At 34.4% G+C, this 72,089-nt stretch overlaps 1 long non-coding RNA gene across 1 annotated transcript; it reads left to right on the top strand.

Annotated features, from left to right (window-relative positions):
• The first annotated feature begins 27,879 nt into the window (after window positions 1–27,879).
• LOC112670906 (uncharacterized) lies at window positions 27,880–42,850 on the top strand. Its single transcript, XR_003143291.2, has 3 exons — window positions 27,880–28,033; window positions 41,340–41,429; window positions 42,686–42,850. It is a non-coding gene; the product is annotated as an uncharacterized LOC112670906 (long non-coding RNA).
• Window positions 42,851–72,089: the final 29,239 nt, after the last annotated feature.

Genomic DNA, 72,089 nt, shown 5'->3' on the forward strand with positions numbered 1-72,089 from the left:
TCAGTAGACACTGCTCCCTCTTACTCGGTAAATACTCCCAGTATGGTAGCAGCCCACTGCCAATGCTCAAAATTATCTTTATAGATAAATAACATAAATGTGAGTTGATTAAATCATATAATGTTCTCTTCATTCACATTAGGGTAACTGTGATGAATATAGTTTGCTTTATTCTTCTAAGTCATTTAAAATAATCTTCTTCATGACCCAAATGAATCAAGTTTAAGAGGGAGGCCAGTTGTTGAGCTTATTCAAAACAATGTTTAGGGTACTTGTATATCAGATCACTATATATCAAGGGTCTAGCTCTTAGCTTTGTTCTTTTAAAAGCATGTTTCCCCTTTTCTGCTTCAAAGTACATTGGCCTTGAGAAATGGTTGAATCTTTACCCTAGAATGTCACTTTACATATTTACTATGAAACTAGATCTGGTAAGAGAATATATACATCATTTACACCTAACACTCACTTTCATGGCTCGGTCTACTCATGTACCATGTTATAGATCAGCAGACTTCTTGGTGAACATACAATAAGATAAAGGAAGCAGACATCTTTCTAATTATTATTTCTAATTATTATTTTTTCCAATAATATGACTAGATAAGTATATGGATAGACAAAGCCTCCTGCAAAATTAACTAAAATGCTAGATAAAATATTTATTGTATACTGACATTGATGAGATAACAAAAATAATTAATATGACACTACAACCACGACATTGTTGACAAATTGATTAATGAGTGCACAGCTAAACTTGAAAGGTTATGAATCATGTAGCCCATAAGTGAAAGAAAATTGACAAAGCTCATTACAATTTTGATAACAGTCCTAAAAATTTATACAACGTTACCAATGACAAACCCCAAAAGCCTGGATTTCCCCCTAATAAAGCAGTAAGAGAAAGTTAGGGTTGCTTAGCTATTCATTTTAATGTGTACAGGACTTAAAACATTACTTTATAAAACTATATTCTTAATATTACCATCATTGATATATTATTCCAATATACCAAAGAGACCATGCTTACACTAAATAAGATAATATCCATGATGAAACTTTAATTACTCAAGATCCTCACAAGACACACAACATGAATTTAAAATGACTCTCCCTCTTTTTTTGTCTCAATGTACTGAATGCTCCAAGTAACAATACTTTAGCATTCCAAAAAGATGTATTGGACAACCAAAAAAATTGCAAAGGAGGTTGCCAAAACATAACGAAGTCTTTATTTGAACACCCAAATTCAGTCTAACAATGACATTGGATATTAGAGAGATCTCTGTAAGGAGAGTTATACCTCCCCCACACAGTAGCGTGTGGGGGAGGTATAAGTGTGTGGGGAGAGGTGGTGATATCTCTCATCTGCTTCAGTTCTAGTTAAAGGGACTTGGGCAATAGTTGAGGAGTGTTCAACACTCAACTGGCACATTTAAAGGATAAAAATCTACCTGGAGAGATCTGAGTCAGCTGAATAATGGGCTGGTTCAGTCAGTGAAAGTTATCCTAAGGAACACGTTTCACATAGATCAGAGGGGAGAAGATCATTTTCAGTCATGGTTCAGATAGAGAGGTAATAGAAGACTGTATGCAAGTGTCCAGGAAAGATGAATTTGACAATGTCAAGAGATTTGGAGATGGAAAATTCTCTGCGGCAGGAGAGTATCCAAAATACTCACCTTCAGTTGGATTCTAGGTGTAAGGCCTGATGGCTAAGTGATTCGGTCTTAGAACTGGGCTTCCTAATAGCAATGGAAATAAAGGAACCCTGATGTTATCAGAGGACAAATGACAGCATTTAGTAGTTAGAAGCAAGGAGGATGCAATGATCCTGATGAATGATAAGGCTGGAATGGCAGTCACGGTTGTCGTCCTGCTGAGACCTAGGGAAGTGATCAAAAGATCAATGTCCTGAAGGACAAGATGGATATATAGCTAATAACTATCTTGAATAATTTATACAAACAAACCAAGAAAATGATCCACAAATGAAAAACAATGTAGTAACAAAAAGTCATGCTCTCTTACTACTTTCCAGATCTGAAACCAGTTCTTGTAATTGGAACTCAGGGACTGAAGGAGACTAAATCCCAAGGAGAAATGATGCTACAACCATGGGAACTATCCACAAAAGTGAATCAGTAGTCCTTCCCCAAAGGGATCTATGGCTATTTGCTCAGCCAACTATACACTGGGAAAGTAGGAAATCCAGATTTTTGTGCACTGATGGGCACAGGGTCAAAATTTTCATTGATATCATCATGGCTTATAAGTGGAGTCTCTCAATAGGAAGTGCCCTAGGTTGAAGGGAGCTGCTTTATCCAAAGTCATGTCCCCTCTGCAGGAATGGACCACATGGAATCATTGGTCTACCTGGAGGATGTAGGAGACAAAAGTCTAACCTGCTTGCTAGATCTGCTAACTCCAACAGATCTCAACTTCTCTGTCTAATCTTATTTCCTTTATTTCCTCGGGGAGCATTTCTGGAGTCCTCTGTCACAGATTTCCTGTGTGAATTTCCATCTGGGAGTCTTCCCCGAGGCTTCTACCTGCCACACCACCAGAGCACTCTAGGAGGGAGTGCATTAGCCTGGTAAGGGCCAAGCCCAGAACCTGGTAAGGGCCAAGCCCAGAAAAGGTATGCCTACATTCTCCCATCAGACGTCTGTTCTCCCTCTCACCATTTATCCCCTCTATCTTCCACTTCTATGAACCTAAAATTAGCAAACTGGAGTAGTAAAGTAGATGAGACAGGTGGGAAAAAAAACCAAAAAAAACAAACCTTGATGATTCCCTTCTTTCCCACTTTGGCAACCAGTTTAAAGCAAATCAAAGTTGGGAAAAGGAGAATTTTTAACTTTAAACTGGACTTGTTATACTGAAACAAATCTATAAAATACTAAACTGATCCACTTGTGGGACAAACTGATCAGAAGAGTTCAGTATCTGAGAGTGACTCCATGAGCCCAATATTCTCCCTTAGGTTCCTAACAGGGGAGAAAAGAGGTGCCCAGGGAGGAAAAACGACAACGTTCTCTGTTGCATTGGCATCTAGTTTGTTCTGCGCAGGGATGTACATGAGCTTCACTGAAAACAGCCCGAGGCAAAGCAATGTTGGCATGTGTGTGTAATGGACTTTAGTCTCCTTCCTAAGCCGTTGATTCTTGCGTGCTTTATTTTCTCCAAGTCCTATTATTGAAAATGGTAAGTTCACAGGTTTCTCAATGTTCTTAATGAAAGAAAAGCTGCCACTTTTATAGTTGGAGAGAGAGAGAGAGAGGGATTGAGAGAGAGAAAAAGCAGAAATGAATTTTAAATCAAATTGTGGAGATGAGGAACAGGTGTTGGAGGCACTGCTGCTGAAAATGAAACCAGCTCACAGATTTTAGTGACTTTTATTGTGAAAATCCTTCCCAGAAAGCTCAGCTTCTTCCATATAATGTCACATTGCTCAGTTTGGACAACTTTCTCTTGGCAATTTGCATGGTTTATTTTTAAGACATACATAAAATGTATAAAATATTTATTGAAAACCCATAAGGCAAGGCACTACTGAAGTGCTGTTGTTCAGCACCTCAGAAGGTGTAGGTTCCACAGGACTTACAGGGCAAGTTAAAGAAAGTAAATACTGCAGATGTTAAAAGAAAAGCACTTCCCTTTGGGATTCACAATTGGGCCCCATCCCCAGTGTGTTACAAGTGAGTTTAGTTGAGGGGCTGGCTCAGTTGGTATATGTGACTCTGGATCTTGGGGTCATGAGTTTGAGCCCCATGTTGGCTTAGAGATTACTTAAAAAAAAAAAAAAAAAAAAGGAATGACCCTGAACAAGTGAACTGAGTTGAAATACATGTATTCGATCCCTAGATCTTTATTGGAGAAGTAGGAGGGGAGGATAAAGGCAATGTGTTTCCTCTGGAGAATCTTCATTGTACTCTACATTACTGCCTTAGATCTATCAGATCTCATTTTCTTGACCTTTAAGGCATGAGACTAGGCCTGTCTGTTTAGTTAGACATTTCTGTGATTGTGAGCAAAATCTGTTTAAGGATGAGTTTATTTGCCAAGTTCTTACCATTTAGTCATTGGTTATCATAGGAAGTGCACAATGTTCCTGTGTGTATTTAAAGATAAATGCATTCAGAGTTTAATTGATGGGCAACTGAAAATATGTTTAAGAAAAGTTAATAGGGGCAGCCCAGTTGGCTCAGCAGTTTAGCGCCGCCTTCAGTCTAGGGCCTGATCCTGGAGACCTGGGATCGAGTCCCAAATTGGGCTACCTGCATGGAGCCTGCTTTTCCTTCTGCCTGTGTCTCTGCCTCTCTCTCTGTGTATCTCTCATAAACATATAAAATCTTTTTTTTTAAAAAAAGAAAAGTTAATAGAGTTTACATTAATAAAATTGATATATGAGCTCAGAAGCCTTCACCAAATAGTGTATGTGTCTATGCACACACACACACACACATATATATATATATATATATATATATATATATATATATATATAGGGTGGGGGGGAGCAGAGGGAGAGGGAGAGAATCTTCAATAAACTGAACACAGAGCCTGACTTGGGGCTCCATCTCATGACCCTGCGATCGTGACCTGAGATGAAGCCAAGAGTCAGATGCTTAACTGACTTAGCCACCCAGGCACCCCTAGTACATATATTTCTTAATGCGAAGGAAAGAAGTTAGAAATGAGAAAATCACTCGTTGAGTATCTCACTAGCTTTACCAAAATAAAGTATTTTTCATCTTCATAAATCATAAGCTTCATAGGTTTTAAAAAATTTATAATACATTTTCACAGAATTGTCTTACAATACAGTCATTTTACTTTTTGAAAAATTAAAGCTAATATACCAAATAATCCTACAGCTAACAACACCTTCCACTTCAGTGACAGCTGACTTCCACTTCACAAAGAAATTCAAAATTATTGCCTTGAAGTACATTAATAGAGAGGGAAAGTTTAAGCACAAAATTTGAAAATGCAAAATTTGAGACTCTCATAATAATATTAGCTCAATGACATTGCTTTCAAAGAAAGCCCACTGTCAGATGGCAAAGAGTCATTGTCAGTGTTAGTGTTACGTAGCAGTAGCAATACTACCAGCATAAACGGGTTCATTCAAAACACTTACATTTTGATTGCTTTGTATACCTTTACTGATATATCCCTGAAATATTTTTTAAACGACATCAAGAATTTGTACTGTTGTATTAGTGTTTTCTACAGCTTTGCAAATATATCTAAGTTAAAAAGGCCGGAAATAGAGTCCATCAGTTAGGTTTTGAAGCTGCTCTTGCAATATTATATTTTCATTTTTCCATAATCACATAACCTATTCTATACTGATTATTCCACTTCTAACCGTAAAATTTTATTTGTTTTTTTAAAAACATTTCCACAAATGTAACATGTCAAGATAAGAAAATTATTTCTGGAGGTATTGAAAATGTAGCTGTACCTATTGGTTCAAAGTGAATTAAAAATATGTAAAATACCTCAATAGTTTTTCAAATAAATTAAATTTTCAATTATAAGTACTTGTTTTATTAATTACATAAATGTATTTACACATTTATATCTATTTAAATATGGCATCACTTCATAGTGGAGTTCTCAACTAGCTATTTCTCAATACTTAAGTGTCAGAGAAATCATTGCATCTTTTAAAGCATGTTTCTCATCTGAAGAGTGGGTGGATTATGCTAAATGCTTTTAAGATCCTTTAGGGAATAAAATGTTTGACTTAAAAAAACCCTCCATTTTTTGTTAGTCGATTAAAAGCAAGATTAAAAGTTAGAGGATCTGAATGATTTCAAACAACCTGATTTATCCTATCCTTCACTTTTCAAATAAATATGAGGAGGTATTACAGGTGTACATTTCTAATGTTTCCGTCTTCCACTGACTGCTTGGATATTAGGGAGACATACTTTCCATCCTTCCCAGTTGTTTTTCTTATTCTTTTCTCATCTCAGGTAGGTGGACAGAATTAAAATAAAGAAGATTGTAAAAGCAGTTTTATGCCTGGGATCCCTATAATTAGGAGTAAAACTAACCAACACATTTGTCCATTGGAAAGAAAACTTCTCAAGACAAGAAATGTAGAACTTTCACAGAGATTTAGATTATCTTGTCAGAGTGTCAAAGACGTCATCATTGGTAGTAGACAAAAAAAAAAAAAAAAAAAAAAAAACCTTTTCATAGCATATTCGAATTAAAAAATTGTGATTGCTGTAAACAAAAGTGATATAATTCTGCCTGGCAAGCAGAATGATAGGTTATAATCTAAAATATGTCACCTTTATATTTGAGTCTAATTTAATTTTCTACTTACCAGCAGGATATCATAAAACTGATGATTTTTAAGAGTATGTCACATAAATCTAATCTTACATTTCTTTCCTTCTTTTTCCTTCTTTTTCCTTATTGATTCTCTCAACCCAGCAGGAGATCTTAAAACTTCTTCCTGATTCTATATCCCCATAACATGTTTCATAAAATACTCTATAAAATTGCTTGTTCAGTCAGTACAAACTTTGTGTACATGCAACTTCCTAGCTATTTCCTATATTAGTGTTAACAAATGAAGACCATCATAGAATTAAAGGTAGGGCTCTAGACTAAGGTTAAAATCATTCTAACAAACATTATTCTTCAACCCAAATTTATGCTTAAGTAAATATGAAATTATTAATTTTCAATAGTTTTTATCCTGTTTTTTCATTATTTCCCATTTCTCATTACATTCATGAGAATGAGAATATTTCAATATCAACATATTTTTTTTAAATGAAGAAATACATATCGTGTCACACTGGGGACAGATTGATTTGTTGACATTACTCTTTGGTTTTGATAAGTAGGGTCAGTAATACACCATTACACAATTAACCACAAATCTTCCCTAGTCAAAGTTTCTTATCAAAGAAATTGTGAGATGAAAGAGCATTACTTATCTAGCCATCAGTGAAGGATGTTTCTATGTTGAATTTGACTCTTTACTATAAAGAATATTCATTTTCACTCTCAATATAAATCATAATGACACTTGAGAAGCCTGCTTTGTGGAAATCCATAGAGAGTGCAATTAAATAAGGAATCATACAAAGAATCCTTCAAAGGTAAGTTCGAAAACAGATGCATGGTGAACATTAAGGTGCATAAACTATAGTCCTTAATTATATTCAGCTACGATCCTTTCTTTAAAAACAACAAAGAAAAGTTGACATGGGTATAGTTTACTAAAGTGATATTAGCAGTTTTCATCTTATTTCATTCTATTTCACTGTTTTCAGCTTATTGCATTGATTTACTAGGACTACTACAACAAAAAAAACACAATCTGGGTGACTTAAACAAAAGAAATATATTTTCTTACAGTTTTGGAGGCTGGAAGTTCAAGATCAAGGTGTTGGCAGGTTTGGTCTCACCTGAGGCACCTTTCCTTGTCTTGTAGTTAGCCACTTTCTTGCTGTGACCTCACAGGGCCTTTTTCTCTGTGTACCTGTGCATCACTGGTGTTTCTTCCTTTTTCTGAAAAGACACCAGTCATACTGGATTAGGGCCTCATGCTTGTGATTTCATTTAACCTCAGTTACCTCTTGGAAGACTCTAACTCCAAAAATAGTCATATTGGGGGTTAGGGCTTTAACATATGAATTTGGAGGTCAGACACTTTAGATTACAACACTTACTCAGTGCTTCTTTAAAATATCATTCATTGAATTAAAAACTTTTATAGGAGGGCCCAATATGATGTGCTAAGGCAAATATTGTCAACACAAAGTAACCCCAGATGGGTATATTTAATTTTGTTATGCTTCGTGTGGAGGAAAAGATCACACTCAATTTTACAGCCTTAAAATTTCTATCAGGCCTTCTTTTAACTCCATGGTATTTTATTAATCTCAGCAGTAACATAACATAGACATGCCCTGCTGTGAAGAGGTTAAGGAGTTCCTGTGTATGGCCACTGCAGAACTTACTTGTCATGTATATTTCACTATATTGCATTTTATGCATAAATGTGTCAGGTAATGCATATTTTAGATAAAACATCTTTTAAGAGATTCATAATTATCATTTCACTGATATTCTCTTGCCACATTTGAATAAACAACTGAGTGTTAGATGGCAGGTGTGCCATGATTATGTGACATCTTTCTAATATTTATAAACAGTCATAAAACACATATTTTTTTTTCAGATTCTTAAGTTGCAGAAACAATGCTTCCAGATGATGGAAATAATTTCTAGTGTAGTAGGTGAAAATGAATTCATTTCCATTTTTAAAAGATTAACTTTAGAGGTGTAATAAATAAATATGATAGAAGCTCTCTTAATTAGTCACTGCTTAAATGCCTACCAGATTAAACCATAATCTTCATTCCCTCTGAAAATATACTTATTGATATTCACAATGCAGAGAACTTCTCGGTAATGGCTACATGCTCCCATCAGTGGGTCCCTAAAATTCATTTGTGCTTGTCACTAAAACTTTCCATTCTAGTTGTACCTCTTGTGATTATATATTTAATTAAATATTACAGAGCAGAAAATTATGAATTTGAAGCAATTATTCTAGGAATACTGACCTGAATATTTTGGAAAACACCAAAAAAGTGAATATCTAAAACTTGCTATTAAATGATATTAAAAAAATAAATCGATATTAATATAATTTTATAAACTTGGACAAACCACAAAAATCTACATTTATCTACTCATTACTTATACTTCATACTGCTTTTTTCTAAAGAAGCTGAAAATAAGACATACAAATGGATCTACAACAAGTAAAATGATTGAGTTAGTAACTAAAATTCATACCACCAAGAAAAGTCAAGTCCAACCCAATATATAAAGAAGAAATAATACTAGCTTTTTATAAGTTCTTTCAGAAAATAGAGAAAGAAGAAATATACTTGCAAACTCACTTTATGAGGCCAGTATTATGTTGATATTAACAGCTACATTAAAATATGGTGAATGCAAGTACTCATCAGTAATAATTACAATCAAATGGAAGCATAAATAGTTAAAATTAATGGATTACAAATAAAATCTAAATTAGAATGACAAAATGTTTGTTTTAAATACCATGTTTTCAACTAATAAATATACATAATTTTCAAGTGGAGATTGCTATAATCAGCCAACACTTTTCCCTATCCATGTATCTCAATTAAATGATTATCCCTATGATAATCTTGTCAAATTAATCTTATTGCAAGACATTTGAATCTTTTAACTATATAATTACTAAATATTAATGATATTTATATTTTAAGAAGAGATATTTACAAAATATCTCTCAAAATTATGAATTAAGAGGTTACAGACCATATGAACATTAATTTCCATGATTCTAGTATATAGGTCTATTTCTGAACATAAATTGAGTTCATAGAGTTCTACTGTAGATAATTAGTGATCATGACTAAACTCATTCTAATATTTGGTGAATGTTTTTATTTAATATATTTCTTTAGAGACAGTGCATCTAAACATTAGATTAAGGGACAATTATTAATTATATTGTTAATGAAGATGCATAACCAACACTAATCAACAATAACAATTGCCTGATTTGGGCAACCTGGGTGGCTCAGCAGTTTAGTGCCGCCTTCAGCCCAGGGCCTGATCCTGGAGACCCGGGGTCGAGTCCCACGTCAGGCTTTCTGCATGGAGCCTGCTTCTCCCTCTGCCTGTGCCTCTGGCTCTCTCTCTCTCTCTCTCTCTCTTTCTCTTTCTCTCACCCCCCCCCCATCTCTCATGAATAATAAATAAAATCTTAAAAAAGAGAATTGCCTGATTTCCTTTACGTATTCTATATTTTAGTATTTTACATTAATATTTGTTTTACTAATTTATGTCTTCCAGTATAGAATTAAGCATATTTCACAGATACTTCAGACAATGCTATAAGCTGTGATTTATTTTTCTATTTTTATTTTTTAAGCTGTTATAAGTGTTGCTGAACTCTGTATTTAATTCTTGTCTAGATAAGTCTGCATTCTATAGGATTCAAACATCAGCAATTGTTGTTATTAATATTAAGCCAAAAATGCCAAGATAGCCCTATACAAGAGACATGATAAAAATGTATTAGTTTTTTGTATAAGCTGCAGTGGCAAAGTCACTTCAATTTTAGTAGATGACCGTGGCTTGTGAAATGCACTGGTCAGAGTAGATCTTCTAGAGAAGTTATAAAAAGAATGAAAAGTTACATATCTTTAGTCAAATATTTATGTAATACTTAAGTAAAAATGACAATATCTCTTGGCTCTAAGTCACATATATGACCCTACTTACATGTGTTATAAAAAGAGATTTTTATTTTATGTCTCTTTACTTTTTCTTCTGGTGAATCACAGTAAACATTCTCTATAGTAAGTTTTGTCATGAAAACAGGTAACTATTTCATTGTTTAAAAAAACCCATGAATTTAATAAAAAATTAATTTGCTTCTATGCATTGGATGATAAGGTAATGGTCAAATGTATTTTTAAGTTTTTTGTATTTGTAAATTTTTAAATGTATTTTTTTCAGATTTTTAAGTTAAATTCTAGTTTGCTAACATATAATATAGTATTGGTTTCAGGAGTACAATTTAGTGACTCATCACTTATATATTAAATGTATTTAAATGTATTCCATCTTTATATTTAGGATTCAGATATATAAATCAATCCAAATCCACTACATTTTTTTCAAAAGCATAAATTGTCTATGTTCCAGTTGTTTCATACATACAAATATGTTCAGGGATGAGCTTACAAAGGGCAATGAATGAGAATATAATTCAAACCTATGGGAATTTTTCAAGTAAAAATCTAGTTGTCATAAAACATTGATGAAGAATTCAATAAAACAGTATTTGAATTACTAAACACAAATTATGCTGTTTAGAAATAAATCTTTTGAATTACAATGAAGAGCACTCTACACAAACTAAATATATATACGTGTGTGTGTATATGTCTGTATTTCATCAGAATATAATAATTTACAAATACAATAGATACTCAAAGTGGAACGGGTCTGCCAACAATGCATTCAAAGTTAAATAAATTACTAGAATTGAATGTTTTTTTTTTTTTTAACAAATTAGTTTTTAGTGAGACCCCAGAGTCTTGTGAATCAGCAGCAATCTACAGGTTGGAGTGTGAGAGGACTGATCAATCTTAAAATCTCTTGGAGCTATTGGCTGTATGTGTAATGTTGACAAAAATTATGACTGCATCAGTGATGGGCTTCCAGTGTGATACATATTGCCCAAAGCAGGCTTTTCATGACCTCTGATAATTTAATTCTGCTACTGGTTCTTGAGAAGGCTGCTGAAGTGAGCTCTAGACCTGCAGAAATGGCCACCAATTTCTCATGTTCCAAATGAGATTTTAGCCTTGAACTGACATCTTTGAAGGAATAATATCCTGTAGATTAAAAAGAAATGTTCAACACTCTCAAGTAACCTGAAAACAGGACTCTGCACACAAAATTAGAAGTGTGAATATCATTAAACCAATGTCTTGCTTAGATAATTAAAGTAACATCTTTAGGTAAACTATTATTTTCCACCGAAAATGAGATAAATGAATTCAATGACTAGAAATTCAGCTTATCTTTTAATTATACCTTGCAATTATTTTCATGTATTGTACAACTTTATTTGTACACTAAATGCTTTTCATCCTGCAGCTCACCTGCATTCAACACACAGTAAGTCTTTATAGCAATTCTGTAGCTGTACTCTAAATCCAAATAAAGTATGTAATTACAAAAAAAAAACTTTTATAATTGCTTGGGTTTTAACAATGCATTAAATTGAAAAGACAGCTTACCCTGAGAAATACAGTCATCTCTTGGGAAAAGGGAAGTTTTTTATAAAAAGTAATCCAGTTTCAGTGAAGCAACTAATTATTGACGCTACAGCTGGACACTTGTGTTTCCAACAGCCAATTTCATAGACTTCCTGTCAAGTAAAATCCAATTTTAAAATGTATAATGTAGTTGCATTTTGCCAAAAGAAAAAAAAAGTTAGAGTTTAGATACAGTTGGAAGGGATTTAGAGAGCACCAGTGGAATCTCCAGTCTTAACCAATGAGAAAAATTAGTTTCCTCAAAGGTCAAAGGAGTTTCCAAAGTTCATACAATTAATTATTTACAAAATAAGTAAACCCCAAGCTACTGACTCCCAAAGTTTTTGCTTTAGCAGAAAGAGACAAACTGTAAGTAGTAAACATCTTATATAATTAAATTATGCAGTATGTTAGGATGGTGATAAGAGTTATGCAAAAAGAAACAAAAGTAAACAGAAAAAAATATTGGGATTGTCAAAGTTGAGGAAAAGTGAGGTAAAGGTACCTTGCACTGCCTTGCAAGGTAGAACAGTCATCATTTTCATAATTAAGGAGGTGGGATTTCAGCAGACTTGAGAGTAACGTGAGTTGGCAATGCAGACATCTGGGGAAAAGTGCTTCTTCAGTTAGAACTGATAAACCTCAAAGGTACTACCTTGGTGGGAGGAAACTGTCTGGGGTATGCAAGTACTTATTATGGAGCTGGCATGGCTAAAGTGGGATGAGTGGCAGGGAGACCAGAAGATCATATAGGATTAAGAGAAAGAGAAATGGGAACCACTGAAGAGTCCTAATAATGAAATTATCAGACTCACTCTTCAAAGTAAACCTTCTATGTGCTGTTTTTAAAAAAGCTGATAGATGAACAAGTTCAGAAACAAGGAGAGCTGTTAGGAGTAGTAGAGTGATATGTGGTCGTAGGGCAGATTAGAGTAGAGGCAGTGATGAAAATGAACAGAATTCTCATTACATTTTTAAGCTAGACCTACATAATACTGGCTGAATTGGATGTGGCATGTAAATGGAATGTGGCACGGTTGACTTAAAAAAAAAAACAGAGTCAATAATAACATCAGTATATAAGGCTTGAGCAAATGGAGAGACAGAGCTGTCTCTTGAGATGAGAAAGATTAAAAAGGTAATTTGGGGGGAACAAGATCAAGACTTCAGTTTTGGTTAATTTATTTGACATCCAAATTGAGACTTGACTAAACAGTTGGATATATGAGTTAGCATTTAGGAAATAAGTGTAGAATGGAGATGTAAATTTAGATGTTTTGAACATATGGATATTAGTTAAGCTCAAGGACTAGATACAGTTTCTAGAGAATGAAAATAGACAGGAAAGAGAAAAGATTCAAGAACTACATCTTGGAGATTTTGGTATTTCAAAAATTGAGAGAAGAAGAGTAACCAATACAGATAAATGAAAGGGAATTTGCAGTGGCTAGGAGAAAAACCAAGGAAAACCAATCTGTCCTGGAAATCAAAAGAAGAACATCTTTTAAAGACAAAGAAGTGAGCAAGTATGGCCAATGCTGTTGATAGGCCGAGTGTTGGTGACAAAAAAAAAAAAAAAAAAACAACCTTTGAAATAGTCCTCGTGGAAGTTACTGTTGACTATGGAGACAGCAGTTTACAGTAGCGTTACAAGAAGAGGAAGTTAAAATGGAGTGTTGTATAAGAACATATTTGTCAACTTATTACGATCAAAAATAGGATTCCATTTGAATAGTCTTGCCCATTGCCCAGAAGGAACACAGAATACTCTGAAGTCCTAAGGTACAATAACCATACACTTAGACACCAGTCTTAGGACACGTTAATCTTGTAAATTTGGAGCTTTCTACTAAGTACCTAGTAAGCACAGTCTACCTCTGTAACCTTTACTAGCGATCTAAGTACGCACTAATACCTCTTATTCATTAGTAATGGATTTCATTTAGGATTCAAATATATATTTGGTAACTTTGCTGGTTGTGATTCAAAGAAGATAAACATCTTATTATTATGGTCAATTTGAATTTTTAAAGGTGGTAAGAAAAATCTCAACCTCTCCTTTCATGAAAGGTATGTCATTATTGTGTTTTTCTAGCTTTGATTGAAAAGTCTATATTATTCCATACATATTAGCTTTTTTTTGTCAATTGAAGTTTTCACCATCTTTAAAATTGCAAGACTACTATTAAAATAATAAAATACTTAAACAATCTTGCCCCACTGACAAGAGCCCATTAAAAGCAGTCAAATTCTTAAGTTCACTTCTTCAGTTATCCCCTAGAACTGTGACCTAGGTCTCAAATGAGTCTCTGGTAGACAGCAAATAGATGGGTCTTGCCTTTTTATCCAGTCTGAAACCCTGCATCTTTTGATGGGATCATTCAGCCTGTTCACGTTCAGATTAACTATTGAAAGATATGAATTTAGTGTCCTCGTAATACCTATTCAGTCCCTGTTTTTGTGGATTATTTCTTTGGGCTTCCTCTTTCTTTTACAGAGTCCCCCTTAATATTTCTTGCAGAGCTGGTTGGTGGTCACATATTCTTTCAGTTTCTGCCTATCTTGGAAGCTCTTTACCTCCCCTTCTATTCTGAATGAGAGCCTTGCTGGATAAAGTATGCTTGGCTGCATGTTCTTCTCACTTAGGACCCTGAGTATATCCCATAGGCCCTTTCTGGCCTGCCTGGTCTCTGTGGTGAGGTCTGCTGTTAATCTAGTATTTCTTCCCATATAAGTCAGGGATCAATGTCTACAATAGCTAAACTGTGGAAGGAGCCTTGGTGTCCATGGAAAGATGACTGGATAAAGAAGCTGTGGTTTATGTATACAATGGAATATTCCTCAGCCATTAGAAATGACAAATACCCACCATTTGCTTCCATGTGGATGGAACTGGGGGGTATTATGCTGAGTGAAGTAAGTCAATCGGAGAAAGACAAACATTATATTCATTATATTCATTCAGGAATATAAAAAATAGTGAAAGGGATTAAAGGGGAAAGGAGAGAAAATGAGTGGGAAACATCAGAGAGGGAGACAGAACATGAGAGACTCCCAACTCTGGGAAACAAACAAGGGGTAGTGGAAGGGGACGTGGGTGGGGGGTGGAGGTGACTGGGTGACAGGCACTGAGGGGGCACTTGACGGGATGAACACTGGGTGCTCTATGTTGGCAAATTGAACTCCAATGAAAAAATATAGAAAAAAACTTTTGGTAAATTAAACTGCTTTAAAAAAAAAAAAGGAAAGAAATGTGACCTAGTAAATAGCTCACATAGTGTTTATCAAATACTATTTTGTGTCAAAATCAGCCTCTTTTAAAAAATATAGATATTCCCTCACATTACCCTCTATTGATTTGGAATCTTAAATAGTACTTTCTGGGTATTTGTATTTTTAAATTTTTAAAAATTTTTTGAGGTTTTTATTTGAATCATTGGGTTCTTGTCATGACAAATGCACTCCTTAATCCCCATCACCTATTTCACTCATCCCCATCCCCATCTTCCCTCTGGTAATCGTCAATTTGTTCTCTATAGTTGAGTCTGTTTTTTGGTTTGTCTCTCTCTTTTTTTTCCCTTTGCTCATTTGTTTTGTTTCTTAAATTTCACGTATGAGTGAGATTATATGGTATTTCTCTCTCTCTGACTGACTTATTTCACTTAGCATTATATTCTCTTGCTCCATCCATGTTGTTGCAAATGGCAAGACACATCTTCTTTATCCATACATCAATCGATGGTCCCTTGAGCTGCTTCCATATCTTGGTTATTTTCTATTCTGTCCTATTGATATATGTGTCTATTTTTGTGCCAGGACCATACTGTTTAGATTACAGTGTGATTATATTACAGCTTTGTGATATGACTTGAAATCCAGAACTGTCAGGCATCCAGCTTTTTTCAAGATTGCTTTGGCTATTCAGGGTCTTTTGTGGTTCCACACGAATTTTAGGATTGTTTATTCTAGTTCTGTGAAAACTGCTGCTAGTATTTTTATAGGGATTGTATTAAATGTGTAGATTGCTTTGGGTAGTATAGACATTTTAACAATACTATTTCTCCCCAATTCATGAGCAGGGAATGTCTTTCCATTTCTTTGTGTTTTCTTCAACTTCTTTCATCAGTGTTTTATAGTTTCAGAGTACAGGTCTTTCATCTCTTTGGTTAGTTTTATTTCTATATATCTTATTATTTTGTGCAATTGTAAATGGCATTGTCTTCATAATTTCTCTTTCTGCTGCTTCATCATTGGTGTATAGAAATGCAACAGATTTCTGTACATTGATTTTGTATCCTGCAATGTTACTAAATTCACTTATCAGTTCCACCATTTTTTTTTTTTTTTTTTTTTTGGTGGAGTCTGTAGGGTTTTCTATATAGAGTACCATGTCATCTGCAAATAGTGTTTTACTACTTCCTTATTGATTTGGATGTTTTTATTTCTTTTTGTTCTCTGATTGTTGTGACTACAATTTCCAGTACTTGTTGAATAAAAGTGGTGAGAGTAGACATCCCTGTCTTGTTCCTGACCCTAGGGGAAAGGCTCTCAATTTTTCCTCATTTGAGGATGATGTTAGCTGTGAGTTTTTCATTTATGGCTATTATGTTGGAGTATATTCCTACTTTGTTGAGGGTTTTTATTGTGAATGGATGTACTTTGTCAAATGCTTTTTTCTACCTCTATTGACATGATCAAATGGTTTTTATTCTGTCTCTTATTTTTTTAAAGATTTTATTTATTTATTCATGAGAGACACACAGAGAGAGGAGAGACACAGGCAGAGGGAGAAGCAGGCTCCACTCAGGGAGCCCGACATGGGTTTCGATCCTGAGACTCCAGGACCGCGTCCTGGTCCGAAGGCAGGCACCAAACTGCTGAGCCACCCAGGATCCCCCTTCTTTCTCTTATTGATGTGATGTGTCATGCTGATTGATTTGCGAATATTGAGCCACCCTTGCAAATCAGGAATAAGTCCCACCTGATTGTGATGAATGATCTTTTAAATGTACTACTGTATACATTTTGCTAATACTTTGTGGAGGATTTTTGCATATATGTTCATCAGATATATTAGGCTGTAATTCTCTTTTTTGTGTGATGTCTATCTGGTATCAGAGTAATCCTGGCCTCAAAGAATGAACTTTCTTTCTTTTTTTTTTTTTTTTTTTGGAATAGTTTGAGAGGAATAGGTATTAACTCTTTAAATGTTTGGTAGAATTCGCCTGTGAAGCCATCTGGCCCTGGACATCTGTTTGTTGAAAGTTTTTTTTTTTTTTTTCTTTTTTAAGATTTTATTTATTTACTCATGAAAGACAGAGAAAAAGGCAGAGACTTAGGCAGAGGGGGAAGCAGGCCCCCCACATGGAATCCGATGCAGGACTTGCCCCAGGACCCCAGGATCACACCCGGAGCCAAAGGCAGAGGCTCAACCACTGAGCCTCCAGGTGTCCCTGTTGGGAGTTTTTTGACTACTGATTCGATTTCTTGGCTGGTAATCAGTCTGTTCAATTTTCTATTTCTTCCTGTTTTAGTTTTGGTAGGTTACATGTTTCTAGGAATTTATCCATTTCTTCTAGATTGTCTGATTTGTTGGCATATAGCTTTTCAAAATACTCTCTTATAATTGCTTGTGTTTCTGTGATGTTGGTTATTTCTCCTCTCTCATTTCTGATTTTATTTATTTGGTTCCTCTGGATGAGTCTGACTGGAGGTCAATTTCATTGACTTTTCAAAAAATTAGCTCCTGGTTTCATTGATTTGTTTTACTGTTGCTTTTTTTTTTTTTTTTAAGCTTCTAAATTACTTATTTATGCTCTAATTTTAATTATTTCCTTTCTTCTGCTGGTTTTAGGTTTTGCTTGTTGTTCTTTTTCTAGGTCCTTTAGTTATAAGGTTAGGTTGTTTATTTGAAATTTTTCTTGCTTTTTGAGGTTGGTCTGTATTGCTATGAACTTCCCTATTAGAACCGCTTTGGCGCCTGCCTTTGGCGCAATCCTGGAGACCCGGGATCGAATCCCACGTCGGGCTCCCGGTGCATGGAGCCTGCTTCTCCCTCTGCCTGTGTCTCTGCCTCTCTTTCTCTCTCTGTGTGTGTGACTATCATAAAAAAAAAAAAAAAAAGAACCGCTTTTACCGTGTCCCAAAAGCTTTGAACCATTGTGTTTTTATTTTCATTTTTTTCCCTGTAGTTCTTCATTTCTTTACTTCCTGGTTGACCCATTCACTGTTTTACTAAACATGTTATTTAACCTCCATGTATTTGTGTTCATTCCATATTTTTTTCCTTGTGGCTGACATCTATTTTCATTGAGTTGTGGTCAGAGAAGATGCATGATATGACTTCAATCTTTATAAATTTGTCGAGGCTTGCTTTGTAGCCTAGTATGTGGAGAATGTTCCATGTGCACTTGAAAAGAATGTGTATTTTATCATTTTAGGATGGAATGTTCTGAGTTTATCTGTTAAATCCATCTGGTCCAATGTGTCATTCAAAGCTGGATATTTGTATTTTTAATCTAGAATTCCATTTGATTCTTAAGCACATCAACTCACATAACTAATCGGGAACAACTTTGAATATTTTAACAAATCCATCTTCTGGTAAAAATATGTAAGTGTGTATGTATATATCTCTCTATATACTATATATACAGTATAAGTATGTATAGGACATATATGCACATGTATGTATATACATATAGTAGAACAGTATGTGGCACAGAATAAGCACAATATAAGTATAAATTATAAAGGCTAAAACAATATAAGCTGGCGTGCATTTAGATGTTGGCCCAGCTCTCTTTTGTCATTAAGGTATTAAACTAGCAAAATAATTCCTCAAGACTTATTACATGACCCAACTACATTCCAAATATAAGCATTGTTAATTGAATTTTCTTTTATGTACTATGAAATTATCCTTAATATGTGCCTTCCACATTCACATTTGTGTTTATTTCCTGTTGCTACTTCCTCTCTCATCTCCACCAATATTTCTTTTTTTTCCCTTTTATATGTTTCCAATGAGTATTTATTATTAGTTAAATCATGATTCAGGATCCCAAGGTGGGGATCACCATGTACACAGGTCCCTCCTCACCATCCTGGGAGAAGAATCGAGGATGAAAGAGAGGTGGGTGGAGCCAGTTCAGATCTTCCCAGGAAATGTATCGTTTGTGCTGCATTGGCCCAGGCTGGCCCCTAGGATATGGGGCAGAGGGACTTGTACACAGGTCAGTACCATGTGCATATAGAGACATCACCCCTTTAGCTGTCATTGCCTTCTTACAGCAGTCGAAGACCAGGCAGCTCTCTGCCAGCAGCTCCTGGTCTGGTTCTGGTTGGGAAAGTAGCTGTCATAAGGCACAGTCTGGTAGTTCTTGATTTCTTCTGCCATGGTGCTGACTCCTAAAGACACCCCTGAAGCATCTTGAAGCTCAATGCGACCCTCAGCAAAGACATCAGAGTCACCACTAATATTTCTAAAATCTTTCCTGATAATATCTCTTGGGATGCCAACCCAGCCTAGGTTCCTTGCTCCTTTTCCTTCATATATATCATGAGACACCACAGAAACCAAGTAGAGATTGAATAATCTGTCAAACCATAGTTAAAAAACTCGGAGGAAACTTTTACATTACACATAATTTGAATAGCACAACAGGTAAGTTATAATTAAGGCAAGTACAATTTATTTGCAGAGTAATTTTTTTGAAATCACATAAAGGTTAGTGATAGCTTATCTAAGGGTAATAATGTTGAAGTGGCAAAAGTGAAAGACTCAGGGTCAAAGAAAGGGTCAACAAGATATGGTGAAAGGTACTAAGTTAAGGCTGACCCCAGTTTTTGGCTGGACCAATCAGGTGGTTGGAAAACACAGATTCTGGTGAGATCAGAATGTTATAGACACACGCATGCACACACTACAATTTAATTATACATAGGTATATAACTGGATGCTAAACAATTATGTCCACTGTGAATAATTTTATGTCAAACTCTATAACAAATATCCTGGGAAACTGAACAACATCTTACAAGTAGTGTGGTGTTTTGTTTTTTTTTTTTAATTGGTTTGGTTGTTTTCTTTATATTCCTCTTTTAAGCAAGTACACTATTTATTATTTGCTATAAAAAGGGCAATGCTATTAAAAAAATTTATCTTTGAAAACAAACTGACACAAAATTAAAAAAAAAACATAGGTTTCTCATTTACACGTCTTATCTCATTAGTAATTAGGAAAAGTCAGCCTACTATAAAAATGAATCTAAAAAATCCTTTGGGTTTTTAAACATTCTGAAAAAGTAACATTGCCAAAGGTAATATACAAAATATTTTTTGACCTCAAGAGCATTTTATTTCAAGATATTGTTATTTAAAATGAATAGATTTTATATTAAGCTTAATCTTAATGGCCTTTTAGAATTGTCAAGTGTATTTTTCAAGGTATATCTGAAATCAACATAACACCAAAGAACAAATGTGCATAAAAGTGATTTTATCTTCAAGAAGTTGTTGCACTTAGAAAATATATTTAATCTAACTTTAATGAGGTAATTAATAAGATAATTTATACCAAAGTGTGGTAGAAAATATAATAGCATTTGGAGTCTTTCATACATTGGCAGAAAAATCACTCTGTCACTTACTAACTGCTTGACTTAGGAAGCTACTTAAGTTCTCTAATTCTCAGTTTCCTTGTTTATAACATAGTTTTATTAATGAAAACCACATAAAGTGTTAGCGAAGATTAAGCACAAAGTACAACCATGTGTAGACTCAGTGTCAAAACTGAGTCCAGGGTACTTAGCTTTAATTTTCAGCCCCATGTCACAAATTGTGTGGACTTAGACAGGTTATTCTACCTTTTTATGTGTAATCTTTATCTTTGAGCAATGGGGAAGATAATAGTACCTAATTTATGTTGTATTGTTTATTGTTGTATATTTGTATATAATTGTATAGAAGATTATAAATTAAAATAATTTATGTCCCATGTCTAAGAAAAGAGCAGAAAGCAGTTAATATATATAAATTCATAATTTTATAAGATTAATTGTAATAAGAAAAGATATCATAAGTAAGAAGTGACATTCATTCATTTTTTCACCGGATCCACTGTGATCAGAAAGTTGAAATCCATGATACAGATGTCAGTGTTCCTGCAGGAAATTTGTCTCAGTTCATCATATATTAGACTAACATAGAAATTTCACAGTACTCTTTGCTCTTCTTTTAAAAATCTCTTTATTTCATTTTGAAAGCCTCATTTAAAAATGAAACACCAGTTGGACCCTATGTTGATGATAAAAATCGAGAATATGGTATTTAATGTGAGCAACTCCAAACTAATAAGTTTCATGTTCTACATCCTAAAAAGGCTTAATTCTTACTTAGATGTATTACACATGATGCCAAGTTATGTTTAATTAAAATAGGGCCAGCAGTAGATAGAATTTCAGAAAAGTGACAGCTGTGCGAATTAATGAAAAAACAGTTGATAACAGAATAGTTAAAGGTAAAGGACCCAGAATGTTTTCTCTTCATTTTTACTTGTCTTGTGGTAAAGATTTTGAGAAATAAGTATTTTCTTTTTGTAGAACGGGGCCATTCAGTTTATCCCAGATCTCAGAAGTTCTCAATTCTACCTTGTATATTACTATCAGTTTAGGAATTATATTATTATTTTAAAGTAGGCTCCATGCCCAGCATGAGGCCTAATGCTGGGCTTGAACTGAGAACCCTGTGACCAAGAGTCAGACACTTAAGTGAGTGAGCCACCGAGGCACCACTAGGAATTAATTTTAAAATGCCTTGCCTGGCTCATGCCCCATATCAATTTAATCAAGAACTTAGATGATCAGACACTGGTATATTTAAAAATTCCCTAGGCATTTCTAATGGGTGGTCAGAGGAAGGAACTGCTGAAATATCTCATCATATAGACACGGCAAGCTATTAATCAAAAGAAAAAAATAGTACAGAATAGAAAAATATGTAGCAAGCCATATTAGCCCACTTTTTCCAGTTTTCAAAAGTCTATATTAAAAATCAGTGTGCAGGGTCACCTGGGTGGCTCAGTAAGTTAAGTCCAACTCTTGATTTCTGTTCAGGTCATGATCTTAGGGTTGTGAGATCGAGCCCTGTCTTGGGCACTATCCTGGGCACGAGGCCTGTTTGGGATTCTCTATCTTGCTCTCTGCCCCTCCCCCACCCACCCTCAAAAAGATCAATGTGCAAACATCATAATTAAAATTGGTGAATGTACTGTATTGAATGAGATTCCAGCAGGATAGTCAGTACATGCACTAGATACTACTACCTGTATTCTGTTAAGTCACACTTGTGATGTGCAATAGAAGTATGTAATATGAAAGTAGTTGTAATAAAAGTGAAATGGATTATTTCATCATATTTATAAGTAAAAGTTCTACTTTGCTTTTGTCTTCTGAAAATTAACAGTCTTAAATTAAATTAAATTAAAATTAAATTAAATTAAATTAAATCTTCTCAGGATTTCTATGGGTATTTTATTATTTTCACATATGTCTCTCTATCTCTCTCTTACTCATATATATCTCTCTTATTTATATATATAAAATATATATCTAATATATACATATATGTCTGATATACACATCTACAACATACATAGATATATTAGTATATTTATCTATTACAAAGGCCATATGGAAATTAGAATTGTCAGTGGGAGCTGAACCATGAATAGTGAAATTCACGTTAAGTATCAATACATAAATTTTCCAAATAGGTCTCATTCTACTCTATTTTCAGAGAGCCTAATATTTATTTTGGCAACAAGGAAGGCTGCAATTGGAAATAGGGTTGGAATTTGAGTTAAAACTTTTAAAACATTTGTAACAGCCTATACGGTAAATCATAATACAGATCACCCATTTCCATTTATACACAATGATAAAATACTCCCCTCTAGGCCCCCAGGAGGATATTCTTTCCTATCAAAATAAGTACATTGACTTCATAAATTCAGTATGCCATGATGTTTTAAAAATGTTTGGGTGACATAAATTGCTCTTGTACACTGTAGAAGTGGTTTTATTTATACTACTGACTTCTACACTTACAATGGATTTGCAGAATTAATCAAATGCCAGCACACAGAAAATCTCAATCATGTATTTCAAAAATAATTATGCTCAGTGGTTGCATTCACATCATATCTTGCAATTGTATTAATTCACAGACCATTTGAAAAACACTGTGCTAATTTGGAAGATTGTATTTAGAAACAGTCTGCAAAGTGCCTATTTCCTCAAAAATACTCTTTACATGCATTCTCTTTTCCTTTTTTTTTTTTTGTTTTCTTTTCCTTCTTTATGTAACTTGGACCAAGCAAAAAGGTCAGTTAGTGAGGAAATAACATTATTTAAAAATAAGTCTCCATCAGACCCTGGAGCTGTCCCTTGGGCAAACATTAGTAGGAAATGAATTAATGTTTTGCAGTTTGTAGCTTCAAACTCTCTGTTTTAATATTGCTCATATGCTACTGGCTATGTGCAGTGGAGTTAATATTCTGTAATACTATATTTTATGTGCTCTCCTAGGGGTTCTTTGTCTTGCTTTTCATTTACTACTCTAGTACATTACTTGGCTGCATGTAAGAACTCGGACATTATTCCGTCATTCAGTTTCAGCTGCCAAAATACTTTTGATCAATACAACTTCCTGAAAAATTTGGTCATAAAAAGCAATGTGTTTAGTAGAACATTTGTGTCATTATTAAAACTTTCAGTAGAAGTCCTGAAAACTAAAGGTCTCAGCTCTCTCTTACCTTGTAATGTGTTTCTGTGTGACTATTAAATACAAACTGTGTATGAATACTTTGTTCATCCTTGAAGAAATGCATTGAGTCTGAGGTTATTTAATGCTACCATATAAATTTCTCTAGAAGTATTTTCAGTTGCAGTCTGAAGTGTATAAAATAATGGAGCAGAGCTAACAGCTTGATTTAGTGCCTTCCTCCAGAAACATCTCTGCTCCTAGCAGGAAAAATAAATTAAAAAAATAATAGAAAAGAGAAAAGGAAATTCTACAAATCTGTGAACTTCTACCAAGAAAATGATTAATTTATTCTATAAAACAAAGTTCGGATAAATGAAAAGCCAGATAATTATACAATAACATCTTAGATGTTTCTTGATATTTTATGCAAAATATTTGTTTGACAAAACTTCATCTTGCCCTTAGAGTAGATTATAAAAGCAAAGGGTACAAGAGTTACTGGTACAGCACCAGGAACAAAATAATTTCATTCTTAATTCATGAATTCATGGAGAAATTTGCAAGTGATGGTGTGCATGTTTCTTAAAGTTCATGTTGTGGATAATAATACTTTGAGTTGATCTTTTTATCTTTGAAATGAAGAATCTCACATAAGGAGTTGGCACTGGATTTTTATAAGAATTTTATAAAAATAGGTGCAATATAACAAAATCATTGGGAAGACTTTTTCCATTAATGCAGGTTAGAATCAAAGAGGTTTCAAAAGACTAAACAGAGGCAGTGTCCTCCCATTTCCTCTGGGAAAACATTAAGGATCAAAATCTGATATAAGCTAATAAAATGTATAGAATCATTTCAGCACAAGAATTGCGTTCCTACAGTGATCCCTTGAAAAGAAAGACAGCCCTTGGACCTGAAGAGTTTTGCAACAGGAGGTCATTTTTCTAGCAATGGTGACTTGGTCCTTCCCAAGGATATCCTAAACAGCAAGTATTCCCTGACTGATAATGGTGAGTTTCACCTAAGACTAAGAACATTTCTAAATTGAAGAAAACATCATTCAATGAGTTATTCAAAACTCTCTTCTATCCTTAACACAACGCATTGTCACTGTCAAAATTAGTTTCAAAAGATGAAAAGTAAGATTATTCATTCAATGAATTATCAGTTTTAAATTTTCTTTCTTTTTCTAAAAAGATTTATTTGCTTATTTGAGAGAGAGAGAGAGCATGTGTTAGTGCATGACTGGGGAACAGAGGGAAAGACTCTCAAGCAGACTCCCTGCTGATTGTAGAGCTCTACGTGGAGCTCTGTCCCACAATCCTGAGATTATGACCTGAGCCAGAATCAAGAGTTAGACACTTAACTGACTGAGCCACCTAGGCATCCTTTAAATTTTCGTTATCTTCTGGTCTGGAGTCAATGCTATCTGTGTATTGTTGAGCTAAGTGGAATTTAAATCCATTTTTTACAACATATTTTCTCATATATTATCCAAAGAGTAAAATTAACTTCTATAGATATATGCATCTGTAAAACAATGACAGACATAAAGAATCAATTTTGAAATATTTTTATATGGGTTTTTCCTAAAGATTTAAACCAAATATGTAAATGGTTTCTTGATTTTTTAATTTAATGTGAGAATTTTTGGATGACTCTTGGTTAACAAAGAATTCTCAGTTCCAAATCCTAGTTCATTCTATTTTTTTGTAAAGATTTTACTTATTTATTCATGAGAGACAGAGAGAGAGAGAGAGAGAGGCAGAGACACAGGCAGAAGGAGAAGCAGGCTCCTCTCAGGAAGCCCAATGCAGGACTCAATCCCCAGACCCCGGAATCACACCCTGAGCTGAAGGCAGATGCTCAACCACTTAGCCACCCAGACGTCCCCATACTGCTATTTCTATGTTTTTGAATTGAGGTATAAAAAATCTGAAGGATACAAAGTATATAACTCAGTGTGATGTATAATCATTTCCAAACATACTAGAAGGATCCATTGTGCACCTTCCCAGTCATAGATCCCAGAGAAAATCACTATTTCCTTTTTTTTTTTTTTTACTTTTATTTTTTTATTTATTTATGATAGTCACACACACAGAGAGAGAGAGAGAGAGAGAGAGAGAGGCAGAGACACAGGCAGAGGGAGGAGCAGGCTCCATGCACCGGGAGCCCGATGTGGGATTCGATCCGGGGTCTCCAGGATCGCGCCCTGGGCCAAAGGCAGGCGCCAAACCGCTGCGCCACCCAGGGATCCCTTTTTTTTTTTTTTTTTTTTTTTTTTACTGAAAATCACTATTTCCAACTTCTTTTCCTATAGATTAGTTTTGTGACTTTAATTTCTTATAAATTGAATCATACAGATACAATTTTTGTGTGGCTTCTTTTGTTCATCATTATGACTGTGAGTTTCAAAAATTATTTGCATGTAGTAGCAATCGCTCTTTTTTGTTGGTGCATAATGTTTAACTGTATGAATGTACCACAATTTATGTATCCATTTTGCTGTAGATGGGCAATTGAGCTGTTTTCAACCTGGACAATGAGGAATAAAGCTGTTACAAACTTTCTTGTACATGCCCTTTAGTAGGCATGTATATTCAATTATCTTGAGCATATAATTAGGAGTGAAATTTCTGAATCATAGAATAGGAACCCATTTTTAGTAGCCATTTTTAAGAAGTTATTCAGAATGGTTGTAATTTCTGGTTATTTTTAAAATTAGTTTTGCTCGATGACTGTCTCTCAGACTGGATTTATAGTTGTCCATATTAAGAACAGGTGACAAAGACTTGTTTCTAAGGGTGAGTCGACAATTAATATTAACCTCTCCTGTAGGGTTATATGGCTTCAAATCACTGTACGTTCAGAGTCCAGTGTGCCTTTGGGAAATGGATCCAATTCAGACAAAAAGGTTGGTCTCTGGTAAAACTTTGCAGATGTCAAGGACTAGATACATCCTCTTACTGAAAATAAAGAGTAGCAAAAATTTGTGGTGGCATTCAAATGCTGCTTTGATAAACTCTAACCATGTACAGAAATTCTGAGAAAGGGCAAAATAAAATATTTTCCTTTGTGCTTCCTCTTTGCTATACTACTGCCATAGATACACTGAATAAGACATTTGTAAGACATTCCAGAAGATATTTTATGTATTTTGATAATGCATCTCATGTTTGTTATAGATAAGCTTTAGTGCCTTTCTACATCAGCGTGGTGTCCTATTCTGAATAGAGGTCATGTATAATGTACTTCATTGAGAGATTATTCAGAAAAACTGGATCTAGTTACACAATACATGAAAGAGTTGATGGAGCAGTCAGTGGAATCAACTTGGAATGTGGCATTTGACTTTATTCTTGACAATGTTTAGGCGATTTTACAACAAACTTATGGAAACACATTAAAAGTCACATAAATATAACCAGGGAGCCTCCACTAGCTGTGCTAGAAGTGCTTTGAGGTGTTTGCAAGGTGCATAATAGTAATGCTTTTTTTTAATCTCAAATTTCTTTTTAAACCAGAATTTTATACCTTTCTTTTCAATAAGTGCCAAATTTGTCAGTATTGCTTGTAAATAATTATGTTAGTTCTTTTTCTGTAGTAGAGTCTATTATGAAATGTTTGTTTCTGTAGTATAGAGTCTATTTATGAAATGTCTGTTTATAAAGTTTTATGAATTTTTACAGTGAAGTGCTTACAGTTCTTTAATAAAGAACTATATGTGTAAAAAGGTCATTTTAGCAATGCAATGTTAACCTTATAATATCAAGTTGTAAACCAAGGTCCTTTATGAATTCTTGAAAAGCAGGTGTTATTAGCCAATGATAATTTGGGGGTTGCCTTTTAATTGTATATGATTCTAACAGACAAGTCCAAATACTAGTCATCACCTGTATCTTTCCTCTTTGCCTCTACTTAAGGCCACATATTGAATGGTCAAGAATACAACCACTTTACTTATAGACAGATCAATTTGGCAAATATGTATTGGATTCCTGACAAATCCTTGGGAAGGTTCTAGAGAAAATAAATACAAACTGGGTCAATTATACATATTCCTTATGTTTTAAGTATTATTTTGTTATGTATAATATAATTGTTAGCTTCCTTTAGTCTTTTTAAATTGAGAACAATGTTATTATGACAGTGACTATTTTTTAAAAAAATCTAAGTCGGTCTTCTTGTAGATTGTTCCACATTCTGGATCTATCAGATTGTTTCTTCACAGTGTCCTTTATGATGCTGACATATTTCTTTTAAACTGGAAGTTCAGTTTAAAAGTTTGGATATATTCAGCTTAACCATCTTTGCAAACATACTTCTAAGTGAACTTATTGCACACAATGGACAGATTGCCTCACAGATCCCACCATTTTGAAAGGTACTGTATCCATGTTATAGGAAATCTGTCAGCTAATATTTTGAGTCCATGTGACTTTCTGATTCCTAAGCAAGTTTTCACCCAATGGTTTGATTCCCATTTATGAATGAGGCCAGAATCATTTACGATCTAACACAAAGGATAATGAAAGTGGGATGTTAACCTGTCTCAAGCTTAATAATTTCAAGGATATAATCATTTAAGAGGTTAATACAGATAAAGCAGAAAGAGATTTAGCAATGTCCTCAGGACATTTCCTCTCATAGTGGGCATATATCTCTAGGATAAGGTTAGAGATGAAGTTTAAGTCAAAATTGTGAGTCACCTCATGTGGTGAGAATGTTTAGGTCTTAAAACATCATTTGATATCCAGATGGTTTCAGATCTTATATGACATTATGAGGTCACATACGCTTCCTGATTCCATAGTTTCTAGTTTTGTTTATCACCAGCAATCCTATAGGGACATTTTGATAAGAGCATTCCACAGGAAAAACAAAAAACAAACAAACAAACAAACAAACAAAAACAAAACTCTCCTCCTAGCAAATAGCATTAGTCTATTTATCCAAAAATCTAGTTATTATCTGGAGAGAACTGGATCACTAACCAGATGGTTTAACTCCTTCTTCCCCAAATTATAACACTAATGTGTATAAAATAGTGATTCCGATTCCTTCACTTCATTACCTCTTCTTTCTCTATTTAAATATCAGTATGGACATATTGGTATTTTTAATCAAACATATTTGAATCACTTATAATATTTTTTAAATGTTCAAATTGTCATAAATTTGACCAGTAGAAGACTCATATTTGCCTCTATGTCTTTTTGGCATGAGTCTTTTGGCTCATTTGTGTTTGAGCATTTTCTTACTTTCTGCCACAAGATGTCCCAAACTCACTTTTTTCTTTCCTAGCCTCAGATAGACTCTAACATTTCTCCAAGGAGCTTCAATCTTTGGGGGCAAAAGATTGTGTATTGGATGGTAGTGAAGTGACATTACATCTGAGCTCTGCCCAGCAGACAGAGCTAAATAATCTGTATTTCTATTTGTATCTTTATGTTGTATCAAGGGGTTATGCTGAAAATTCACATTCACATTTAATATTATTTATTTATTTTAACGATTTATTTATTTATTCATAAGACACACAGAGAGAGGCAGAGACAGGGAGAGGGAGAAGCAGGTTCCCTGTGAGGAACCTGATGTGGGACTCGATCCCAGGACCCCGGGGTCATGACCTGAGCCAAAGGCAGACGCTCAACTGCTGAGCCACCCAGGCATCCCTAGATTTAAAAAAACCCTTTAAATGTTACGTGAATATTCCTATTCTCTTATTGCAAAAATCTTTGTTCCTGATAATATTTACATATATGCTTTATCCAATCAAATATATAAAGTAGTTTCAGAGTTACAAAAAATACAAAAATACAAAAGTTAACAAGTTTACTAAGTATAATTAATTCTTTTTTTAAGATTTTATTTATTTATTCATGAGAGACACAGAGAGAGAGGCAAAGGGAGAAGCAGGCTCCATGCAGGGAGCCCGACATGGGACTCGATCCTGGGTCTCCAGGATCACGCCCTGGGCTGAAAGCAGTGCTAAACCACTGAGCCACTAGGGCTGCCCAACTATAATTAATTCTTTTGCAGGTTTAACATCCTTAGAATATATTCATAAAATATTTAGAATCAAGTTACTATGTTCAAAGGTCACTTGAGTAGTTCCTTTTTTATATAATTAGGTTGACAGCATTTAGTTTCATATATGTGATATATATTTATATATATCATTTTTATATCATATATATTTAAGTTTCATATATATTCATACTATGCATATTCATATATAAAGTTTCATATATGATATATATCATTTATATATCAATATATATTTAAGATTTATTTCTTTTTTTGGAGGGAGGGAGTGTGAAAGTGCTAGTGGGGAGAGGCAGAGAGAGAGTCTTAAGCTGACTCCATGCTGAGTGCCAAGTCCGCTGCAGGACTTGATCTCAAGACTCTGAGATCATGACCTGAGTCAAAACCAAGAGTTGGAAGCTTAACCTCCTGTTCCACCAGGTGCCCTTACTTATTTTTTGTATTCAGACTTTTAAAAAATATTTTATTTATTTTAGAGAGAGAGAGAGAGAGAGAGAGAGCATGCAAGCATGAGCAAGAGGAGGGGCAGAGAGAGAAGTAGACTCCTTGCTGAGCAGGGAGCCCCACAGCCCCATGCTGAGCTTGATCAGGACCCTGGGATCACAGCCTGATCTGAAGGCAGACACTTAACTGACTGAACCACTCAGGCACCCCTGTATTCAGTTTTAATAACCATTTCCTTTACCCCTGCTGTTGAGTCCATATCTTTTCTAAATTGAAGCCACTTTTCTTTCTATAGAAAGTGATGACCAGGTCCACCTCTCAGATATCTGCCCAAAGGGAAATTTTCTTGTGTCACTGTTATAAAAATCCATTTTGGGGTGAGGTTGTAGTATACCTACTTACTAATTTCTCTTGTCCATAACCAAGTTAATGTAGCTGTAAGCTACGCTAATGCATTTTCTACTCTTTCAATTGGTTATAAGAGATCCTGCATTAAGTTATAATCATGAGATGAGGGAGGGCTGTTTGTGCAAACATATGGATGTCCATCCAGAATACCAGCTCAACAGCTGTCTTGTACACTCTCGTCCAGCTCATCTTCTATTCCCAATGTATCACTTTTATCTCATTATGATTTGTTGTTGGATACATCCAATATTATGACTTAATGGATCTGACAGGACTCAGCTCATGACGGCCAGTTCCAGCTGCAGATACTTGGTGTCCCACAGTAAGTCATGCATCTCCACCATGATCCAGCAGCAAGCCAGGAGTTTTCTGTCAAGAGACAAATAATTCTATGATGCAAAAGAAATGGCCTTGCTCCAAGAGCTCAAAGGTCCATGTTAATGGTTCTCTCACTGGTACTTGCTACAAAATGCAAATGACATTATTCTCCCATCACTGATACCTCTAACCACATAGAGTCTACTGCCTGGACCTTATGCATAGCTGTCCCTACTCTGGGTTCTACTTAAAGCTGGCAGGTTTTGTTCCCCCAATAACCCAATAGCAGCCCTAATAATACGGTAACGTTAAACTAACAAAAAAAATCAACTAGATATGTGCTTTCTTTGTTTAGGAAGAAAGAGTGAGATGAAATAATTTGTATTTTATTTTGCTAAGAATGTCCTATAAAAGCCCTTGACCACCATAGCCCTAAAAACATAATGAGTTTGGAAAGCCCTGAAACACACAGGGTTTACCTCTCTAACTTGGAGCTTTTGAGTTCTCCAAATGCCGTCAGCATGCTAGCCAACTCTTCATCACCCAGGCCAATAAATATAATGTTATTGGTGAAATATATCAACATGATATTCTGCAGAATATCAGGATATTCCAGGTATCTTTTGGAAATATTATTCTAGAAGTCAGGAGTGATACTCTAACTCTATGACAAAAGTAGAAATTTATATCCTTGTCCATTTCATGTGAATATGAACAGATATGTTTTTTCATTTCTCAGTTGGTTAAAACAGAACAAATGAATCAAATCCATGTTCACCTATCACATCCCTGAGTCTATATTTATCTTCTCTCATGTATATATAACATCTGACATCATGACTGAAATTTGGGCTACTTTGTGTTTGAGCTAATGATGGTCTGTGATTTCCCTTGATGAATAATCCAGTTTCTACAAAGATCAGGCTCATAAACTGAACATGGATAAAATGGGGACCCCCCCACCTACATCCCTTTTGATCCTTAAGACTGGCACTAATTTTACCATATATTCCCCCAGGATGTGATATTGTTTTGAATTATTAACCAAATGGAGGGCAATTACAGATGCTTCCCAATTATCTTCCCTCTTATAATAACTCTTATTATATGTAATAGGTAGTATAATGGTCCTCAAATATTTCCACGTCCTAATTCTTAGAGCCTGTGAAATATTAAGTTACATGGTAAAAAGATTGTTAATTAGATGATCTTCATATGGGATCTTCATATAGGAATATTATCCTGAATTATTTGGGTGGGCCCAACCCAATGTAATCACAAAGGTCCTTCAAAATACAAGAGGTGGGGAGAAGAAGGAGATAAGGGGATAATTTTTTTTTTTTTATGTTTCTGAATTTAAAGATGAAGGAATTGGGTCATGAGCCAAGAAGTGCAGGTGGTCTTCAGAAACTCAGAAAGACAAGAAAATGTATTCTCCCCTAAAGACAGCACTGTTGACACCTTGATTTTAGCTCCATGAGTCCCATTTCAGACATCTGGATGCAAAACTGTAAGACAGTAAATTTGTTTTAAGCCACTAAGTATGTGGTAAGTTGTTGTAGAAGCAATAAGAAACTAATACAGGTTTAGGGAACTGGAAATTGCTGCTATAACAAACATCTAAAAATAGGAAAGTGACCTTGGAATTTGGCAGTGGGGAAAGGCTGAACAAATTTTAGCTGCTACTCTGCCATTGTTGGTTGTTATATTCACTGATTATTGCAATAATTGGACTTATTTTCCCAATTTCTGATAATTAAGCAAATTGTACCGGGCCTCCATTGTTTTATAGTCCCATTATTCCCCTTATTTTCAGAAAGCCAAGCTTTGTAACATCACTCCTACAATTACAGGGAATACAACTGAGTTACTTGCAAGTAGTTTGGTTCTTTAAAGCCTTTTTAAAGTTTTATTTTTGATGTAATTGCAGGTCCACACACAGTTATATGAAATAATACAGAAAAATTGTATACTTTCTCCAATTTTTCCCAATGGTAACATTTTGCAAAACTTCAGTATATTGCATAATATTACAATAAGGATATTCACATTGATCCAAAACACCAGGTATGAGGTGGTAACAAAATGGTGTAATAGAAAGAGACAAGAGCCAGATCATGCCAAAGAAACTGTGCCTATGATAAGCTGCTGCACTCGAAGACAGAACATTTTCAAATGACTCTCAGAACACATGGTATGTTAGAACCCCAACTAGAGAATCATCTACAAGTGCTTGGTGACTCAGAGGTGGAGGGCCATTTTTGTTTGGGATGAGATGAAGGCAGAAATAGAGTTGCAAGGATTGTTGGTAGGACTTTTAAACTTTATTGGGCAGGACAAGAAAAGCCTTTAAATCTAGGACCATTTTTGTTCCTGCCGTGTCACCTATCATCACTCTGGAAATTTATAAAATCTGTTGTTTTGACTAGTAGAAGCATGAACCATTCCTATTTCTGTGTATATCCTTGGGATTACCCACTTGGTTTCTTTGAGGTGTTCCCCCCCCCCCCCCGGAAATTTCCTCACACACCTAAATTTTGCTAATCATTACTCAGCTAAAAGTATTTGAGAGCTGATGCAGATTTATGGAACTTTGTCTCCACAATGCGTCTCTCTTCTCGCTGCATCTAGGCCTTATGAATTCTTGCCACCTTGGCCTTCCTAATCTCCCAGCTCTCTCTCCTCAATTCAGAGTGATCACCAGATTCCACGTTGGGTGGAATATACCTTTGGTACATCTTAAACTCTTTTCAGGTGATACACTGAGGGAAATAGAAGGCTTACTAAGTTTCTCCTTTCTCAGGAATAATAGTCCTGTCTATCGGGATGTTTAATGGACAAAACACATTGCTTTATAAATTTTTTTCTTTTTTAAATATAATAAATTGAAAAGATAAATTGTAGCCTTCTTTATCATCATGACCTTAAAAGGAAATCAGCACCTTCATTTTTAAAATACCTTCTTCTTGATCTCCTAGGTAAGCCAGGTAAGACTATGGGGTTAATGCAATAAATGAACTCCCTGATTTGGATGAGGATGATGGGTCACTGCATACCAGAGTGGACACACTCTACTGACAAAGATGGGAGCATTTTCGATAAGTGAGAGTGGAGATACATCAATATTTAGAATATTTTACTTACAGGCAGTTGTGGCAGTGGATAATTGGGCGCACTTCCTATAGGAGTCAAGTAGATTTGAAGCCTACAAAGATATTGCTAGATCAATGTAAAGAAAACAAAGAAAAACACACAAAACCTTAAAGATATGTTTGGTAAAAGATCTGATGAGTTGCCACAACAGATTTTCCTATTGTATAATGCAGTATCCATACCTACATATGTTCAGAGATGAAGATACCATGATTAAAGCAAAACCTGGCTTTCTTGAAAAATACTGTGTCACTGCCACAAGTTCATATGAGTTAAATCTTCTTATAGTTTTTAAAGGAATCTGTAGGCATTTACTGGAATAAAAATGAAATAGGAAAAATTATGTAGCCAGATTATTTAGGGATTACTAACACTTTCTCTGAATTGACATTAGTTTCTGGGGAACAAAAATGCTATTCTAGTCCACAATTCAAATTGGGGGCTTTTGTTGGTGAGATGATATATAGGCTAATCTCCACTCACAGTGGGGCCAGCTGTCCCACTCTTATTTTGGTTATATCCCAAATTCTTGAATATATAATTGGAATAGATATTCTTGGCAAACAGCAGAATTTCCACATAGATCTATAACCCCTGAGGGTAAAGCTGCTGTAGAAAGGTATAAATAGAATTACCCCAAACTTACCCTCCATACCAAGATAGTAAAATAAAAGTAAAAATTCAACCTGGGGGGAATTATAGATTACCTCCTCTATTAAAGACTTGAAAAAGACATGGATGTTGAGACCTATCACATTCATTAGCTTATCTGTGTGTATATGCAATAATTGGGATGACCTTGTAATATGACACTGAATTATCATAAACTTTATCAGGTGGTGACTATAAATGCAGCTTCTATTTTTGATGTAATATCTTTGCAGGAACACAACAACATACACCAGGTATGTGGCTAAGGACCTGAATAATTGATTTTCTCCATGTTAATTTACAAAGGTCATGTGAAGTATTTTTATTTTCTTTTGGTAAGGCCAAGAGTATACCTTCACATCTTGACATTTCACATATCAAACTATAATTTAGTCTGATGTACACTGATGATATAATGTTGATTCTGATGACTAGGAAGTAGTAAGTAATGTATTAAGACATTTAAATTAGAGATTTGGAGATATATCCCACAAGGTGCCAGAAGTCTGCCATCACAGTGAATTTTTAGGGATCAAATGGTCTAAAAAATATCAATGTAATCTTTCCATAGTAAAATAAAAGTGCACCTCACATTACTACTACAGACCATGAGGCACAGTACTTGGTAGTCCATGTTTGGTTTTTGGAATCAACATATAGACCAGTCAATTGTGCTATTTCCATCTGTCACCAAGTCACCCAACAGGCTGTCAGGGATGACAGGTACCAGAAAAAAAGAAAACTCTACAACTAATCTATACTACAAGTTGCATTTCCACTTGAGATCTATGATCCAGCAGATCTAATGATATTCAAAGTATGGAAAACTGGATTTTGTGTGGAGCCATTTTCAAGCACCAGAATGAGAATCAATTCAGACCGCTAGGATTTTATTGCAAGGCCATATCCTCTTAAACAAATAACTATTTTTTCAATTATTTATTTATTTATTTATTTTTAAGGGGTGAGAAGGGGCAGAGGGAGGAAGAATCTTAAGCAGACTCCATGCTGAACACGGAGCCCGAGGATCTCCCCAGATTATAATTCTGAGATCATGACGTGAGTCGAAACCATGAGTCAGCCACTTGACTGACTGAGTTACTCAGGTGCCCTGACATTTTAATTATAATGTGCCATACAGTTCATCTTTCTTTGGGGTTCCTTGGGTTCAACTGGTTTGGGACGTTTTGTGCTTCTTGGACTTGGATGTCTATTTCCTTCCCTAGGTTAGGAAAATTTTTAGTTATTATTTCTTCAAATAAGTTTTCTATACCTTTGTCTCTCTCCTTCTGAGACCTGTATAATGCGTTGTTTGCTTGACACTGCTGAAGAGATCTCTTAATCTATCCTCATTCTTAAAAATTTTCTTTTTGCTGTTCAGCTTGCACTTTCCATTACCCTGTCGTCCAGACTCTTGACATGTTCTTCTGCATCCTCTAGTCAACTGTTGATTCCCTCTAGTGCACTTTTTACTTCATTATTAATTCATTCTTTTTAACATTTTTCCTATTCTTTTATTGAAGCCTTCATTGAGTTTTTCTATTCTTTTCTGCAGTCCAGTGGCTATCTTTACAATCATTACTTTAAATTATTTTTCAGGAATATTGCTTTATTTCTGTTTCATAACATTCTTTTTCTAAAAATGTTATGTTTTTTTTTCTTATGGAACATATTCTTCTGTCTCCCCATTTTTCTTGACTTTCTGTGTTTGTTTCTATGGACTAGGTGAAATGGCTTCTTCTAAGGGTGAAGGAGTGGTCTTATGTACGGTCCTCTATGTTGATTGTGCATGCTTGGTGACTTTGGTTGGCTGGCTGGAGTTGTGGCTGTATATGCTAGTTACTCTTTCAAGCCATGAATTTTTAAAGAAACAATAAAGAAAAAAATAATAAAATAATTAAGGGAAAAATAATAAAGGAAAAAATGAAATAAAAAGGAGGGAAAGAGAAAAGAAAAACAAGAAACAAATAAAACCAAAAAAAAAGCATGACAAGACAAATTTTTAAAAATAAAAAGAAATAATAAAATTTTAAAATAACAGTTGAAAACATCAATAACAAAAACCCCATACAAAACCACAGCTTGTGTTCTGTGCCCGAGCACCATAGGGTGGCTGGCATGGGCTTGTGGATCCTGGGTTTACTGAGGTTATAAGTTCACTGTAAAATTTTTTTTTTTCTGGCCCTAGTGTGACCAGGGCTGATGTGAGCTTGTAGAACCTGGGGGTTGCTGAGGTCTCAAGCTCCCTGTGATGGCTGGACCCATTAGTTATGGTACCTGGACCTACTCACTAGGGAATTAGGACCCTCCAGTTATGGCATCTAAACCCACACCTTATGGCATCCAGACTCTGCTCAGTTTGGGCTTTCAGGGTGGAGGAGAAGAGGGTGTTAAAGCCCCTCAGCTCTTCTAAATCAGGATGTGTGTGTGTGTGTGTGTGTGTGTGTGTATGTGTGTGTCCCAGTGCTACCAGGGCTGGTGTGGGTTGGTGGACCTCGGCTTGTTTAAGCCATAAGCTCTCTGAGACAACTGGATCTTCCCATTAAGATCCTGTGTCCAGATCCTGCCATAGGCTTTTAAGGGGGTGGGGTGGGGGGATGTACACCATGTCATTCTCCGGTCCTTCTGCCTGGGGAGCTTTCCTGCAGCTTCTCTGATGCTTGGCAGAGTTCTAGTGTTGGCTCCTTTAGGTTACTTGCTCTTCTAAACTGTGGCTTTTTTCTGTGTCCAAGGACAGCGAGATCTGTTCCTGGTCCATCCCTACTCTCCTTTCCCATCCCATTGCTGCTCACAGTGTTGGGGTGGGGGTTCCCGTTGTTAGTGTGTCTCCACCTTTTTTGCTGTTCTCTTGTCATTTTATCTTTGGTTGTTCAGTAGCTGTTTGATCAGCCGTCAGTTCTTCTTCAGGAGGAATTGTTCTATCAGTAAATGTAATTTGGGGTGTTCTGTGGAGAAGGTGGGTTCCGAGTCTTCCTACGTTAGCACCTTGAACCAGATCTGCATTTATATCTTGTTTGCTGGCTGTATGTTACACTCTGCCAGTACAGGGTGTCAAGGGACACTGCATGGTTGGAGGAGCATGAAGCAATTTTATATTCCTCCAGTTTTTATGATTTTCAGTGTAACAGCCAAGGTCCCTGGCAGGCATTCACATTGGTGGCAGTTCTAGTGGTTCTGATTCTAATGCCCTCCAGACAGCTTCTTTATTATAATAGTAGTGATAGTCCAACAGCAGGCACATTCCAGCAAATTTTCCTTCATCATAAGTGATGTCTCCTTGTGGCAGCAATATATTCTTAGAAATGGCCTGAAACTCAGCCTTTCAGGACCCTCCTCTGTATTTCTTCATCATTTACTTTTCCTCAGCCCTAGGCACTGAAGACACTTTCTGCTGCCGTATCTTAGTTATTTATTATTTCTTTTGGTAATCAACTTTTACATCGTTCAAAATTTTTCATTAAATGCATTAAATGAATTTATTTATTTCCCGGTTCATTAAATTCCCAGATTCATTAAATTTCCCAGTTCAATTGGCTAACTATACTTTGACTGATACAAACTAACTTCTAATAGTATCTGTTAGCATCATTTAGCATTATTTTTGGTTTGCATTCTTCTAAGCACATGACAGTACTGCAGGATCATAGTAAGATATATGAAAAAGTAGAGAATTAAACAAAACTATTTTCTTTTTTTTTTTTTTTAAATGTTTATTTATTTATGATAGTCACAGAGAGAGAAAGAGAGAGGCAGAGACACAGGCAGAGGGAGAAGCAGGCTCCATGCACCGGAAGCCCGATGTGGGATTCGATCCTGGGTCTCCAGGATCGCGCCCTGGGCCAAAGGCAGGCACCAAACCGCTGCGCCACCCAGGGATCCCACAAAACTATTTTCTATTGCCATACAAACACACAAAATAAATGCCTTTAACAACTGCAACTATGCAAAACCAAGAAGTCAGAAATAAGAGAGAAAGCAAAAAAGGGAAGAACACATCTAATGGGTGATGATTGAAACCAACTAACTCAATGTGGGTTTTTTACATAAATTTCCCATCTCTGAATGAGAATTTACAAATGCACAAACGCGTACATTGCCCTGGGTAACATTGACATTTTGACAATATTAATTCTGCCAATCCATGAGCATGGAATATTTTTCCATCTCTTTGTGTCTCCCTCAATTTCTTTCAGAAGTGTTCTATAGTTTTTAGGGTATAGATCCTTTACTTCTTTGGTTGGGTTTATTCCTAGGTATCTGATGCTTTTGGGTTCAATTGTAAATGGGATTGACTCCTTAATTTCTCTTTCTTCAGTCTCATTGTTAGTGTATAGAAATGCCATTGATTTCTGGGCATTGATTTTGTATCCTGCCACGCTACCAAATTGCTGAATGAGTTCTAGCAATCTTGGGGTGGAGACTTTTGGAGAGGATGCGGAGAAAAGGAACACTCTTACACTGTTGGTGGGAATGTGAACTGGTGCAGCTGGAAAACTGTGTGGAGGTCCCTCAAAGAGTTAAACTGTGTGGAGGTCCCTCAAAGAGTTAAAAATAAACCTGCCCTACGACCCAGCAATCACACTGTAGGGGATTTATCCCAAAGATACAGATGCAATGAAACGCCGGGACACCTGCACCCCGATGTTTCTAGCAGCAATGGCCACAATAGCCAAACTGTGGAAGGAGCCTCGGTGTCCATCGAAAGATGAATGGATAAAGAAGATGTGGTTTATGTATACAATGGAATATTACTCAGCTATTAGAAATGACAAATACCCACCATTTGCTTCAACGTGGATGGAACTGGAGGGTATGATGCTGAGTGAAGTAAGTCAATCGGAGAAGGACAGTGTATGTTCTCATTCATTTGGGGAATATAAATAACAGTGAAAGGGAATATAAGGGAAGGGAGAAGAAATGGGTAGGAAATATCAGAAAGGGAGACAGAGCATAAAGACTCCTAACTCTGGGAAACGAACTAGGGGTGGTGGAAGGGGAGGAAGGCGGAGGGTTGGGGTGACTGGGTGATGGGCACTGAGGGGGGCACTTGACGGGATGAGCACTGGGTGTTATTCTGTATGTTGGCAAATTGAACACCAATAAAAAATAAATTTATTATTTAAAAAATGAGCTTGAATTACAAAAAACAAACAAACAAAAAAAACAAATGCACAAATGGTTTTTACACACATGCCTCTTGACATTCCCATAAGTGCGTGTGACCGTACTTTAAAAAGTGTTTTAGAGCTTTCAAACCTATAGAATGAATTTATGCAAATTTGTACATTTGCTACTTAAACTACACATAATAGATGACACTTTCTATTAGACATTAGTGGAATTATGGAAAATGAAGAACACCTGGTATATGATAGCTGAATATGTATAGAAAATTATTGCCCCTGAGGTTTTAAGAGACAACAAATCTCTCTTCTTTCACATAGACATCCCCCCAACATCATAACATAAAAATTGTAAAGTTGAGACTTAACAAAATAAAAAAGCAACATATTTCTACAAAATAGTTTCATATGCATCCTGAATCTCAAATATTTAGAGTACTATCTATGTTAATGGAAAGTAAGGTATAATTGATAGCAATCATAGCATGCAGCATTTCATGGATATATTCCTTTTTTTAAACAATAGGACAAAAAGTGATTCTCATCAGTATGAATAAAGCTAATCATTTGTAATAAAAATTAAAATATAAAAGTCCTCTGATGATACTAATAATGTGAAAAAGTTCTAGTTCACGGAATATGGAATTGAGGAAACACCTAAAAATCTGGAAAAGAGATGTAAGAAATACATGATAAATATGTCTGAAACTTAACTAAATTATAGACATATTAATTTTAATAGAAAATTAAAGAGGAAACCGATTGTTGAGTATAAAATTACACTTGATATGGGCATTTTATTTTACTCTTCAATTTTTATCCATATAATTAATTAAATGGATGAGCCAGAAATACCACCTTTCTCTCGACATATAATAATATAAAATACTTTCATAAATAACTTGATGAGATATTCAATAACTCCCTTGGAAGCTGGGCATTTTTGCTTTGACTATCCTTTTTGCACTGAGCCTGGCTGCCTCTGTTGTCTGTGCCCCCAGAGGACCCTCATGAGCCCACAGCTCCATAGGTTCTCATGAGTAACTGTTCATTGCATTCCTGGGAGGAGAGAAAGTTAGGTACCTCTTTTGCCACCTTTCTGCTGTCATTCTTGACTCACCTTTTTAGAAGAGTTTGGAGGCAAAAAAACAAACAAACACTTTTTAAGCATAAAAGCATTAATGAAAGTTCTATTAGATAAATGAAACTAATGATTTCCCAAGTAAGATGATAAGCATTAGTTTAACCAATTTCATTTGTATAGAATCCATATACAGAGGAGGTTCATTAAATTCGATAGTGTGGGTATATTTGTATGACACTAATAAGGTATTTTCTTACACATCATCACTGTTTAAACTCAGAATATCCTGAGTGTGTTAAAAGAGCAAAATGATCTTTATTTTTAATCTGATTGAACTATGTTATTTATGGTATGAAGTTCTAAAATGAGAAAAGCTCAAGAGATTGTGTTACGTGTGTTGTGCAAGACTGTATGTGTATTTTTCTATTTCTTTACAAGTGTAATTGCTTTGTTGTTTTCAGATTTACTGTGCTGTTGCTGTCTTGTCTTTATGAGAAAAAAATAGTTCTGCTGATACACAGGACAGAGGCTGCAAATAGACTGGATACATGGTAATTCTCTACAATATTCCAGTAATAAATTTTAACAGTATGATTGACAAAGGGCGAACTGGTCTATTTAGTTTTGCCACTGAAAAATCTTTTACTTCAAACTGAAGTGGTTGCCACCATTAACCATACAGTGATGTCCTATCTAAGTAATTCCCTTTTCCTCACTGTGCAGAATCATGAACTTCACTTTGGTTATATGATTTATACTTTAGTGAAAATCGGTTGGCTCATTGACAATTTTTAAATGGTGCATTTGGCAATACTTTAACTGCTGTGAAAACCATAATCTTGTTCTGTGAACTGCATTTAACTAAAGATTATTTTATTAATTTGCTTTCAGATTTCTGTTCAGTGAAGTAACCTATTTACAAAATATCAAGGAGGTCTAATGATTGCTATTATTATAAAAGTATCAGTTATTACACATATATCCCATTATACTTTATACTTTTAAACCTTAGTGTAATTTTAACCTAGTACAGAATTTTTTTCATTCTTTAAAATACGGAGCCTAAATTTATTGTTCAGTTGTGAAAGCATGGTTTTTCACTAAAGAACATGCCCATTAGAACAAATTTGGATTTATATATATTTTGTATCCATATTAAAGGTATAATATAGTCTGTAACACTATTTGGCAAGTAGTAATATTTGAGTTAGTCCATTTATAATGAAGTGGAATTATTTTTCAATATGATGAAATGTACTCTTAATCAATATTTGAGCTTAATCAACACTTGATTAAAACACTTAAACCCCATATGGAAAAGGATTATAAATAGTCTTTGTTATATTAAAGCATGTAATAAGGAAGCATGAGTATGTTTTAATCAATAATCATACTGTACCCTATAATCAATGAGGAAGAAACTAAATCATATTTAAACTCATTCTCATCGGAGTCAGAAATTCCTGGATCACTGACTTGGCGCTCTCTGCCTCTAACTAACTGAATGTATGGTATCAGGGATACTAATGTCTAGGTCTTTGTTTCCTTGCCTTTGAAAAGAGTAGAATTGTGATGCTTAAATATTAGGTTTGAGTGAATATTAATTATGATTACATAGGTAAATTATTTGGCACAGTGCTTGGCATATTGCAACATGATAAATGTTTGCTGTAAGTGGTTGCTATTATTTTGAGTCTTACAGGTTTTGTTAAAAAGTACTTATAACATATTAGAGGTACATATATTAATTTAGAACTGTTGAAAATTCAGATATAGGAGCTGACTTGTGTTATTACCTTTGTTTCAGATTCCATAAACATGAATTGAAAACTTTATTATCGAGAGCTGTACAAGGACCAGTGAGCTCTAGGAAAAACAGGAAATCTTCAATGAAACCAAAATCTTTTTTTTTTTTTGCAATTAACATCAAAAAGAACAATTATGAAACAGAAATCTAATACAGTATACGAAAACTCTATGTATAAAAATGTATCTTTGAAAAAAATAGGGCAGCCCCGGTGGCTCAGAGGTTTTGCGCCTGCCTTCAGCCCAGGGCATGATCCTGGAGACCCAGGATCAAGTCCCACGTCGGGCTCCCTGCATGGAGCCTGCTTCTCCCCCTGCCTGTGTCTCTGCCTCTCTCTTTCTCTCTCTCTGTCTCTCATGAATAAATAAATAAATAATAAATAAATAAATAAATAAATAAATAAATAAATAAATCTTAAAAAAAGAAAAAATAGAAAAGAATTTGAAAAGGAAAGATATACCATATTTTGTAATTAGAAGACTTAATATTGCACAGATGTGAATTTTCTCTAAATTGATCACTAAAGCAAATACATTTTCAACAACTTTTTGTAATAAATATTATTAATGATTCTAAAATTTATATAATAATGCAAAAAGCCAAGGAAATATTTCTTTTTCCCTTCTTATTAGGATATAATTTACATATACTAAAGTGTGTGCATGTTAGGAATACAGCTCACTTTTTTTATAAGAATACAACTAAAAGCACTATACATATGTGTTGGTCATTCAACTTCCTCTCATATCAAGGTTTATATTACTTCCATTCCCAGAATATTCCCTCTACTGCATTACTGTTGGGAAAGCTTTTTCTAGTAAATTCCCATTTCAAACATGATCACTCTTCCAATCTCTATTATTATGGATCAATTTTGTCTGTGAAAGTTTTATAAAGATAGAACCACATAATATATAGTTTTTGTCTCTCACATTTATATGATCAAAAAATTGTGTTTGTGAGATTCAACCATGCTGACGTTTCTAGCAATTATTTCCTTTGACTATGCCATGACTCTTTATGCATTCTTTTTTTTTTTTTTTTCTTTATGCATTCTTCTGTTGATTGACATTTGGATTGTTTAAAGACTTTTGGTTATCATCAATGGCACTATTATGAACATTATTTTATGTCTTTTCTTGGTCATAAAAACTACTTTTACACATAAATACTTCTTTTTTTAAAAAAAATTTTAAACACTATTTTCCATTGAATATACACACAGAATGGAATTATTTGGGTATTGTCAACTTTAGTAGATGTGTATACCAGAGTTGATCCATTTATAGTACTACAAGCAAAATATGTGAGTTACAGTCTACATCCTTAGTATGGTGACTTTATCTCATGTCAACCTTTCTGGTGGGTGTATGCTAGTTTTGTGGATTTTATTTGTAGTCCTTGACACCTAGTGATACCCAGTTGCTCATCATATAGTTTGGAGACATTCATGAAGTACCCATTCAATATTTTAAGCTTAAACTTATAAATACATTTTTCTTTAAAGTTAGTATTCTGTGTATCCTCTTTACCTTGCCTATCTTAAGATAATGAAGATATTTATGTTTTCATCTAGAAACATTTTTTAAAAAATTTACTTTTTTTTTTTAAATTTATTTATTTATGATAGTCACAGAGAGAGAGAGAGAGGCAGAGACACAGGCAAAGGGAGAAGCAGGCTCCATGCACCGGGAGCCCGATGTGGGATTCGATCCCGGGTCTCCAGGATCGCACCCTGGGCCAAAGGCAGGCGCCATACCGCTGCGCCACCCAGGGATCCCAAATTTTACCTTTTAATTTATCTTCATGATTATTTTTTTAAAAGATTTTATTTATTTGTGAGACACAGAGAGAGAGAGAGAGAGAGAGAGAGAGGCAGAAACACATGCAAAGGGAGAAGCAGGTTCCATGCAGGGAGCCCGATGTGGGACTCGAGCCCAGGACTCCAGGATTATGCCCTGAGCCGAAGGCAAACACTCAGTCACTGAGCCATCCAGGTGCTCCACCTCATGATTCTTTATAAATTATATTTTTTTAATTTGGTGTGAAATAGTTGCCAATATTAATTTTTTCCCTGTGAACATACAAGTTGGTCAGACTTTTTAAGTTTAAGACCATTATCTTGTCCAATGCACTGTATTAACGCTTTGTCATAAATCATGTGACTATTTCTGGACTATCATGTTTTATTGGTTTATCAATCGATTTTGTAATAATATATTTCAAGAAACCACAATGATGAATTATTGAACACTACATCTGAAACTAATGATGTACTGTATATTGAACAACTGAATTTATTTTATTTTTTTTGAATAACTGAATTTAAATAAAAAAAGGAAAATGCTTCTATTTTCCTGAAAGAGGATGTTAATTGAAAAAATTAAATTCAATTTAAAAAATAATATTTTGCAAGAAAATCCAGAAGAAAATGATATAGGCTAATAATCTTTTTAAAAACTTATCAAGACCACAATAATTAAGAGAGAAAATGGTATGTTATGTATTTTATTTCGGGATTGGTAAGAGTTACATGGTTGGTAATTTTATGATAGTATTAAACTCTACATTTATGTTTCAATGTTTCACAAAATTTTCTATATGCTGTATTTTACAATGCAAAACAAAGTAAAAAAAAAAAAAGATTCTGAGGATCAAATTGAATGAGACAACTAACCAGATGCTTACAATAGAATAAACTTTCCAAAACCTATACCATAAAATATTTATCTGACAAATTAAATATGGGAAGATACAAAAAAATAATTATTCAAAATTTTATGGTTATTTATTTAAAAATGTATACCATTTTAACAATGGAGGAAAGACTGACTACAGAGGCATTGTGTAGTATTGATGTAACCTCTGGGGCTATGAATAGCTTCTCTGGCCTTTTACACTATCCATGAACTTTCTCAAGGATGGTATCAAAATTGTCTAACAATGCCAAGAAGTTACAGGCACAGTGGTAAGAATCAAGTTGTAAAACAATTCCTATAGATTCACATGTATCATCTGGAACAAGCTTTTTTTTTTTTCATTTGTTGTATGTTTTATGAGTAAAAATCTTCAATTTAAACTTGCAAAGTTTTGGTAATTAGTAATAGGTCACATTACCATAGTTTGTCTAAAGATTCACCACTATATAAACAGAATGCTGTAGGAGAACAAAGGAAAGGCCAACAAATTCATCCTGGGGAAATCTGGAAGGAATTCACAGAAGAACTAAGCTTTGAGTTGAATTGAAAAATAAGTATGGCATTGCCTGGGAAGAAATGGAAAATACAAGAGATCATCAGGAGTAAAGTATTGAACCATGAAAAAAAGTTGGCAAGCTTACTGTGGCTGGAAAGTACTATGGATGGAGCATTGGTAGAGAATGCCATTAGTGTGATAAGTTGGGGCCAGATTGGGAAAAGATATAACTTGTTCTTCATTTATTCTGCAATATCACAAGTGTCTTTCCCAGCCTTCAGTTCTCCAGTGAGTCAGCCATTACTGAGCACCTACTGTATCAGGAAACAACGTGGATATTTTCATGTTAATACATAGTCAAGGCTTTTTTAAGCAAAAATTACTGACAACCTGGGTTAAAAGAAGAGTGGATGGCAAACAAGTCTTCGATGTGAAAGATAGTGAAATATCCTAGACAGATTTACAAGTTCATCTTTCCTGGAGTCACTGGTTCACTTTTCAACAACCCCCCCCACCCCCCTTATCCTCCAAAACAAGGCCAGTTGTTACATTAAAAAGTGTTGTAAAGATTTTCCTCTTTACTTCCCAGAAATGGTGTAATTACATTAGGGAGCAAAGATTTCTGTCCCTCTCTCAAAAGGAAAGGGAGACAGCCGAGCAATCATTCCTAGGAAAGCTTTGAAAGTCATAATTTCAGTGCTTCTCTCCTGTAGTAGATTGATGACATCTGCCTTGATCATGTCACTCGATGGAGAAATGTGGCATTGAGAACAAATGCTAACGTGTTCTGTAAGTAAATAATTGGTCTTCCTCTGATCCAGAAAACTTGTGTTTGCTGTCAGGATAAGACAAATAAATATAGACACTAAAACCTATGTCCCAGGGACAGTTCTAATTCTATGCCTAGTATCTTTAAGAAAATAAATTTTTAACCTCCCACAAATTCTCATGCTAATTTAAATCATTAGTTTTTATTTTTTCATAAGCCCATTCTTTAGAACACCTTTAAAAGGAACCAGCACAAAGTTAAATATTATACACAGGCTATCTCATTCATCTCCTATAATAACTTATAAGCACCAACTTACATTTGAGGATATGGGCTCAGGAACATTAAAAACAATCATCAAAAAGTGGAGTAGAAATAACATATAAGGTCAATCTGATTATTATTCAATCTATATCACTGCTTCCTTTACATCTGAAGGAAGGAAAGAAGGAAAATGATTTATGTTTGTGTGCCTTGTGTGAATTAAAGTAGGTCCTTAAAATATCACTTTATTTGACATATTCAGATTTTTCCCTTTGTCCAAATGAATTAAGTTTTACTCTTTAACAAACCAGTTATGTCTCTGAAAGCACTTGCCCCACACCTAACTCTAGGTAATGAATAAAGCGACTTATACATCAATAAATTGACCTAGGTAACAATTATAATCATCATCATCATCATGACAGTTTACTATATGCCAGGCAGGTCTTAGCCAATTTAATCCTTATAATTAACTTGTAAAGTAGGCAGAAGACATCATTATCCTTGTTTTACAAATGAAGAAATCTAGGCACAGAGATGTTAAATGGCTTCCCAAGGTCACAGAACTGGTAAGTGACAGAAATCTGATTCCCATTCAAGTTGTTGACTCCAGAGTCCATGCCCATAAACTCTACAGGCTATTCTCTCTCCATAAAAGATTTCAAATGACTTTATATTCTGTGAACTGTATTTCTACATTGGAGAATAGAATTTTTACGATATTTTATTATACATGTATTATCTATACACATTAATCATCCTTAAGTTGCATATTCTATTTTAGATGGCCAATGAGTGCTGAAGTCAAGCGGGCTACAGCACCAAAACTATGCTCCAAGAATGTCTTGCATAATTTATATTACATGTGAAAACAGCATATCTCCCTAGAAAAGTCATGCCTATAGCATGGCAGGTACATTTTCTATAATCATGTTCCATGAAATAAACATCTGACTGACTCATTTTTGCTCTGCAGGCCCAGCTGTTACATGAAGTGACAACTTAACACAATGATTTGAATTGAAAAGGTCATCCTTTGTTTCTTTCGCCTTCATGGATGTATCTTGCAAGAAGTTACTGTGGCCGAGTTCAAAAAGGGTGTTGCCTGTGTTCTCTAGGATTTTGATGGAATCTTGTCTCACATTTAGATCTTTCATCCATTTTGAGTTTATCTTTGTGTATGGTGCAAGAGAATGGTCTAGTTTCATTCTTCTGCATGTGGATGTCCAATTTTCCCAGCTCTATTTATTGAAGAGACTGTCTTTCTTCCAGCAAAAATGAACTATTGGGACTTCATCAAGATAAGAAGCTTCTGCACAGCAAAGGATACAGTCAACAAAACTCAAAGACAACCTACAGAATGGGAGAAGATATTTGCAAATGATGTATCAGATAAAGGGCTAGTTTCCAAGATCTATAAAGAACTTATTAAACTCAACACCAAAGAAACAAACGATCCAATCATGAAATGGGCAAAAGATATGAACAGAAATCTCACAGAGGAAGACATAGACATGGCCAACACGCACATGAGAAAATGCTCTGCATCACTTGCCATCAGGGAAATACAAATCAAAACCACAATGAGATCCCATCTCACACCAGTGAGAACGGGGAAAATTAACAAGGCAGGAAACCACAAATGTTGTAGAGGATGCGGAGAAAAGGGAACCCTCTTACACTGTTGGTGGGAATGTGAACTGGTGCAGCCACTCTGGAAAACTGTGTGGAGGTTCCTCAAAGAGGTAAAAATAGACCTGCCCTACGACCCAGCAATTGCACTGTTGGGGATTTACCCCAAAGATACAGATGCAGTGAAACGCTGGGACACCTGCACCCCGATGTTTATAGCAGCAATGGCCACAATAGCCAAACTGTGGAAGGAGCCTCGGTGTCCATCGAAAGATGAATGGATAAAGAAGCTGTGGTCTATGTATACAGTGGAATATTCCTCAGCCATTAGAAATGACAAATACCCACCATTTGCTTCAACGTGGATGGAACTGGAGGGTATTATGCTGAGTGAAATGAGTCAATCGGAGAAGGACAAACATTATATGTTCTCATTCATTTGGGGAATACAAATAATACTGAAAGGGAATAGAAGGGAAGGGAGAAGAAATGGGTAGGAAATATCAGAAAGGGAGACAGAATATAAAGACTCCTAACTCTGGGAAACTAACTAGGGGTGGTGGAAGAGGAGGAGGGCGGGGGGGGTGGTGAATGGGTGACGGGCACTGAGGGGGGCACTTGACAGGATGAGCACTGGGTGTTATTCTGTATGTTGGCAAATTGAACACCAATAAAAAATAAATTTATTATTAAAAAAATGTAAAGGTCATCTTCTCCAATCGGCCCTACTTCATAATTTTCAGCTCTATAAAGAGAGTAGTTTAGATACATTCATTCATGTGTGCAGATGAATGTATGGCCACATTCATACAATGAAGTATGAATGACTGAATTCATACAGTCTCAATAATTAGACATGTGACTACCTCATTATTCCAGGTAATTTTAGGTTCTAAATAAGCATTTTAATTTCATGGAGACACACTGGATATGGTAGGGGAAATTAATATTGGTAAATGAAGGTTAATGAGCATGGATCAACAGGGCAGAACCAATTAATATGAAGGGAAACACCAATAAGTTGTGGCTAGATTACCAAAAACACTTAAGCTATACTATACTATAATAAATATAATATATATCAGAACTATTTGCTTTTTAAAAATTAGCATATTGTTTTTTTAGAGCAGTTTTAGCAAAATTGAACAGAAAATACAGTCACAATCTATGTCATTTCCCCTACACACAGCCTTCCCAATCATCCTGCACCAGTATGGAACACTGATTACTGTGAATGAAAAAAACACTGATACATCCTATCAATCAAAGTTCATGGTTTACATTCTATGTGTCTTGACAAATGTATACGGATGTGTGTCTACCATTACGGTATGATACAGAATAGTTTCACTGCCTGAAAATTCCCCTTTGCTCCAATCTGTTCATTCCATCTTCTTCCCAAGCATCTTACAATCAATGGTCATTTTACTCTTTCCATAGTTTTGCTTTGTCCAGGATATCCTATAGTTGGAATCATACAGTTAGGAGTCTTTCCAGATTAGATTCTTTCACTTAGTAATGCATTCAAGTTTCATCTATGTCTTTTTGTGGTTTCATTGCTTACTGTATTTTAGCACTGAACAATTTTTCACTTTACAGATGCAGCACAATTTATCCATTTACCTATTGAAGAACATTTTGGTTGCTTCCAAGTTTTGGCTGTAATGACTAAATCAGCTGTGGTTATTAATGTGGAGGTTTTTGTGTGAACATGTTTTTTTTAATCATTTGGGTAAATATGAAGGCATGCAATTGTTGAATCAGAAAGGAGGAAGAGGTTTATTTTTCTAAGAAACTGCCAAATTGTCTTCTGAAGTAACTGTACCATTTTATGCTCCAACCAGCAATGAATAAGATTTTCTTTTCTATGACTTTCTCAGCATTTGGTATTGTTAGTGTTTTAACTTTTAGCCATTCCAATAGGAGAGCACTGCTATCTTTTTTTTTAATTTGCATTTTCTTAATGAAGTATTGTGTTGATCACCTTCTCATATACTTGTCATTTGTATATCATTTTTCATATCTTTTGCCAACTTTTAAACTGGATTTGTTTTCTTACTGTTGAATTTTAGGAGTTCTTTCTATATTTTAAATAACAGTCATTCAGCAGATATGTTTCTTAGCAATATTTTCTCCCAGTCTGTAGCTTGTCTTCTCATTGTCTTCACAGTGTCTTCACAGAAACAGAAGTTTTCATTTTGCTGAAGTCCAGTTTACTAATTCTTTCTTTCATGGATCATGCTCTTAGTGTTGTATCTAAAAAGTGATTGTCAAACTCAAAGTCATCTAGATTTATCTGCTTTCTTCTGGGAGTTTTATCATTTTGCATCTTACATTTAGGTCTGAGGTCCATTTTAAAGTATTTCTTGTGGAAGGTATAAAGGTGTGTATAGACTCATTTTATTGCATGTGGATGTCCAGTTGTCCCATCACTATCTGTTGAAAAGACTATCTTTGTTCCATTGTTTTGCTTTTCCTTCTTTCTCAAGTATCAGTTGATTATAATTTTATAGATCTATTTCTGGACTCTATATTATTTAACTTATCTGTTTCTTTATTCCTTTGTCAGTACCACACTGTCTTAAATACTGTAGTTTTATAGTAATACTTAAAGTCAGGAAGTATTAGTCCTCCAACTTTGTTCTTCTCAATATTGGGATGGCTATTCTGAGGTTTTGCCTCTCCATAAAAACTTTAGCATCACTTTGTTTATATCTACAAAACAACTTGCTGAGATTTTCATTAAGGTGGCACTTAATGAAATCAAGCTGGGAAGGACTGACATCTTGTCAATATTAAGTGTTACTATCCATGAATATGGACTATCTCTCCATCTGTTTAGTTTTTTAATTCCTTTCATCAGAGTTTTGTAGTTTTTCTCATATAGATCTTATACATATGTTAATTTATATGCATTTCATTTTTTAGTGCTAATGTAAATAATACTGTGTTTTAAATTTCAGATCCCAATTGTTTATTGTTGACATATAGGAAAGCAATTGACTTTGGCATATAACCTTGCATCCTGCAACATTGCTACAATTATTCCTTAGTTCTGGGAGTTTTTTGTCAACTCTTTAGGATTTTCTACATAATAATTTCTTCCGCAAATAAAAACAGTTCTATTTTTTTGTTTCCCTTCCTTTCTCTCCTTTTATTGAGTTAGCTAGGACTTCCAGTAAGATGTTGAAAATGAATGATTAGAGGGAAGGGACATCTTTGCCTTATTGCTGATCTTAGCAAAAAACTAGTTGGTCTCTCATCATTAAGTATGATGTTAACTGTAGATATTCTTTATCAAGTTGAGGAAATTCCTTTATATTCCTAGTTGGTTGAGAAGTTTTATTATGAATGGGTGTGTGATTTTGTCAAATACTTTCTCTGTGTCTGATTTTGAAGTTATGTGATTTTTCATCTTTTGTTTATTGATGTGATTAATTACACTGATTTTTTTAAAGTTTTATTTAAATTACAGTAAGTTAACATATAGGGTAACAGTGATTCAAAACACTTCCATACACCTGGTCCTCATATAGCAAGGGCACTCTGTAATTCGCATCATCTATTTAACCTACCTTCTCCCCCCACCTCCGCTCTGGTAACCAACCATTTGTTCTTTATAATTAAGTCTGTTTCTTTGCTTGCCTCTCTCTCCCTTTTTTTTCCCTTTTTGCTAGTTTTGTTTCTTAAAATCCACATGTGAGTGAAATCAGATGTATTTGTCTTTCTCTGACTCACTTATTTCACTTTATATAGTCTCGAGGTCCATCCACGTCATTGCAAATGGCAAGATTTTATTCTTTTATATGGCTAAGTAGTATTTCATTATATGTATAACATATCTATCTCACATCTTCTTTTTGATTTTTTTATTTATTTATGATAGTCATACAGAGAGAGAGAGAGAGAGAGGCAGAGACACAGGCAGAGGGAGAAGCAGGCTCCATGCACCGAGAGCCCAACGTGGGATTCGATTCCGGGTCTCCAGCATCGCGCCCTGGGCCAAAGGCAGGCGCCAAACCGCTGCGCCACCCAGGGATCCCCCTATCTCACATCTTCTTTATTCATTTTCAGTTGATGGACACTTGAGCAATTTCCATAATTTGGTTATTGTAGATAATACTGAATTACATTGATTTTTGGATGTTGAACTAGTTTTGCATAACTGGAATAAATATCATTTGTTCGTGGTGTCTAATTGTTTTTATATATTGTTGGGTCTGATTGCTATTTTTTAAAGGATTTTTACATCTATGTTCATAAAAGATGTTAATCTATAGTTTTTCTTTTTTAATGTCTTAGGTTTTAGTATTAGTGTAATGTTTGGCTTCATAGAATGTGCTGTGAGGTACTCTTATTATTTCTATGTTCTGAAGGAAACTGTAAAGAATAGACATAATATCTTACTTAAAGGTTCAGTAGAATTCACCAATGAGCTAAACTGCTGGCTTCATTTTTACCACTCGGGGAAACCTTACTGAAAGTCACAGCTAAGTAGCAATGCTTTGAAGACCTCACATTAAGTAATTTCACTGTAAACTGTTCCTCCAAGTCACACAAAAAATATTTAGGAAAACCATAAATAGAGGCTGAAAAATTAGCATTCATGTCATCTTTTTAAACTGGATAAACTTTGAAATCCCTTGATATAATGCGAGTAGTGTGTAGAAACATTTTATATTTTTCTTAGAGAAAACCTACTGGCCACAGAGGATAGAAAACACAGAGATTTGTTTCTTTCAGATGATTCTGGCATTCTCATGGAAGATTTTTAGTAATGCAGCATACTATTCAATAAAATAATTAATCTTCACATTTTACCATAGATTTCATGATTATAAAAAGATCTTCATTATTTGGTCACAGTAATGATGGTTTTTTGTCTTATTATACAAGTCTCTTTCAAGGCCCAGCTCCAAGATAGCCATTATGTTCCTAAAATTTTCAGTGAAAATTAACCAAATACCCTTACTTATTTTAGCCTCTGCCTGCAATGCATATTTTTTTAGGAGATAACAATGAAGTTCTTGTAGATATTGTACTCAAAATATGTAAATCTGAAGCTATTTTAATAGTCACATGAAGATAAACACTTTAGCAAAGTTCAGGAGAAAGTGGTGTTTATTGCATAATATTATCATTGATACATTTATGTTATATATGTATACATATATGTGTAAATATGTCTATATTCATGTGCATGAGTACATATAGGTGGATTAGACAAATATTTTACTAATTATTTTTCCTCCTTTCACCTAAAATAATTAAACATAGTGATAGTAGATATAGCCCAAACATTGGCTATTTTGGCCCATCTGCTCCTAAATCCATAATGAACTTTGCACAAGTCAAATGAGATTGATGAAAACATGTTCAGTCGGTGTCCAGAACTCAGAAGAGTGAGTCTGCACAGCCAACTGGAAACAATGGATGGCATGGTTATCTAATGATCTTTAACTGTTGTTACGGCCAACGATTTTTTACAGTCACTACAAAATTTTCAAGAACATTAAAGATAAGATGCATATTTAATTAAACAAATTTGGCTTTAGGAAACTAAAATTAATAACATAATTGAGAAATGTGAAATTTCTTCCAATTTGATTGTCATTATATGCTACAAGATAATTCCTGGGCTGCATATTACTCTGTTTTCCAATGTTTTCATGGGAGTCTCCAGTAACCAAAACTCATCCATCACGCTGAAAAGTAGAAATGAATAGGAAAAATTAATGGATGTTCTATTCTTTGTACAAAGCAGTAGTGATGAGTAAGATAGAATGGCAGGCGTCAGTGGTGGAAAAAGTTCCTTTTATTCCCATAAAAATTATCTGCATTTCATTCTGTATGTACATTTATTTTCATTTTTTTGATTCACTAATCACATTATTTTAACTTCACAATACAATGGTATATAATCTAAATGTTCTTTAGCCTTTTTAAACATCTTCATAAAAATCGTAATTATTTTTAAGGAAATAGGAACTTCCTGTACATTTATATGAAGATTCTTTCACATAATATATAGTTTCATAATGTATCTATCTCAATTGTCTTACCATTTTTCTTAAAAATTATGATTATAGAAGCTTTACCTACTTTCCCCTAATTCACAAAAGTTTCATTATGTGTGAAAAAAATCTAACATTTGAAAAACACAAACAAAAATTTACAGATGTTTATTTTTAATTCAATAACATCATGGAAATAAAGCTATATTTAGAACCAAGAGATTCCTATTTTAGTTTCAGCCTCGAACAAGTCAACATCTTCTTTTATGAATTAGGCCGAGTTACTTAACTTCTCTGGGAATCAGGTTTGTTATTCAATGAAGGAATTCAGCCTTCGAGTTTCCTTTCACCTTTATTATTCTATGTAATATTTCCCAAAATATATTTGTCGGAACCCTAATCTTGTAAGTTATTCCAACTCAAAATGAGGATTTCATGATTAAATTCATTTGGGAATTTGCCCACTTCATTTATTCAATGTACATTTCCATAATACTTTTATAGTGTGAACTAAGACTGCCTTGAGGATTCCATTGGTATGTTTTTATCAAGGAAACAGCATTAATTAAGTAATTATGCAAATAAGTGCTTAAAATAGCAATTGCAAAATATAACACAGACAAAAGATACTTGATATTCTGAGGTTCCTATTAGATTGGACATTCAACCAAGACTTTCTTGAGGAAGTGACAATTTAACTGGGATTAAATGATATATAGTATTTAAGTATGAAAAGCAGGGAGAAAAAGAAAAAGAAAAGCAGGGAGGAAGATATATCTAGTGTGTAGAAAACGTGGACAAATGCAGTAGTAGAAGGGAGAACGATGCTATAAGACAAATTCAAAGCAGACCCGTAAGGCAGAGGCAATGAACACACCCAGACTCTAAAACTGAAAAAGACCAGGATTTCAAAGCCTTTATGCAGTTAAGGATTTTGCTCTTAGTAATGAAGGGGAATCATTCAACAGCAGCTGAAAGTGTTGGGAAATTCTCACTGAATTAGGAGATCCGGACAAATGCTTGACAGGGTAGTTATTTATTACTGCACCTTTGCATAACTTATCTGTCACATAAACTCAGTAGCTTAAAAGATGTATTTTGTTATATCAATCTTACTATTTTTATCGATGTATAATTAACACACATCATTATATTCATCTCATGTATACAACATAATGATTCAACAACTTTATATCATGGTGCCCACCACAATCATAGTCATCATCTGTTGCCAAAAAATGCTTTTACAATCTTATTGACTATATTCCTTATGCTCTCCTTTTCATCTCCATGATTTATTTTGTAACTGGAAGTTTATACCTCTTAATTCTCTTTATCGATTTCACCCATTTCACCACCTACTTCCTTTTGGCAAACACTTATTCTCTATTTAGAAGTTTGTTGTCTTTTTCTTTGTTTATTCGTTTTGTTTTTAAATTCCACATATGAGTGAAATCATATGGTATTTGTCTTTCTCTGATTTATTTTACATAGCAGTGTACCCTCTAGGTCCATTGATCTTGTCACAAATGGCAAGATTCCATTTTTTAATATCTGAATAATATTCCATCATATATATATATATATATATATATATATATATGAAACACATTACACCAGTAACACAATCACATTACACTAGTAACATATTTCACTACAACATGATATATAACAAATTATATATACATATATATATATACACACACATGCCATGCAACATCTTTGTTAACCACTCATTTATTGTTGAACACTTTGGTTGCTTCCATATTCTGACTATTGTAAACAATGCTGGAAAAAATATAGGGGTGCACATATGTTTTGAATTAGAGTCTTTGTTTTCTTTGGGTAAATACCCTGTAGTAGAATTACTGAATCATATAGTATTTTTGTGGTCAATAATCTGGTAACAGCATAGTTGGGTCTTCTATTGTATGGTTTCATTAAGTTCCAAAGTGTTAGATGGGTTTGTGGTATTATCTGAAAGTCTCTCTCACCCTCTGTGTGTGTGTTTCTGTGATATGAGTTACAAATCTCCCTAATAAAAGTGTCTATCAAGCTTTAAGAAAATGATAAACATAAATCTAATAGAAAAATGAGTAAAGCATATGAAAAGAACAGGAAATCAAAGGACTCTTAAACCAATGGAAAGATGAAACTCAACTATGCTCAGATTAATAAAATACATATTAACATGACACCTGGGCACCTGGTTGGCTCAGTGGTTGAGTGTCTGCCTTTGGCTCAGGGCGTGATCCTGGGGTCCTGGGATTGAGTTCCATATTAGGCTCCCCACGGGAAGCCTGCCTCTCTTTCTGTATCTCTCATGAATGAATAAAATCTAAGAATAAATAAAATAAAATAAAATAAAATAAAATAAAATAAAATAAGTGACACTAAGATAGGATTTTCCACCTCAGGCTGGATAAAAAAACAAAACAACTGGCCCTATCTTCTCTTGGCCAGACTGTGTTCTGAGTATAATGTGTTTGTTAATTCCTATAGGTAGCAATTTGACAATCTTAATCAAAATTATAATTGCAATACTTTTTTTACTAGGCAATTTCATTTTGGTGAAATCATCTCTCAGATATACTAGCACAGATACAAGTAATGTATTATGGGTAGTAGCAATCTTTTGAAACAACTTAATATCCAACTCTAAAAATAGATTGAATCAACTGTCTATCTATAGAACAGAATCCTACACAATTGTAAAAAGAAAACAAAAGTAAAATAGAAATCAAGGAAGCAATCTATATATTGATTTGGAAAGATTTCCAGGATATTCTATTATGTAAAAGGGCAAAGTGTTTACATATTCTAATCTGCATATTGTTACACAAATCTTTGTGTAAAATAGAATAAGGTATGTACACACTAGTCTATGCATAAAGAAACTGTGGAAAGTTAAATTAGACACGGGTTATACATTTTGATATTTGTAAATGCATTACCTCTTCATTGTGAGTTGTGAAAATAAGGAGGGGTCATTAATAATATTGAACAGGGCTGAAAAGTAAAATAAATTGAGAACTGAAGAGTCAAATATTTTTACTCTCATTGATGTCCTTTATTAAGGGAGCTTATTTTAATTTTCATTGCACACAACAGATTGAAAACTTCTGCATTGAACTTAGAGTTTAATTCAGTGTTTTCCAAATTTACTTTGTCATGTATGATTATTCAAATATCATACATTAGGAGCAAAGTAAATTAATATTGTGTGAAATACATTTTGGAAAATACTTCTTAATGACATTAAAAAACTTTCAAGTACTCTGTCAGTCATTGATAATTACGGTCTTCAAAGTTCCACTGTCTAGTGTACCTGTAAAGTATATGTTTTTAATAATTGTAAATGCTTTTGAAAGGATAACATACATAATTGTAACCATTTTCAAAAATGCTTTGCAGTAGAATGATAAAGAAATGAAATTTTTAATATGGGTAAGTCTGAAATTTTTTCAGGCTGAACTAGCAACCTTAATCCTTTGAATAACCTAGATTTTTAATTTGGCATGAAACAATTTCAAGCTGTGTAATAAAACTAATGAGGCTGTTACAACAGTGCAAAGCAATAATCAACATATATTTTATTGTTAGAAACTGTATTAAGTCCATGCGTGAGGTGAACTAAGACAGCTTTTTTCTTTGTGTGCCTCAGAAAGAAGGATGACATGTATTCAGACTGCTTTCCTAAAAAAAAAAAAATACCATTCTAAATATGTATAATGCCTGGAAGAGGTTCAAAAGTATTAGTTATTTTCAAACAAATGCAGAACTCTGAGAATCACTCAATGTAATGATATCAAAACACAAAAGTATCTTCTCTGCCTACCATTTGGACATGCACATATACATACATATATATGTATATATTAAGCATATATCTCCAACAGATTCCATTCATCAAGGCATCCATTCCTTTCTCCAACACAATTATGATCCATGGCAGTAAATATAAGTATCTGTTAGCATACATAATATGTCTGGCAGCTGAAAATGTGTTCGGATTTATCCAAGTGATGTGTAATGTCAGAAAAACTGATGATTCTCATATGAATGAATTACAGTGACTTTTCCTTATAATACATAATCTGAATCAAGAGTTACTCCAAATTATATATTGAGGATTTTCAGAAAATGACAACAAAGCTACTTAAAATAGTTCTTTGTACTCCTCTACTATGGATAATGAGTGAAGTATAGTCAACCAACACACAGCCAGTTGTACATTGATTCATTAGTACATCCAGCAACCAAGCTTCTCAGTTACCTACCTATTTACTGATTTTTTTAAATTGTTATTGCATGTGTTATGGTCTCAGCACTGGCACTACATCTATAATTAATCTATAACCTTTGCCTTTCAGGAGCTATCATTCTAGTGGAATAGATGGGTTACTGACACTACTAAGTATTCTTACCATGGAAAATGATAAGGGAGTGCATTATGGTGGTAGTAGTAGGGACATCTAAATCAAGTCTGGGATCAGGGAAAGTACTTGCAGTGGTGACACCTGAACTGTCTGACTAGCTTGACTGGGAGCTAGCCAGGTGATGCTATTTGTAAAGCTGTTTAATGGCCTTGTGTAAAGGCACAGAAAGAAGACACAACCAGATGTGCATAACGAATGACAACCAACTCATTGTTATTGAAGGAAGAGAGGATCAAGGTATGGGAGGTAAAGAGGAGATAGAGGTCAATAAAATCTGTATTTGAGTTTGAAGTTTTAGAAATAATCGTGAATTAAAAGAGGACTCCAAAGGGGAAAAAAGTAACAGAAATGTTCTAAAAAAGTTTATAAACATTGCACTGAACAATTAATATGAACAATCAAAGGCAAAGGTGCCTGTCTCTGTTACTAGTTTAAATGATACTTGAAGAAAAAAAATGATTGTCATTCTCCGATTGACTTACTTCCCTCAACATGATACCCTCCAGTTCCATCCACATTGAAGCAAATAGTGGATATTCAGTTGGCAAATTGAACTTCAATTAAAAAAAGAAGGAAAAATCAATGAACAAAATTAAATTGTATCAGTGAAAATGAGAGTCTATTATGTGTGACCAAGAAAAAACTTGCATAATCACCAGTTTTAAAGGGGCTAAGTCATACTACATTTGAGAAAATATCTCCATTGTTTTAGTTTCAGCAGAAAAGAACCTAAGAAATGTTTTATTGGTCTATTTTAAAACTTTAAAAATAATATTAATGTTGCTTATATTAGGGTATTGTACTCTATTTAACGAACTGCTATGGATATGTTTCTATTATTTCTCTTGGAAACAAAAAAATTAGGCCACATAATTCAGAGGTTTCTAACATTCAAACCACTATGAAATCATACTAATTTGTAGCTACCAATCAAGTGTTGTTATTTAAACTGATTTACTAATCTAAACAATTTCTAACCAACATGTTTAGAATATTTATTAATTAAAGTAAGTTTTCGGGGCACTGGGTGTCTCAGTGGTCAAGTGTCTGCCTTTGGCTCAGGTCATGATCCAAGGGTCCTGGGGCCGAGTCCCGCATCAGGCTACCTGCAGGGAGCCTGCTTCTCCCTCTGCCTATGTCCCTCTCTGTGTCTCTCATGACTAAATAAATCTTAAAAAAAATAATAATAATAAGGTCCTAAGTAAACTGTAGTCTGCTAGAAGTCATTAAGCTTCTCTATGCAACTTGCAGGGTTGAGGAGAAATTATTAACCATACAGCTATGCTACAAAGATTTGTGGCTTACACTGAAATATGCCGTAATTCTTTCATTCTTTTTGTTGTTGTTGTTGTTGCTAAGTATTATTTAAAGGGGTAAGTCTTGGTAACTAAAAGAATGATCTTCAAAATTTTAAACCTGTATTCTATGATTTTCTCTATTTACCACAAAACTTGGCCTCATTCAAACATGATATGAAATTTGTTATAGGATAATTATTTTTATTTTGGAGAATCTAGAAAATCAATATATTTAAAAAATACTTGTTTTAAAAAATCAAATTACCAACTTAACGGAAGATAAACATTTTAATGAAGCACCTGAGTAGCATCAAACAAAATTAAAGTATCATAATTTGGAAATAAAGCATAAGAAATAAAATGCCTTCAAGAAAAAAGAATCTTCCATTTTCCCGTATTTCTGTCACAAAGAGGCATAGGTAAGGGTTTAACTCTGCAAATTTGTAACCACTTGATTTACTTTAGCATTTGAAAATATAGGATAGGTAGAAAGCCTAACGATTTATGGAAACACTGTGGATATTAGTAATGTGGTAGGATTTACTGGTTTGCAATGAAAACTAGAGTGTATATGTCCCATTGCCATGAGTTGTTCAAATACAAATGAATCTCCATGTAAGCATATGCAATTTATTTGACTTAAAATATGTGTGTGTGTTGGAATGCCTGGGTGGCTCAGCGGTTAGGCATCTGCCTTTGGCTCAGGGCATGATCCTGGAGTCCTGGGATTGAGTCCCCTACAGGGAGCCTGCTTCTCCCCCTGCCTAGGTTTCTGCCTCTCTTTCTCTGTGTCTCTCATGAATAAATAAATAAAATCTTTAAAAAAATATGTGTGTGTTTTAAATAGATATTTTTATCAAATTTAATGAGAAACTTCTGACATAAATCACTCACTTCTTGGCTCTATCCCTCTCACTGTCTTCTTTTTGACAACTACCAAGTGATTTTAACTGTATATTTCTCAAGATGTAATATACACATTAGTATTTTTCCAAAGAAAATCAAGTCACTAAAAATATGTAGTTTTGAAATATGCATTTTACCCACTTCCAATAATATGAATGTCCAAAATATGGAAATTGGTTAGCATATTAGTATTCTATACTCCATTCTTTACAATGGCATTCTAAATAGTGATATAGCAAAAGTATTTTTCCCCAGCAATTATTAGTTTTTAAAGGAAAGTAGAAAAAAGTGGATTGGATTTCTCTTCAGAACAGCTCCAATTCTATATAAAAAACAAAATAAAAGTCATATCTAGAGTGTCAGAGAATCTGCACACGTATACCCATAGTTTTGAAATGGAGAATCCCTTTTCCCAAAAAATTTCAAAAGCTGCATATTTTGATCAATTAAAAATGAAATTGATTGTTGTTTAAAATTGCATGTTTTCCATTTTTGAAATTTATTTTTACAGAGTATAATTTGTATCATTTTTCTTTTAAATTTGAGACTAGCGTTGTCTGTATTAACAGTGCTAAATGACTATGAAATCTAAGTTTAGTTTAAAGGGATCCCTAAAACAAAATATAATAATGGGGCATATATAGTAAAAACATATGGACTGTGATAAGTTGTAAGTCTTCAAAATCAATAAGAAATTTTACTTTGAGGGAAGTGTTGTATTTGAGGAAGACAAATCATCTCGAGGACAAGTCACTTATTGGAGATGGAGAGGGACAAGATTCCAAAGTCCAGACTTCCAAGATAGGTCAGTACAAGGCTTCCTTCTAAAAATATGTCTTGTCAATTGCAGGGTCCTTTATTTTCTGAGCTCTACGATGGATGTAATGAAAGTTTGAAAATAAAGAAATATTACAGATGTGAGTAACAAGTTTGTGGACAACACACACTTTTGTGAATGAAGGGTAAAAATAGCATGCAGAGACATGGAGGAGACACTCCCTTTTTTAGCACTAGGGAAGGACTTGTCCCTAATTGCTAAAATTAAATTTTCAGTTGGTTGTTAATAACTGAGACAGTAAAAGGCAAATTATAATAAAAGCAAACTATATATGCATATGTTAGAATATTTCTCTATATATCTTAAAACATATACAGAAAATATTGAACATTAAGCCATTCTGATACACTAGTCTCCAAGCCTTATTGAGCTTTAACCTCTTTTTCACTAAATATAAATCTGCTTCAAGCACATTTTTTCCTCCTGACTTTGTTTGAAAGAAAAAAGAAGAAACTAAACCACCTAACTGCTTAATGAATCTCACCTGTGCTAATTAAACATTTTAGTAGTATAAGAATCTGTCAAAAAGCAAAGTATAAAAGCACACACAAAATTGTGAAGATATTTACCTCTAAGTCTTTGTAAGCCTTTGCAACTAACTTTATAAGCTTTCAGATAAAATATTTGAGTAAAAATACCATTCTCAGATTCAGACACTTAAATAAATAATAACACATGGTCGTTGCCTATAATACTAGTATTTCTCATTTTTTCTAACAACATATTGTCCTAAAAATCACATGTTGTTATTGTTCTTATCCTGAAGGTTTACAAAACTTGCCTTCTGCTTTCCCTAGTTTTTGTAAGTATGAGCTTATTCATTGCTTAAGTTATTCTATATGTTTTCTTCCCCAGCCTAGTTATTTTAGTTAATAAACTAAAATTATTTAGTTTATAGTTATTTTAGTTAATAAACTAAAAATTACTATTGAAAAAAATAAAAATAAAAATTACTATTGAGAGATGAAGATACTGAATTTTACTAAAGTTTGCTAAATTTTCCCACAATCAAGAAGCATGTTAGTGATTGGTCTGGGGAAATATCTATCTGGAACCAAAGGCCTTCATGATGCTGCACTGCCTCTTGGGTTTTTTAACCTGCAACTTGAGAACCTACAGTAACTTCTTTCATTAAAAGAAAATTTAAAAATTGGATACTTGGAATGTTATGACACTGTAGACATACAACTTATATAAGATTTTTGTAAACTAAAGGCTTTTCATAACATTTTCATATGTTACTCAGAATACAATTGGATAAATCTTTAAACAAAGGCAAAATCCTTCACGCTGCATCCTTCATGTTGCCTCATCAGTATTATCAGGATTTTTAAAAAGATAGAACATCTTATAAAAAAGAATGAATTCTAGCCATTTGCAACAACATGGGTGGAGAAAGAAAGTATAATGCTAAGTGAAATAAGCCATTCAGGAAAAAACAAATACCATATGATTTCACTCATATGTGGAATTTAAGAAAGAAAAAAAAAATAACCAAAGGAAAAGAGAGAGGGAGAGAGGAAGACAAATCAAGTAACAGACTTAAGTATAGAGAACAAACTTATGGTTACCAGAAGGGAAGTGGGTGGGGGATGAGTGAAATAGATGATGAAGATCAAAGAGTGTGTTTGTTATGATGAGCATTGGGTGATGTATGGAATTGTTGAATCACTATATTGTACTCCTGAAACTAGTATGTTTCTGAATGTTAACCAGAATTATTTTTTTAAAAAAAGAACATCTTAAGCTACAAAGATCTTTAGAGAAGGTATACATATGAACTAAGTAAGATTTGTGACTACAGTCTATGATACTGTTCATTTTACAAAAACTTTCATTCCATCTTTGTTTCTATGTTCAACTATTAAAATGAATTTGCTAAAGAAGAATCTGAAAAATGCTATTGGAACTCCAAAATGTGGATCTGGGAAAATTTGGAGACCTCAAAATAGCTTTCAAAAATCTATGAAATGATAATGTGCTTTACGAAATTTCATGGATAACTAAAGTCATGTATAAAATGTAATCCTTGATAACAATAATCATTGTACCAAAACCTTGCTTTTAATCAGTTTGGATTAACTATGGATGCTTTCATTGGTGGTCTACTATAAATATGACATTATTAGTAAGGCTTAATTAATATATTGAAATTAAATATATTGAACAAAGAAGTTAAAAATCTATGTTGATGATAAGAGACATAGCTTCTGAGTTCATTTACACAAATACATGGCATTCATAATAGCAAGCAAGAAGATGAATGCTATAAATCCCTTAAAAGTAGCATCGTGGCCCATCAATTAGTTTAAAAGAATGCAGGTACCACAATGTTATTCCTAAAATAAAATTATATATTCCTGAAATAGTAATGGAATTTTACATCTGGGAAAAAAGTTATTAGTTTAATCAACTTGAAAACTATTATTATTGTTATTGCTATTATTATTATTTGCTTTAATAACTAGCACATATTTTGTGGCTGGCACAGTGTAAATGCTCCAGTGTTTGTTAAAGTAATTTTTATGTTCCATTTCTCAGGTAAGTCACACAAATTTTAACTAGGGCTTGCAGTGATGATCACAGAACTTTCTGTTTCATCCAAGTTCCTTTATGTCAATATGCCATCGATGACTGCCAATATTAACAATAATGATCTATTTTAAAATTTCACTATTTAGTGACATAATTTTTATATACTGACTTCATAACTTGTAACATTTCTAAACTCATTTATTAGTTTTCAAAGCATTTTCATGAATTACTTGTTTTTTTCTAAATAGATAATCAGGTAATTTGCAAACAGAGACAATTTTATTTCTTCTTTGGCAATCTATATTTATATTCTTTTTCTTGCTTAATGGCACTAAGACTTCCAGTATGACTTTCATTAGAAGTAGTGAGAGCAGATTATTTTTTCCTTTTTTTGCTCTCTTAGAGGAAAAACATTCAGTTGTTCATTAGTAAGAATGATGTTAGCTTTAGTTTTACCAGAAATGTTCTTATCTGGGTGAATTTTCCTTCTCTTGAAAATGAGTTTGAAAAAAAAAAAAAAAAAAAAGAAAATGAGTTTGAATTTTGTCAAAGTTGTTGATGGTTTTTTTTTTTAATCTATTAAAATGTTCACATGATTTCTCCTCTTTGGTTTGTAGGTACTGGGAAATACATTAATTGGCTTAGAAATTTAGAACCAGCCAGGCATTTCTAGGGAAAATTTCAAATGACTATGATGTATTATCTTGTTAAAATATGGTTGGATTCAATTTCTGGAAATTTCATTGAGATTTTTTAACATCTAACTTTATAAGAGATGTTTACTTATCATTTCTTTTATTATAAAGTATTTGTTTTTTTTTTTTAATTTTTATTTATTTATGATAGTCACAGAGAGAGAGAGAGGCAGAGACACAGGCAGAGGGAGAAGCAGGCTCCATGCACCGGGAGCCCGACGTGGGATTCGATCCCGGGTCTCCAGGATCGCGCCCTGGGCCAAAGGCAGGCGCCAAACCGCTGCGCCACCCAGGGATCCCCAAGTATTTGGTTTTGAAATCAAATTAATGTCAGACTAATAAAATGACTAAAATATATTCCCTATTCTTTCATTTTCTGGAGAAGTTTGTGTTGGACCAGTGTTTTTCCTTTCATAGAATGTTCCAATAAGCCCATCTTTCCCTAGAGTATCCTTCATTGGAAAACTTTTAAATACAAAGTAAATTTATTAAATATATGATTCTAAGATTATTTGTTCTTGAGTTTATAATTTGTTTTCAAACTATTTGCTTGTTTCAATGGTCAATTTTATTGGAACAAAGTTGATAACATTCTCTTATTAACTAGAATTAATTAATTAGTAGAATTACTAATGTATATAGGATCTGTAGTGATGTCCACTTCCACTTTTTGAGTCTTGATATTTGCAATTGATTTTTATTCTTTTTTCTTGATCTAACTGAAGTTTGTGTTTCTGTAATCCTTTCAAAGAACTAGATTTGCTTTCATTTTCTCTCTTGCTATTGTTTTGAATTTTGTTTTTCGTCTTCTCTTTCTATTCTTCCCTTCTGTTTACTTTGAGTTGAATTTTCACTAATATTTTATTTTTTTATGATGGCAATATTGAGCTGATTTCTTATTTCTTCTTTTCTAATATATTTCATGTTACAAGTTTGCATCTAAGCATTTGTTATCCTCAGATTTTGATGTTATACTTTTATTTTCATCCAAATTATTTTATAATTTCCTTTGTAACATCTCAACACATAGGTTATGTAGAATACAGAATTGTACTGTTTATTTGTTATGTATTTGGACACTTTGCAAATATATTTCAGTTAGTGACAGATATTCAATGATTAATTACTAGTTTAATTTTTTCTTCAGAGCAGGCATTTTGTACTTCAGATCTTAAATTTGTTTAGGTATGCTTTAGTGAGCAGAACACGATCTATTTTAGTAAATGTTCTCTGTGTGCTTTAAGAAAAAAATCTATTTTCTGTTCTGGAGAGGAGTTTTATAAAAATGTCAAAATGCTGGTAGTTTTATGTGTTACTCACTATTCTTATTTTTTTAAAGATTTATTTATTTGGGGGCTTGGAGAGATTCTTAAGCAGACTCCATGCTGAGCTCATGATCCCATGACCCCGAGACCACCACCTGAGCTGAAACCAAGAGTCAGATGCTTAATGGACTGCACCAGTCAGGCACCCCTATTTTTACTGACTTTATGACTACATCTTATTGTTTACTGAGAGAGAATGTTATTGTTTCCAACTGTCTTTATAGAGTTTTGTACTTATTTCTGTGTTATCAGGTTGTCCTTTATGTATCTTCAAGTCCTTTGTTAGGAAAATAATTATTTAGGATTGTTATATTTTGTAGTTGAAATAATCTCATTACTATTGTTATATTCCTTTCTAAAAAGTATCTGGTAATATTCCTCATTCAGAAGTATGCCTGAGACCCTCCAATTTTCTGTTGATGATTGCATACTATTTTTTTCTATGCATTTATATTAACCTACTTTTGCCTTCATCTTTAAAGTGGTTATTTGTAGACAGTATATAGGTAAGTCTTGCTTTTTTTTAATCCAGTGTGATTTGTTGTATTTCTGTAATAAATAATTTCTAATTATTTATTTGTTCCATGTGTGTTAATTTTTCTTCCTTTTCTGTTTGGCCTTGTGTTAACTGAATATTTTAATAATTTATTCTTTTCAATCATGAGATCATTACTAATACCTCTTTTAAAATTTTTTTGGTGGTTTCTCTAGTATTTAAAAAGATCTACATGGAAATGTTACACAAAAATCTTGAAAAAATGCATATTTTGATATACTAGGTGTCTGCTGGACCTCAGAAGACATAGATGCTATTGACCATATTTTGAGCAGCAAAATCCTAGAGACTGCTTTGGAAGAGGGAAATTACATGCAATTAAATTTTCAGATTAAATATATGGCTCAGCACATAGAGAAGGAAATTCAGTCTCAGCCCCCTTTCCATTTTCATATGTTGCTCTCTATATCAGAAAGTTATTAGAAAAATAAAAATAAAGTGTTTAAGATTGTCTGTTGGGCAGCCCACGTGGCTCAGCGGTTTAACGCCACCTTCAGCCCAGAGTGTGATCTTGGAGACCTGGGATCGAGTCCCACGTTGGGCTCCCTGCATGGACCCTGCTTCTCCCTCTGCCTATGTCTCTGCCATTCTCTCTCTGTCTCTCATGAATAAATAAAAATCTTAGAAAAAAGACTGTCTGGCACATAATGTGTGAAGAATTCATATTAGTATTAGTTACAATCTCTTGAATTAAGTCTTAATAATGCTATGACTCAACCACTGTTTTAGGTTTATATCAACTAACTCAAAATAGAAAATCAAATAGAAAATTATATTCATAATAACCATTTTAAGTGCAGAGCAACTAAATGACTGAAGGAATAAAATTAGGTAATGTGACCAAACTGACACAGGTTATAATTCAGAGAACACGAATTCAAATCCAGACAGTTTCACACAAAAACCAAAATCCTGAGCTAACTCACAGGATTGAATTGTCAAATCAAATAAGTTAGAGATAATACCCAGTATCTACTAAATAATACTAAGCTTTATTAAATAAATTGAAAGCTACAGGCAATCATAGTCTCCAATGAAACAAAGGGATGCCCAAGATCTTTCCTTGGATTTTCCCCTCATTGGACATAGCCCTTTTGCTTCAGAAACTGCCTCTGGGTGAGATTCCTAAAAGCATCTTATACAGTGGGGAACATTTAAATGATCCACTATAGGACTTTCTCCAGGGCAATATGCCTCACAGAATTAGGATCCACTTACTATAGATAATCCCTAACCAGGGAAATATTGCTAAGCACATTAGAAATATGGTCTCTTCTTCCTGGGAAGTATCATTAGGTTATTTCTTTGGGAATTGAGTTGACAATTCTTCCTTGGTTTCCCTAACCAAGAAGTGAATGGACCACAGTCCAGTTGCTTTTACTACCTCATATCAGACCGTAAGAACTAGGCAACAGTGCTGCTCAAGAGCTTAGGTGGTACATGGAGTACACACAGACATAACAGAGACCCTAATGAATAATGATAATAGAGTTAACATTTTTTTTTTTTACCACAACATTGCAGCTTGTGTTTCTCTTTTTGTTTGTGTGTTTGTTTGTTTTCTGCAAGGCATTCACTGGCAGAGAACTTCAGACAAGCTGTAGGTTATAGATTATGTCATGGACAGCATTACCAATGATCAGTCATTAGAACAGAAAGCAAGGCACACAATGAGGGCTCAAAAGGGCAAGGCAGTACATAAAGGCCGAGACGGACACAGGAGAAAAGTGATCATCAGAAGCCAACAAGACCCAGAACCACAGTAATATTAAATAGTGCTTTGGCTCATGTAAAGACTTTCAATAAGTTCCAGTTCGGCCAAAGCAAATCCTGTGTACCTTGCCTGTGTGTTGTCAGTTGAAGCTACGACTCGCTTCAGGCAGCAGCTGCCTACAGGCAAGGCATCCGGGCTGGGATAAACAGCAGCTGCAGGACTAAACATGATTGGGCCCACAGGCTCTGAAGGAAGAATAAGCTAAGCCTTTTTGAGATTAAACAAGTTTGCACAATTTTTTAAAAGATTTTATTTTTTATTCATGAGAGACACACAGAGAGAGGCAGAGACACAGGCAGAGGGAGAAGCAGGCTCCCTGTGGGGTGCCTGATGTGGGACTTGACCCCAGGACCCTGGGATCATGGTCTGCCCTGAGCCCAATGTAGACAGTCAACCGCTGAGTCACCCTGGTGTCCCAAGTTTGCACAATTTTTAAAGGAAAAAGCATTTCACAATTCTAATGCCATTAATTAATTATTTTAAATATTATAATTTACCGATTATTTTGGAATAGTCAGTTCTTTTCCCTGCTGTTTCCCTCTACCCAATGTTCTTTTTGTGCTCACTTGCCTGAGTAGAACTGTGCACTCACCCAGGATAAAACCAGCATCACTAAGTTGAAGTATAGAGTGCATGGGGAAATGGCTCTCTCATGCAGTGGTTACTTTGAATTTAAGTTGATCACATCAGCACATTTTACATCATAATCTATAGTCTCAAAGCAGGTGGGACATTCCGTGTCCTTGCTTGTTCTAATATGATGAAAAATGAATGAAGTGGGATTGATTTTTAAAGGCTCAGGTGTGCGTGGGGATTGTTAGGAAGCAGCATTAGGGAAAGATACTTTATGTCTCCTTGAAACTGAAGAAGAGTGAAACTCAGCATTTCCAGGAATTGTACAAATATATTTTGAAATGCACGGATTAATAAAAAAACTGTTTAACAAAATGTTGACAAGGCTTTCTCTCTAAACAGCTCTCACAGAATCAGTAGCAAATCTCATCAGAAAATATGCAGGATGATGTCGGTGTTACCAAATAAATCACCACTTCTATTCTACTGGGTAATGAAAAAACTACAACGAAAACACACACTTACTATTGATTTAGGATACTGTGATACTTTCCAGATCATTTGGCATTTTGTTATAAACAATCTACTAGCTTCCCAGGAGGTTTGTCTCTATTTATTTTCTGAGACTACCATTCAGCAAATATTTGAATACTTCTCATTCTTTGGAAGAAGTTACAATTAATTGCCTTTCTGAGGATAATTTTTGACAGTTGCAAATGTCCAAGTATACCGAGTTTTCACTGTAGCTCATCCATTTCTTCCTGTGACTTTGTTCATTAAATATTCCATTTAGTCTATGACTACTATTTGTAATCCAGGCATTTTTACTGATGACATCCTTTCTCATCTGCACTTGTCTCACTCCCTCTGCTATTAAACTAAGAAAGGACAAATAGATGTGATACAACTATGGACATATGTTATTCACAGACTTCCTGTGAAACAAAGATATGTTAGAAGCAAAAGGAAAGTCTATAGCAGGGGCTGGTGAACTTTTCCTATAAAGGTTCAGCTAGTACATGTTTTAGGCTTTGCAGGCCACATGGTTACCATTGCTCTATTGTAACTATTCAACTGTGCTGTTGTAACATGAAAGTCCCTATACAAACTATGTAAAAACATTGGTGTGGCAGTGTTCCAATAAAATTGTATTTATAAAAATAGGCAGTGGCCCAGATTTAGCTTGAGACTCATATTTTTTAGCCCCTGGTCTATAAGCACCTGTTTACTTTTCAGACTCTCCTGAATTTTGTTTCAGTTTCTGAGTATTCCAACACATACTTCTTTTACTTGTATACTTTGATATATTCTCAGAGAGCTCTGTGCTACATTATATATATATATATTTTTCTTTTAAGGTACAGAACTTGAGAAAGAGGTCAATGATAGACCAAAGAGAAAAACTTTTTGCTTAAGGTATTTAAGCAGAAATCATGATGCCTGATTTTCCCAGATCTCTGAGTCTGATATCCATCAAAGGCCCCTGTAAGAGAGGGCAGTGAGGACTTTTTATCAAATAAAGCATCTTCTTTTTGCTGAGCTGCTCCACCTACATAAACCATGCCAGTGACTGAACTAGCAAGTATAATTAATAGAGACAGTGGGGAGACAAACTCTACTTAGTTCAGAGAAGTACCTGCATCAAGAAAGTGCTAAAACTGATGCTGCATAATGGAGCAGAAAAGTTTACTACTTTTCTTGAAAAAAGAACGAGAGGAAGAATCATGCAACCTTAATGCTCAGACTACCAGCAGCAATGACTCTAAATCTTGGCTTCACATCAGAATCACCAGGAAAGCTGGGTAAAAAAGATCTTAGGATTTGTAAGAATCAAGATCTCAGAACAGAGAACAGGGAGCCCTATTTTAAGACTGCTTTGAGGCCAGGAATTTGAAAATGACTCTCAAAACATCTAGTTCAAGCTCCTTGTCTTCCAGATGAGAACACTGAAGCTGAGAGACTGTCTATCCTCCTCTCATAACTGTTCCTTGACAGTCTGAACCCTTCTTCTGACTGGGCTCCTTCCACTCCATGGGCCATTTTCCTATAATCATGACCCTCAGTCACAGCACCTTCATCCCTGTGATGTTAGCCAGGTTTATCCAAGCTTCCTTTCTGTGTCCTCACGTGCTCCTCTATCTTCCTACTTGGGGGTCCTTCCTTCTTCATCTATAGGCCTAGGGCTTTCATTGCCGGCCTCAAAAAAGAGATAAACAAGTAAATCTTACCTAAGGAGAAGAATTGAAACCCAATGCCACTATGGTATCTAAATCTAAAATCTAAACAATGTATTTCATTACTTTAGTCTATATTCTCTCTCTCTCTCTCTCTCTCTCTCTCTCTCTATATATATATATATATAATTGATATCTATATATAATTGATAGCATTATATATATATTTAATGCCATCAATAATGCAAATAAATGACTGATAATTTTTAAATGTCATGATTTGTTTATATAATTCTGCATGCAAGTGCAAGATTTTTGAATAGGCAACAACTATGCCCTGATTCTTCCCCCTTCTGGGATGATGTGATGAGTCAGATAGATAGCCCTGTATGTGCCAAGAGAGGATTTTCTAACACC

Source organism: Canis lupus, chromosome 14 (assembly GCF_003254725.2).
Source record: "Canis lupus dingo isolate Sandy chromosome 14, ASM325472v2, whole genome shotgun sequence".
Taxonomy (NCBI): Eukaryota; Metazoa; Chordata; class Mammalia; order Carnivora; family Canidae; genus Canis; species Canis lupus.